This window comes from Pongo abelii, chromosome 3, assembly GCF_028885655.2.
Source record: "Pongo abelii isolate AG06213 chromosome 3, NHGRI_mPonAbe1-v2.0_pri, whole genome shotgun sequence".
Classification (NCBI taxonomy): domain Eukaryota; kingdom Metazoa; phylum Chordata; class Mammalia; order Primates; family Hominidae; genus Pongo; species Pongo abelii.
This window is the reverse complement of record NC_071988.2, coordinates 108,806,326-108,870,037: the sequence shown is the minus strand read 5'-3', so window position 1 is coordinate 108,870,037 and position 63,712 is coordinate 108,806,326. Positions and strand designations below refer to the sequence as shown.

Below are 63,712 nucleotides of genomic sequence, written 5' to 3'. Positions count from 1 at the left end.
CCTAAGATCTGTCACAGTTGGGACAGTGTTGAGCTTAAATATTACTGCATACACTCTGAGACAGACAGCTCAACAAGTAAAGAGATTCACCTTTTAGACGGAGTTGGTCAATTTCTTGAGCAAGCTGCCAGAATCTTAAAACAGGACCATGTGGATGCTACAAAGCAATTTTCCAGTAAAACTGCTTGTATAAGCAAGTTCTCAAAAAAAAGTATTCATAGTTGTCCTAAAATTTTTGTTCAAGTATCATTCACACAGGGAATCTGAATCATTTATGAAAGATGGGACTTGTATGGAAGTGTACACAGAGGGTTTCTTAACCATTCAAATCAATTTTCTAACTTTCAAATATGGTAAATATCATTACAAAGCTGTAGAAAGAAAATATTTCTGTGAATTAAAGGTATTTAAATCTAGATATTGTGTCATTTAAAAATATTGTATGATATAAATAATATACTAAGCAATAAAATGGAATTTTTCAATAAAATAGATTTTTGTATACAAAGTATACTGACTTGCATATGTAATAAGATAAATGTAGGTTTAAAAATTAACCTATTGACAGCACTGATCACCAATTTTTCTTCCTTCACAGTTACTCATTGCTATTTTGAACCAACTAGGGGTAAGGCTCTATTTTTATGCTATAATAAACTACACATTTACTTAATAGACTAAAGATAACATCTTACTAAATTTTTTTTCTTTTTTTTTTTTTTTTTACTTTTGGAACTTCTTTGGGGTAAGATTTTATTTCCATGACTAAATTGATAAAAGTAAGTTATATTCGATGCCACGAAAGGTAAGAAAAACTCTTTGTAACTATAAAAATATATGAGAGTCAACCTCAACTGATCTACCAAACTAGAACTCATGAGTTATAAACTCATTTCCTCCAAAATCATTACATCAACATTTTTGCCAGTATAAAAAGGTATTTTTTAATAATGTCCTTGATATTTCATAAAATTTAAATTTACAGGCATATATGCAATACGAAATTTCAAACAACAAAGTTTGCTTCAGGCTTTTTTTTTTTTTTAGGAGTCTTGCTCTGTCACCCAGGCTGGAGTGCAGTGATGTGATCTCGGCTCACTGCAACTTCTGCCTCCCAGGCTCAAGCGATTCTCCTGCCTCAGCCTTCCTAGTAGGTGGGATTACAAGCATGTGCCACCACACCCGGCTAATTTTTACATTTTTAGTAGAAACGGGGTTTCACCATGTTAGCCAGGCTGGTCTCAAACTCCTGACCTCAAGAGATCCGCCCGCTTCAGCCTCCCAAAGTGCTGGGATTACAGGCGTGAGCCACCATGCCCGGGCTTTCAGGCTTATTTTTGTCTTATAGGCAATTCATAGTAAGTAATGAGAAAAGCCTACTGTAAAAGTGCCACACCTAGAAATGGACTGATCTCAAGGCAAAGTAACACATCTTAACAAAAAGCATTAACTTGCTGGATACAAAGGCTACAAACTTTGACTTCTACTTTGACTTTCACTGAAGTTTGCTTTCATGTAAAATACATACCAAAAAAAAGAAAGAAAGAAAGAAAAATGTGGAGACCAAAAAGGTATATATCCCTTTTGTTGTTCTAATATTTTTAAGAAACAGGATCTTGCTATGTTGTCCTGGCTGGACTGCAGAGGCTATTCATGGGCCCAATCATAGTGTACTACAGCCCTGGAGAAAGAAACTGGATTTCCACCCAACTGCTTCTCTCCTAACAAGTTTCACTGCCCTGAAGTGCTTCTTTAGTAGCTTTTACCATTTCAAATACTTATATCAGACTATCTGAGGCCAAGTGGGAGAGATTAAGCTCTATGCTGTAAACAGTTAAGGATTCAATTTATCAGCATTTAACGGTTCCACATTTTCCACCTCCAGCATACATGATTATACCAATATTAACACATCAGCAATAAAATAACCTTAAAATGGGAGGCATGGGTGAAGAAGGAATTGTGGTGAAAATATCTTCATATAATAAATTATAACTATCATCTGTATTATCTATTTTGACAGAAATAATTCTCCCACTACGCCAGAAGTTACGTATGGTTAGTAAAATCTCCAAATTCTTTCAAGCATTTATATCCTTTTAAATATTTTTATCATGAGTTTAATTGCCTCTGATTGTGTCCACAATGGTAAATTAACAATATGATGAAAATAGGTGTAAAAAAGACCAATTAATTACAAATGCTTTCTTCAAAGGATGTATTTTAAAGTCAGTTTATTTATTAAAACTCCAGAAATATTTTAGAAAATAACCACCACCCAGAAGTCCTAAGCATAAGAAAACATACTGTTAAATAAGAATAGCCTAAGTGCTCAGAATTTTCAAGTTCCCCCTTTAGCCACCAAATATTTAGTTTTTAAAGTAGTTATGATCTTAAGGAAACTTTGCATATCCTTCTATTTGGGTTTGAAATGCTTTCAAAAGCTCAAGAACACCTGCTGACAAAACAAACACTGACTGTGGCCCTTTATCCTTAGATTATCATCAAATAAACCATCTTTGGGCCAAAATTACACAAACAACTTCAACAATGCTAGCCAAATCAGGTGTGGCCCTTAAATTTCAACTCACAAATCATAACTGCAATACTATGAACAACATGAGTACTATTTATGTAACACATAATCTTCCAAGCTGCATACTTAAATAATGTATCATAAAAGACTCTTAACCTTAGTAGGGAATACAATAGACAGAATAGGTTTGCAACCCAGTCACACCGTGATTCAAATCCCAACTCTACTAGCAAATAAAACCGTGGGCAACCTTTCTAAATATCAATGTATTCATTTGTGAAATGGGAATACTACTACCTAACAGGATGTGGATAGAATTAAGTAATACAATACAGATACTCAGTAAATGGCAAATATTATTACTTATTTTACTAAATGTCTCTAAAATAAAAAACATTCATTTTACATAAGACATAAGGAAAATAAGTATGAAGGGAATATTACCTAGTGATATAGCAGATAGATCTTCCTCTAGGAATATCTGAAACTAACATTTTGTTTTTTCCCTATTATAGATGGTGCTGGATATTTACAGTTATCAGAAGAGTATCTACTTCTATCTTATCTATAGTTGATGGTAGTTTTATAATTTTGCATACTTTGTGCATGTTCCAGTGAAAACTCCAAAAAACCACAAAGAATTTATCTAGACCATGGGCTTTAGTCATACTTTAAATAAACCTTTAATATAACCAAATGGCAGTTTGGTTATATATAATGGCAGTTCAATTGTATCAAAACTATTAAACAGGCTGGGCATGGTGGCTCACACCTGTAATCCCAACACTTTGGGAGGCTGAGGTGAGAGGATCTCTTGAGCCCAGGAGTCCAAGACCAGCCTGGGCAACATAGGGAAATTCCAGTCTCTACAAAAATAAAATAAAATAATTAGCTGGGTGTGGTGGTGCATACACGTGGTCCCAACTAATTAGGAGGCTGAGGTGGGAGGATTGCTTGAGCCCAGGAGGTTGAGGCTGCAGTGAGCCCTAAGAGCACCACTGCACTCCAGTGGAGCTATCACGGGCAACAGAATGAGACCCTGTCTCAAAATTCTATGAAACACAAGTAAATGCCAAAATTTTCAGAAAATTGCTCAAACTGTTAAAAGAGCTTTTGTAAACAGGTAGCTTCAATTTTGGAGAACTCCATTCAGTGATAGGAAGAAGCAATTTCTTCCTGCCAAATGGTGAAAGTAGAAGCCGACTCTTCCATGCAGGAAGGCCATCTAACCTCTTGAGCCGATCATCCTCAACAAGTATCAATCCCTTAATACTCACCGTAGGGACCAGGATTTTATGGATTTTTAGAAGTTAATACATACATAAGCCCTATTTATAACTATTCCAGAAGGGTTCGAGGTATCCTGAAATCAAACATTCTAATGCTTTTCAGGAAAACCTACAGTCATAACTAAGGGGAAAAAAGCCTCCTGTCAGTTCAATTCAGGTTTACCACCAAAAGTTCTGACATCAAATAAACGAAACAAAAAACAGAAAAACACTTTGTTTTACCTTAACCCTAATTCTGCTCGCTAGCTACAGAGTAAGCCTAGTATCTTTTTCAAACATCTGAAGGAAAGAAAACAATCATGTCTCTCTCCTCTAAAGCTTTTCTTGAGATGCTCCAGCTATAGCCCAACCCTACTTAGGTGGATAGGAGTTCCTATCACAGGGCTTTCCAACGGAGATCCTTAGCCAGAATGAGACAAACATGTCCACTAAGACAAGGCAGTACTGCTTTTCTTTCCTCTTCCTTGCTTCCAAAAACCCCCAAAGCACCAACCCCCTCCTTTCCTGTGGGATTTATAACATTAACCATGCTTTTCTCAAAAACCTATTTCAATCTTTATCATTTCTTTCCTAACAAAAAACACTAACTCACAGAGACCTCCACCTCTGTTCCTGTTTTTCTAGAACCAAAATAATTACTTATTATATATTGATCACATATTAAGATATTTTGGATATAATGGATTAAATAATTACAAACCATTTTACTTGCTTTTTATTATTTTTAATGTGACTACCAAGAAGTTTAAAATTCACACATGGCTAACATTTTCCTTTGTGTTTGTTTTGTTGTTAAGTACAGGGGTACACGTGCAGGTTTGTTACATAGGTAAACTTGTGTCATGAGGGTTTGTTGTACAGATTATTTCATCACCCAGGTATTAAGCCTAGGACCCATTAGTTATTTCTCCTGATCCTCTCCCTCCTCCCACCCTCCAACAGACCCCAGAATGTGTAGTTCCCCTGTGTCCATGTGTTCTCACCATTTAGCTCTCACTTATAAGAGAACACGCAGTGTTTGGTTTTCTGTTCTTGCATTAGTTTGCTAAGGATAATGGCCTCCAGCTCCACCCATGTCTTTTCAGAGGACATGATCTTATTCTTTTTTATGGCTGCATAGTATTCCATGATGTATATATACCACATCGTCTTTATCCAGTCTATCACTGATGAGCATTTAGGTTGATTTCATGTCTTTGCTATTGTGAATAGTGCGGCAATGAACATACACGTGAATATGTGTTTATAATAGAACAATTTATATTCCTTCAGGTATATACCCAGTAATGGGATTACTGGGTCAAATATGTTTAAATATTTGAGGACTCTCTACACTCTCTTCCACAATGGTTGGACCAATTTACACTCCCACTAACAGCGTATAAGCATTCCTTTTTCTCTACAACCTCACCAGCATCTGTAATTTTTTGTCCTGATTTCAATTCTTTTCCAAACATCCATTTTTAACAGATTTACAACATACAGTAGTTTCACTAGAGTGAAATGAACATATTGATTTAAATTACTAACTTCCTGGACTTTTTTTAATTCAGAATTTTTGAAAATGAGAGTATCAGCTCTTGTTCACTCTTGTTCTTGATCAATAGAGATTTTGATCTCTATTGACTAGTGGCTGAAATTTCCTCTTAAAACTAATGCTTCTAAAGTCAAGAAAACATAGTTTCCATTTTCAAAATTAGCTTCAACAAGATCATGTGAAGCAAAATGTGAAGCAAATAATTTAAAGAAAAATCAGATGAAACATTAAACTATACATCCAATGGTGGTACTCTGCCTAAAGGAGTTTGATGTGGCAGGAATATCCTTCAGGCCTCAGAAGATGGGGAGTGGGAGGGAAGGCATTGACAAATAAGAACTAGATGGAAAACAGAAGTTACAGCTGATCAAGAATTTATCTTTATTCTGATGATGATTCTTCAAAGAGCATTAGTTGTTTAAATTTAAGCCATGCTTAAATAGAATACATACAAAATATGATTACTTATATTCCTTTTGACCAAAGAGCTGAAAATTTTGTGTTCCAGTTCATCTTACTCATTTTATTCTGATGCGAAACACTCTAAATGCAAATCGTTTTGAAAGTAAATAGGCCAAGTGGCCTACCCTGCCCTTTTTATAGTATAAATTCTGTGATACTGCCTTCTTTTCAGTACATGCTCCTCTGTGGGCCTTTGGCTTACACGGAGACCATCAGCTACAACGCATGGCAGTCAGCTTCAGAGTCCTCGCTCCAGTGTGCATCTCGTTTCTCAGTCACAAGTTGGATGAATTGAGAGTGATTGGCATAAAGCTTCAGTTTATCATTGATATCCACCCATTTCACTTTTCCAGCATCATCTCCAGCTTCTAGCATAAGATTATCCATTATCTCACCTAGTTGCCAAAGAAAAACCATCACCAAGAAAAATTCATTTCTGTTTTAGCATATCTATATCATCAAGTATTCTTATTTAAAATAATCTTAAATCATCATTGTACTAGCTGGCCAAGTGAATTAAAAACTAGACTATTCCATCCCTGGTCAGCAGAATGAATAAAAGAAAAAAAACTAGAGTATTCCAAAATGCCCAAATTTTAACCAAGTCCCTAAATTTTAGACAAACACACAATACAAAGACTTTTCTCTAAAAAGATTATCCTTAAAAAAGAGATTATATTATATGAATATGAAACCTTACATCAAAATCAATCCAAGAGGGATGACAGATTTAAATGTAAAAAAATAAAACAAAGCTGAGGCGGGTGGATCACCTGAGGTCAGGAGTTTGAGACCAGCCTGGCCAACATGGTGAAACCCCATCTCTACTAAAAATACAAAAATTAGCCAGGAGTGGTGGCACATGCCTGTAGTCTCAGCTTACTTGGGAGGCTGAGGCAAGAGAATCATTTGAATCCATGAGGCGGAGGTTGTAGTGAGCCAAGATCACACCACTGCACTCCAGCCTGGCGACAGGGTGAGACTCCACCTCAAAAAAAAAAAAAAAAAAAATTTAAATTTAAATTATCAAAAAAATAAAAAATAAGTGCTCCCAATCACTGCTGGGAATATAAATGGCATATTTCTGTAGGAAATTTGGCAATGTTTATCAAGAGCTTTTAAAAAGTAAGTTTTCTTTGACAAGCACTCATTCTGTAAATATCAGAGTGCATCTTGTGTACCAGACTCTGTACTAGGCACTGAAGATACAATAAGCAATCCAGTAATTCCTCTTTGAAGAATTTATTCTAATGAAATAGAAACAAGCCTATTAAAGTATTCAAGGCAACATTACTTAAATATTTTATTTTATTTTATTTTATTTATTTTTAGATGGAGTCTCGCTCTTGTTGACCAGGCTGAAGTGCAGTGGCACAATCACGGCTCACTGCAACCTCCGCCTCCTGAGTACAAGCAATTCTCCTGCCTCAGCCAACCCCTCGCCGAGCACCTGGGATTACAGGCACCTGTCACCACGCCCCGCTAATTTTTTTGTATTCTTAGTAGAGGGCACACTGCCATACCAAAAACTGGTGAGACACGCAAATACAGAGAATCACAACTGACCAGGGAGAGAAGCCTACCACTGGAGTCAGCACCTGGTAGGAACACTTAAAGGGTAACTAACTGCTGAAAGCTGACCTTTGGACTAGCTTGAAAGATAAAATCTCCTAGGGGGTCAGCCATACCAGTATGAAGAGGGGGGCCCACATTTTAGTGAGCTTTACCTGCAAGAAAGCCACCAGGTGAAGACTGGAGAAAAATCCTCTCTCCCTTCCAACATGGAGAGGGGAAAGGTAACCATTTTCAAATACACCCAGATCACTCTGCCCTCAAGGAAAACTATTTTACCAAGCCCTAAGCAACCTGAGGGAAAGGAAATACCCAACTCCAGCTCCTGCTGGATTTCCTGTCTTTCCTAAGGATCGGGGAGGAAGGAGGGAAGCTGAGAAGAACTTATGAAGGGTCACAGCCCAGGGCCACAGGCTCACTAAAAGACTGACATCTAACCATATATTCTCCTATGATTCCCCTTCCTCTAGAATTTACCACCGTATCTTATCAATAGGACTCCTGTTTAATAAAAGAGGAAGACAGCTGAAAGAAGGGCATGCTTCAGACCTTATTTAAGAAGTCTCCAGGGAAACCCAAAACTAGATGAAATTTTAGCCTCTGACACATACAATGACAGCAAACAAAAAACACAGCCTAACTCCTAGCCAGATAAACATAAAACCTCACACTAAAGAACTATTTGTCTTAGTTCCCTTACAAGCCATATCATGGTCAATTTTCAAAAAAGCAATACAGCCAGGTGCAGTGGCTCATGCCTGTAATCCCAGCACTTTGGGAGGCCAAGGTGGGTGGATCACCTGAAGTAAGGAGATTGAGACCAGCCTGGCCAACATGGTGAAACCCCATCTCTACTAAAAATACAAAAATTAGCCGGGCATGGTGGTGCATGCCTGTAGTACCAGCTACTTGGGAGTCTGAGGCAGGAGAATCGCCTGAACCTGAGAGGCAAAGGTTGCAGTGAGCCGAGATCATGCCACTGCACTCCAGCGTGGGCGACAGAGCAAAACTCCATCTCGCGGTAAAAAAAAAAAAAAAAAAAGAAAAAAAGCACTAAAAGCATGTTAAAAGGCAAAAAACATAGCCTAAAGAAACAAAGCAAATATTAAAACCAAACTCAAATATGGCAGAGATTTTGGAATTATCAAAACAAAATTTTGTAAGTTTAAAGAGAGAAAAAGATACGGTAAAAACACTGAATAATCCATAAACTCTATAATCAACTTCCGGAGGATCAATCATTGTTTTTAACTCCAAAAATTTAAAGTAGCTAATAAATTTATCAGTACTAAAGTTGTACAGACCTGCTTCTAATTTACATCTGCATATTTCTTCTAAGTTTTCAAACTAGAAGGATAAACTCTTCTAATACACCTTAGTGGAAATACAGAAGGAAGGGAAAATGGTCCCAGGAGTTTCCTCCAAGTTCAACAATCAAAAGCACAGGATATGGAAATGACAGATCTTCTAGTTCTAGCCCATTTTGTAAGTGAAAAAACTGAGTCCAAGAGGACAAGTGATTTGTACAAGGTTACACAGCTCAGAAAGAACTATGCGTGGAACATTCATTTCATTTCTCTAGCATGGTGCCCCCACTTTTATGCTACAAATAAAAACAAATCAAATTTAGCAATAAAATATGTTTCAAGGGAGCCATTCAATGTGTACATTAAGATCAAATTAATTTTTAAGACAGCAGATTTTTCCTTTCTCCTTCTGTAATAATAGGTTTGACCCTCCTCATAAAATTTTAAATTCCATGGACCAGAAAGAGCATTCATTTAAAATTTTTTCAGTACTTGGAATTTTTTATTATTGCTTTGTGTATTAACAATCCAAGATTATTATAAAAATATTTGAAATAGTAAGATATAAATCCCATTTCCTTTATCATTGCCATACTTCCTACCCAAATCCGTTGCTTTTGTTTTGCAAAAAAAGGGAACCATACTCAATAAATAATCTGACATCTTTAAAGCATATCATTTTAGCCTATAATTTCAACCTTAATTTCAAATGTTACCAATGGATTAAAGAAAATTTAGTCACTGGTGGTAACAGTTTTGAAGATTTCTTCTATGTATTCCTTTAATACCAACAATTTTGCTTTCATATAACTACAATCCTACAATCAACAGTTAATGGGTTTAAGATGCTAAAATAGTCCAGATTTAATCATGCCTTAGTGGGCTACCGGCTTAAATTGATCCTTTAATCCCAGTCAGTTTAATAAATATAAAGTTACCTGTTTCGTCATGGTAGTTCACAGCTTCTGTCTCCAGCCATGCATTATCAGTGTTTCGAGGATCATCAACATATCCCTTATATATCTATTTTCAAAAGAAGACAAATTTTCTAAAAGTCCAAGGTGTAGTGAGTACAGCAGAGCATGTTACCTTCACTAGCATCAGAAATGTAAACATCCTGTTGCCCAACAACATGAACATACTTAATGCTACTGAGCTGTACATTCAACAGTTTAGATGGTAAATTTGACATTATGTGTTTCTATCAAAATTTTTTTTAAGAAATGTAAATATCAGCCGGGCACGGTGGCTCACGCCTGTAATCTCAGCACTTTGGGAGGCCGAGATGGGTGGATCACCTGAGGTCAGGAGTTCGAGACCAGCCTGACCAACAAGGTGAAACCCCGTCTCTACTAAAAATACAAAAAAAATTAGCCACGCATGGTGGTGGGTGCCTGTAGTTCCAGCTACTCGGGAGGCTGAGACAGGAGAAATACTTGAACCCGGGAGGTGGAGGTAGCAGTGAGCCAAGATCACGCCACTGCACTCCAGCCTGGGCAACAGAGCGAGACTCCATCTCAAAAAAAAAGAAAAGGAAAACAGAAAGAAATGTAAATATCATAAAACTTTTAATGTAGTACTTCATGTGCTTGTTTCAAATTTCCCAAAGAACAGTATTTTCTTTTGAGGCAGCTTTAAAAATCATGAAACCCTCAGGCCGGGCGTGGTGGCTCATGCCTGTAATCCCAGCACTTTGGGAGGTGGAGGTGGGCAGATCATGAGGTCAAGAGATCAAGACCATCCTGGCCAACATGGTGAAACCTCGTCTCTACTAAAAACACAAAAATTAGCTGGGCATGGTGGAGCACACCTGTAGTCCCAGCTACTCAGGAGGTTGAGGCAGGAGAATCGCATGAACCTGTGAGGCAAAGGTTGCAGTGAGCCGAGATCACGTCACTGCACTCCAGCCTGGTGACAGAGCCAGACACTGTCTCAAAATAAATAAATAAATCATGAAACCCTCAACACCTCAAACTCTAATTTCAGAATCTGAGAATAGTCAGATTTGGGCAATATGATTTTTTAAGAGTCCATGACTTAAGTATTTTTCTGTGATTATAGTTTCTGAAATACAAAGGTAGATTCTTCTAGTTAAACAAAGGAGATCTGTAAGTAAAACTAAAGATTACTATTTAAGCTATTAATATATGAAAATATTTGGATCAATTCATTTAGCACAAACGTAACTCAAAAAAATCTGGACAACATAAATAATTAAATCCCAATTCTGAAAAGAAAACAAGCAATCCAAATAAAAACTGACCAAAAAAAAGGCCAGGCGCGGTGGCTCACGCCTGTAATCCCAGGACTTTGGGAGGCTGAGGCAGGCGGATCACCTGAGGTCAAGAGTTCAAGACCTGCCTGGCCAACATGGTGAAACCCCGTCTCTACTAAAAATACAAAAATTAGCCAGGCATGGTGGCACACGCCTGTAATCCAAGCTACTCTGGAGGTTGAGGCAGGAGAATCGCTTGAATCCGGGAGGCAGAGGTTGCAGTGAGCCGAGATCGCGCCATTGCACTCCAGCCTGGGAACAAGAGCGAGAGTTCATCTCAAAACAAACAAAAAAAAAGAACTCTATTATTTTCTTATCATTAGTGTGCATATACCTTGAAAGGTATTTTTTTAAAAGCACGGAAGGCCAGGCTCACGTCTGTAATCCTAGCACTTTGGGAGGTCGAGGTGGGGGATCCTTGAGCCAAGGAGTTCAAGACCAGCCTGGACAACATGGTAAAACCCCATCTCTATAAAACAAAAAATTAGCCCAGTGCGGTGGTGTTTGCCTGTGGTCCCAGCTACCCAGAAGACCGAGATGAGAGGATTACAGGAGCCCAAGAGGTCGAAACTGCAGTGAGCCATGATAACACCACTGCACTCCAGCCTGATCAACAGAGCAAGACCCTATCACAGAGGGTATATGGACAAAACAGACATGAGACTTAAATGATTATCAACCAGAAAAATCTCTGTATGACATAATTTAAAATGCAAATGTTCTTTCAGAGAGAGCTGAATTCATGCACATACAAAAAGCTTTCTGTTGGATGGGTACTCAATGTGAAAGAAAATAGTTTACAGGCCAGGCGTGCTGGCTTACGCCTGTAATCCCAGCACTTTGGGAGGCTGAGGCGGGCAGGTAACTTGAAGTCAGGAGCTCAAGGCCAGCCTGGCCAACATGGTGAAACCCTGTCTCTACTAAAAATACAAAAATTAGCCAGGCGTGGTGGTGGATGCCTGTAATCCCAGCTACTCCAGAGGCTGAGGCAAGAGAATTGCTTGAACCTGGGAGGTGAAGGTTGCAGTAAGCCAAGATCGTGCCACTGCACTCCAGCCTGGGTGACAGAGCGAGACTCCATCTCAAAAAAAAAAAAAAGAAAGAAAAACTAAGAAGAAAAAAGTTATTATAATAAATGATATAAATGAACTAAATATAGATCATTTTAGCCTATATAGCCTAAAGTTGGGCTATAAAACTTTAAATAGAAACCTATTTACAGTGAAGATCTATAATTTGTTTTTGTGAATATATTTTAAATATACAAGTATTCCACTTTATTTAGAGAAGGACATACAGATTTCCAGGTCAACTTTTAAGTCATTTTCATCAATCCCCAGAACTAAATCCCTCCAAGAAACACTATTTCTCACCACTAGGTGGTCTTGGCTGAAGAGTTTGTGCAACTTTTCCTCTATTTCTCTCTTTTCAGCACTGGTTTTCTGTAAGGAGTTGAGAGCTTCCTCACCAAATTCTCTTTTCAGTGTGGCACTAATCTTCTCTCCTGGATCCACCATCCCCTAAGAGTCACATTAAAAATTTTGAAAAAAGGGATCAGCTTTGATTTGTTCAACAAATATTTATTGAGTGGTAGAGTGAACATTTATTATTCAATCTGCCTATAATAGTGATCCCCATTTCTCTGTGATACACTGTTCTCTAAACCATCTGTTGCTAGTAGAAGGAGCCAATAAGGATGCCTCATGTATTTGGCCACAGTGATTGGTCCAAGGTTAGCCTATGGCAAACTGAGCCAATCAAACCAATTTCCTGGTACTTGCCAAATTCAAACTAAGGAAAAAGGACTGGCGGTAAGAAATAATACAGCACACTGATTCTTCCCCTATTGTTCATTCCATTCCAGCCACACTGACCTCCTCAATGTTCCCAGGACCTGCCTAACATGCTGCCCACTGAGAGCCTTTGCACCTGCTATTATCTCTATCCAAGATGCTTTTCTCTAGATATCTGCATGGTTCACTAATTCATTTCCTTCAGATAGCTACCTAACATGCACCTCCTCAGGGAGGTCTTCTCTTAACTGCCCTGTTTAAAATCGCAAACTCTCAAACACTTCCTAGTCCTCTACCTTGCTTTTGTTTCTTTCTTAATACTTATTGCCTTCTAACATGCGATATATTTAACTTATGTATCTTATATTATCTGTCTCTCCAACTGGAATGTGAGCACCAAAAGATAGAGGTATTTGTTTATGTTGCTCTGTTGTATTCTCAGTGTCTAAAATATTAGCTGACAAAAGGAAGATACTAAAAATACACTGATTAGATGAATAACTGTCAAAATGATAACAATGACAGCAGTTTCCTGATAAGAATTTTAAATAACAATAAAAATGTAAGATTCTATGATGAAATCATTATTACGTTATTGCTTTCAACCTAAGTGAAGTTTGACTATTTGGCTCATAGAAATTAGCCTAAAGTTCGCCAAGCACGGTGGCTCACGCCTGTAATCCCAGCACTTTGGGAGGTCAGGGTGGGTGGATCACGAGGTCAGGAGTTCAAGACCAGCCTGGCCAAGATGGTGAAACCCTGTCTCTACTAAAAATACAAAAATTAGCTAGGTGTGGTGGTGGTCGCCTATAATCCCAGCTACTCGGGAGGCTGAGGCAGGGAATTGCTTGAACCCAGGAGGCGGAGGCTGCAGTAAGCTGAGATCATGCCATTACACTCCAGCCAGGCAACAGAGTGAGACTCCGTCTCAAAAAAAAAAAAAAGATAAGAAAAAGAAATTAGCCTAAACTTTTATCAGAGTCGGTTGAGATCCTTATTTCCATTCCATTTTTATTCTACAAAGAAAAAAACATTCTTGCAGATAACTGTATGTTTTTATAAAGAGTCATCCTCATATCAAACTATCTCCATTTCATAATACGGTATAAAATATAAAACTCTCTACCACACACATAAACATTTTAAATGGCCACTTCAGGCCAGGTGTGGTGGCTCACACCTGTAATCCCAGCACTTTGGGAGGCCCCAAGGCAGGCAGATTGCTTGAGGCCAGGAGTTCAAGACCAGCCTGGCCAACATAGTGAAACCCATCTCTACTAAAATTATAAAAATTAGCCAGGCATAGTGGCACACACTTGTAATCCCAGCTACGTTGGGAGGCTGAGGCACAAGAATTGCATGAACCCAGGAGGCAGAGGTTGCAATGAGCCAAGATTGCACCAATGCACTCCAGCCTGGGCAACAGAGTGAGACTCTGTCTCAAAATAAATAAATAAATAAATAATAAAAAATAAATGGCCACTTCAAATATACCACTGCCATAAATTCAAACTACAAGCCAACAAAAGTACACTCATCTTGATAACATTATAGAAATTATTTAAACTACAAGGAACAGTAAATAACAAAAGCTAATTTTTTAAATGTTGTCAAAAGTTATCAGAATTCAACCAAAAAGTGCTTAAAAATACTACCTTGGGCTTGGAGTGGAGGTTAAATTCTGAAATGGGACCCAACATAATGAATGCCTATTAAATGTGATCTCTAATAATCCTGTGATGTAGATCTCTTTATTTTAAAGATGAGGGCCTGAACTCCCTATCACCCAGCTGCAAGTAGAACAGCCAGAACACAGACCTACATCTAACTTCAAAGCCCAAGTTATTTCCCAAGGGTGTCAGAATTAGACGCAGATTCTAACAGTCTTGGATTATCCTAAACTTGTTGCTGACAATGACACTTCATGCAGGGATGAAAAACATAAGAATTACTAATTGAAGTGGGAAGGAATAGAGGAAAATGGAATAGAAAAGATTCACAAACAATAACCCTGTAGTAAGTAAAGCAACTAAAAGGAACTTAAACACTAATTTAATTTTAATGCTTACCCCTGGGATTGCCCATTCTCCACAGTCTTTCCTTTTTATTGCAACAAATTGTAAGATGTGTTTCCCAGAAACAGGGTGCATGATTCTATTTCCACTGCTATCCCTTTTCCATCTGTGAATAGTAATATAAAATCATAACTGATTTACAACAAAAACTAAGGTTCTATCTCAAACTTCAGACAAAGTTACAAGGACGTATTTCTTTAAAACAGAGTATATATACATTTATCTCAAATCAGCTAGTTTTATTTAAAACTATTGATTTTTACAGGAAATATTCTATATTCATCACTGTTACAAACCAGGACAAATGTCTACATTACATAAAAGATACTATATTATCTGTAATGAAAATTCAGGATACAAACAATTTTTACTACTTAAAGTACTAACAAAAAAAGAAGTAGCAGAATAGAATTTAAAGAAAAGGTTATCAAAGTTTTTTAAAAAATGAGTTTACGAATCCTCTTTTAAAAATTACTGGTAGTTGCCAGGCACAGTGTCTCACACTTGTAATCCCAACACTTTGGGAAAATTGCTTGAGCTCAGGAGTTTGAGACCAGGCTGGGCAACAACGGAAGACCTCATCTATACAAAAAATAAAAAAATTAACTGGGTGTGGTGGCATGCACCTATAGTCCTAGCTACTTGGGAGACTGAGGCAGAAGGGTCGCTGTACCCAGGAGTTTAAGGTTGCACTGAGCTAAGATGGTGCCACTACACTCCAGTTTGGGCGACAGAGAGAGGGCCTATCTAAAAAAAAAAGAAAAAAAAAATTACTGGTAGTGGAAAAGGCATGGTAAGATTTGCTTTTGGCCAGGTGTGGTGACTCACACCTGAAATCCCAGCACTTTGGGAGGCCAAGGCGGGCAGATCACCTGAGGTCAGCAGTTCAAGACCAGCCTGGCCAACATGGTGAAACCCTGTTTCTACAAAAATACAAAAATTAGCTAGGCATGATGATGGGTGCCTGTAGTCCTAGCTACTCAGGAGGCTGAGGCAGGAGAATCACTTGAACCCAGGAGGCGGAGGCTGCAGTGAGCAAAGATCGTGCCATTACACTCCAGCCTGGATGACAGAGTGAGACTCCATCTCAAAAAAAAAAAAAAAAAAAAAAAAATTTGCTTTTAACAGTTCACCCTGTGCTAAGAGAAAAGCAGATTATATGACCCAGTTTAGCTGGTGTCAAAAGCAGTACTTCTCAATCTTTTTTTTTTTTTTTTTTTTTTTAAGAGACAGGGTCTTGCTCTGTCACCAAGGCTAGAGTACAGTGGTACAACCATAGTTCACTGTAACCTTAAATTCCTGGGCTCAAGCAATCCTCCTGTCTCAGTCTCCTGTGTAGCTAGGACTACAGGCATGGGCCACCATGCCCAGCTAATTTTTTTTGTTTTACAGATGGGGTCTCCTGCTATGTTACCCAGCTGGTCTTGAACTCCTGGCCTCAAGCCATCCTCCCACCTCGGCCTCCCAAAGTGCTGCGATTACAGGTGTAAGCCACCATACCCAGCCCTGCTTCTCAATCTTTATGCCCTCTAATTTGATAAACAAAAAAAACTCTATCATTTTATATTTTAAATTGAATTGCTTATGGGTTTTGTAGAAAGTATCAAGGCAATGTTAGTTTCAGAATACACTTTTTCTAACCACACTCTCTTTGCCAGAGATGTTGATATTAATAAATCTCCCCTTCCCCTTCCTCACCTCCATATCAATCTCCAGCCCAATTTTAGGAATTATCCTAATGATCTCTTAGGCAAAAAAAAAAAAAAAAACTTCCAATGCTAAACCAAAAAAGGTCTATGATATAATTATTACTCTGGATGAAACCCAATAAAATATTAGTATGGATATGAGTTTCCAAATTTCCTTATATAGTAGGTGACTACCATATCTACCATATCTAATTCCTCCCATGAAAGAGCTCATAGTCTAGCACTGGCTCTAAATTAGCAGAAGGGTGATAGTTTGATGAGTATATTAAACAGAAATGAAATAATAATTAGTACAAGAGGGCACATCTGTTTTTAAAATGCCAGAAAGGGGAATACATGAGCAAGAAACAAAGTCATAAAATAAAATAATGTGTTCAAGAAACTGAATGTTCATATGGGGTCTAGCACCATGGGCATCAGTGAGGGAAAAGATAGGCCAGAAAAGTGGGCAACAGGCTTGTATGACAAGATTCATCTAATGCATCTACTTAGAGAGCCAGAGAATGTTTTTAAGCAGGGTAAAACCATAACCAGTTCGTATTTTAGAAAGCTCACTCTGACAAAAGCATGTATGTTGGTCTGGAGGAAAGCAAGACTGGACTCAAGAAGATCAGCTGGGAGGCTACTACTATGATCCAGGTAAAAGATGATGACAGGACAGAAGGCAGAGATAGTGAGAATGAAGAGAGTATGGATTTTATTTTTATTTTCTAAAAGCCATTTAGATAGCATTTATCATATATATGTAAAACACTGTTCTAAGTGCTTTAATGTATTTATCCATTTAAGCCTCAAAACAACCCTATAACATAGTTGTTTTATTATCTTTATTTTACAGATATGGAAAATGAGGCACAGAAAAGTTAGGTAACTTCCCCAAGACTACAGTGTTAACAAGGGTATAAACACAACTTTGAACCTGGACAATCTGGTTCCAGAATCTGTGTTCTTAATTACTATACTATCTACTTAAACTGAACAAGCAGAATGTTTACACTAATTAGATAAGAGGAAACATGGCCAGGCGCAGTGGTGTGCGCCTGTAATCCCAGCACTTTGAGAGGCGGAGGCAGGCAGATCACGAGGTCAAGAGATCAAGACCATCCTGGCCAACATGGCGAAACCCTGTCTCTACTAAATACAAAAATTAGCTGGGCGGGGTGGTGTGCACCTGTAGTCCCAGCCACTTGGGAGGCTGAAGCAGGAGAATCACTTGGAGGTTGCAGTGAGCCGAGATAGCACCACTACACTCCAGCCTGGGTGACAGAGCTAGAATCTGTCTCAAAAAAAAAAAAAAAAAAGGAAAGATAAGAAGTCAAATGGTGGCTCTGTTCACTCATAAACATTTACTGGCACCTACTACACATCACATGCAAGGAGCTGGGAAAATAAAGACTCAATACAGCCACTGCTCTTCAGCCAGCCAGTTGTGACTATGAAACAAGGATGAGAAACAGAATAGAGAGAGATGCTGGCCGGGTGTAGTGTGGTGGCTCCTGCCTGTAATCTTAGCACTTTGGGAGGCCAAGGTGGGAGGATTGCTTGAGCTCAGGAGTTCAAGACCAGCCAGGGTAACATAGCAAGACCACATCTCAAGAAAAAAAAAAAGAGAGAGATGCTGCTGGGGAGAAGGCAGGATCAGAGAGATGATTAGCAGCTTGCATATGTTCTCAGATTTTATTCTGGACAAATGTATGGATTTTAAGCAGAGTAGCTTCTTGCTATATTATTTATTAGTATTAAATACATTATCACCAATTTTAAAACAATTTCTTGATCTAACAGAACTAATACATCATTTTAATTGATGAACCTAATGAACATTTACTGAATATCAGTAATATTTCTACGCCCTATTGCTATTCCCTCCCCAGTTCTAACAGTATGTACCTTCCATACATACTTCCATACATACCTTCCACTTGTGTCTTTAACCAAAAGTGAACAGAAAATGAAATTGTCAGCAATTGTTTGACCTGAATTTATTCACAATAATATATGAACACTTCCCAACTCATTTTGACTCTAGAGGATCTGAAGAAACTTTTGATAACTGTACCTGGACAATCTCTAGGAGAGATGTCTGGGAATCTGAAAATTTAACACCTGCCTTGGAGCTTCTGAAAAAGTTTATGAAATCCTGAACAATGCTGTTTTGAATCATGAAGTGCATACTTGAAAGAAAGGGGGGTGAAATCTTGGCTCTGAAAATGCCTGGGTGATTCTCCAATAGAATGAATATACTCCAAAACAATGATAAAAAGTACAGTATAGTAAAGACTCACTAGTGGTGTAACAGAAAAAGCACAGTATTTAAAGCCACTTACCCCTGATTCAGATGTCAGATCTACAACATTTAGGCAAGTAACTTAACCCCAGTGAGTCTCTATTTTCAAATCCTCAAAACAGATATATCAATACCTACTTGGAGGGGCTTCTGTGAAAAACAAATAGAAAAACTAATGATAGCACTGACAGGATGCCTGGAATAGACTAGTCTAAAAGTAGAATACTTTTAACAATTCATCGAAGGCTTGACTCTTCCTTCAACATCTTTCATTCTTCTCTGTTCCATTTCTGCTGCCTCTCATCTATTTAGAGGAACTCATCAATTTATTAATTAATGCATTATTATTTATTAATTAATGCATTATTGAGATAACAAAGAACATCAACCTAAGAGTACAGTTGAAAGCCAGACTCTGCCAACTGTGGGCTCTCTTATAGCCTCAGACCATCTCTAAGCCTTCAGTTCTCTTATCTGTATGACAGTTAAGCTCAAAAAGTCTACCATTTCAAAACAACTTGATACACAATCACCATGTATACTCCCAGCCACTATTTGGTCCACCATAGATAAAGATAAGCTAACTAGATTCTAACTTTCAAGACTCTGGCTTCCCTTTTCTGCTCTTGTCCCCTTACTAGCATTACATGCCTGTTTCAAACATTTCATACCTTCCTGTTTTTAGCCAGCTTCACCAAAATCAGAAACTAACACTACCATTAATATTTTTTTTATTAACTCTTTCCATGTCATTTAAACCATAGAAGTTCTAACAGTACGTGGATGGAGAGGTAGGCTGATCAGTAGTTAATTAAGTAGGTAGGTGAATGGGTGGGTAGGTGGATGGATGGATGGAGGGAAGATAAAATTTGGGGTTGGGTAAAGATCCTTTTTGGCAGGAGAATCGAGAGGGCAAGTAAGAAAATAAGACCGGGTGAGTATGGGTGCCTCTTCCAGTAACTTGAAAATAAAAAAAATATATAAAGTTAAACTATCAAATTATTATTATATCTCAGATCAAAGAAAAACAGAGTCTCCTTGAAGAAAGGCCCCCAAAATATCAAAACTAAGAAAGTAACAATATGAGGATATTTGCATTATTTAAAGAAAGAACATGACAATTCCATGTGGGGAGACAGATGGTCAGCAAAGAAATTCTAAAAGTAAAAAAATAAAAATTAAAAGGATGACAAATATGACAATGTTTCAGATACATTAGAAAGATGATTCCTGTGGAGATAGCTAAGCCCATCTAAACATTAGATTCACTGACCTTCTTAATTCTGATTCATGCTCATCAAGAGACCTGAATATGATTTGGCTTACCACATAGGTCTGCCTCAGGAAGAGAATGCCTCTCCCCCGTTCTGAAACCTTCAATGGCTCCAGTCCATACTCCTAACTTTGGCATTTAAAATTCTCCACAATAAAACTGCACAAAAATTAACTTTAAGTTTCATTTTTCGCCCACTACTCTCCTACAAGAATATTCTGTTTCAACCAAGCCGGTCTCTACTCAGATATTACTACAAACCCTTTTCTTAGGCTTCCTGCTGTCTCCCTACCCAAGGTTCAAGTTCAGCTCAAATCTACCTGCTTTATAAAGCCTTTCTTGGGTGCTCTAGTTTACCACAGTCATGACCCACATCCAATCTTCTAATCTTCTAAAGCATCCTGAATCGCCCATATTATCTGATCACATTTAACATGTTTTCTTACTTCACATTTTCCATCTTGCAAATAAAGTCATAGCTCTTCAGTGACAGAGAACCAACTTAGGATTCTTAGATTTTTTTATATTTACAAAAGTGCCTACTCAACGCTGAGAACAAATAGATGTTCAATAAATAGATGCATAAATAGAATTAACCTTCTTTATATAATGCCTAACCTACTCATATAAGTACGGCTTTATACTTGCATCACATCACTATGATTTTATATAAAGTCCCTTTAAAATATCAATTATATATACATCTGCATGCATATTTATGTAATATACATCTGCGGGCATGTGTGTGTGTGTATAGTCGTGCCACATAATGATGTTTTGGTCAATAACAGACCACATATGCAATGGTGGTCCCATAAGATTACGATGGAGCTGAAACATTCCTATCACCTAATGATGTCATAAGCCATTGTCAGTATCGTCACCCAATGCATTACTCACATGCTTGTGGTGATGCTGACGTAAACAAACCTATGCGCTGCCAGTCATAAGAATACAATCACATACAATACATAATACTTGATAGTAAGTGACTATGTTACTGGCTTATGTATTTACGTACTTTTTATCATTATTTTAGAGTATATTCCTTCTACTTATAAAAAAAAGTTAACTGTAAAACAGCCTCAGGCAGGTCCTTCAGGAGATATTCAAGAGGAAGGCGTTATTATCATAGGAGATGACAGCTCCACGCATATTACTGCCCCTGACAACTTTCCAGTGGGACAAGATGTGGAGGTGGAAAACAGTGATATTGATGATCCTGACCTTGTATAGCCATAGACTAATGTGTGTGTTTGTGTCTTAGTTTTTAACAAAAAGTTTAAAAACACACAAAAGAAACAACTTTTTTTAAATTAAAAAAAGCTCACAGAATAAGGATGTAACAAAAAAATCTATTTTTGTACAGTTGCATGATGTGTTTTAAGCTATTACTATAAAAAAGCCAAAAAGGTTTTAAAAATGTTTAAGTTTATAAAGAAGTTACAGTAAGTTAAGGTCAATTTATTATTAACAAAATGAAAATATTTTTTATAAATTTGGTGTAGCCTAAGTATGCAGTGTTTATAAACTCTACAATAGTGGACAGTAATGTCTTAGGCTTTCATGTTCACTCACCACTCACTCTGACTCACCAAGATATCAACTTCCAGTCCTACGAGCTCCATTCAGGGTAAGTGCCCGAAACAGGTGTATGGTTTTTTATCTTTTATATCATGTTTTTACCTACTTTCCCTATGTTTAGATATACACACACTTACAATTGCGTTACAGTTGCCTATAGTATTCAGTACAGTAACATGCTGTACAGGCTTGTAGCCTAAGAACAATAAGCTATAGCATATGGCATAAGTGTATACTACTTATACAATTGTACCTACACAATCTAGGTTTATGTAAATATACTCTATGATGTTCATGCAACAACAAAATCACCTAATAATACATTTCTCAGAACGTGTCCTCATTGTTAAGCAATGCATGACTGTATACATACACATATATACAAACACATACATATGCATATACACACAGGTATACATATATACACAAACATAGCTACAGTCTGCATTTTTTCTATCACTTAGCTCTTTGCTACTGATATGCTTTTTATTGGTTCTTACCTGGTTATAATGGGATCTGCAGCATGATTTGGGCCCCATCGCCCCAAAAGCCCCCGGCCAACCAGTCCAGTCCGTCCTGCAGGATTTCTGGAAAAACAAAAAAAGCATAAAATCAATTGAATGTGTTCATCTTTTTAACCTGATCTGATATAACCCAAAAGAAGGGACTATAAGCAGTAAGACAGAACTAATAAGTCCTTACAAATCCAATGGAACTATCACATATCTGGTGCTGAAGTCATGTATTTCATGACACTGCTATTTAATTTTTCTTTTGTGCATGTGATATGCTTTAAACTTGATCCAGAAAGAGGCTCTCATACCCAAAGTGGTTCTACAATGTGATGATTTGTTTCAGTTTTCACCTATACTCCTAAATTCAAACTAGAACCTTCCTGGATTCTTCTGGAACACCTGCATCTCTCTTCACTTTCTCATTATTCTCATTTCCTACTCTACTCTCCTACGACCATTCCTATTAAAGTTGTTCCTGTTACATTAAATCCTTTTTTCTTCAATGGTTTCTGGATTTTTATTATCAATAGTATATATTTGTAGCATATAATAAGGTATTAGTATTACTATTTCATAGCTTTCAAGTAGACTAAAATGCAATTTTATAAAAATGTCAACTATTTAACCTGATGCCACAATCCAGTGTTAAAAATTTGTCAGAGAAACCTATCAATACTCATGCTTGTGTCATTTTATTTCAGTAAACATTCTTTAAATGTTCAACTTTCATTATGTACTACTAAAATGTTCTAACATGTAATTCTACTTAATGGTGCTGTATCTCTTGCCCTCCCACTATATGAAAGTAAACAAACAACTTGCCAAAATTTCCCTTTTTGCCATCTCTTTTTATTCTTTTTTCCCAGTGACTGTTATTAAATTGAATGAATTTTTATATTGTTTTTGTACTAGACTCAGAAATATTTCAGCAAGACTTGCAAATAGCAACAGAAAGAAGAGACAAGACACCTGCCCAGCTGACAATAATTCTTTCCAAATTCACAGGAGGAGGGGCGGAGTGGCCAGCAACCATATATATATATATATACACACATACATATATACATATACACATACATACATATATATATATATATATTTTTTTTTTTTTTTTTTTTTTAAACAGAGTCTCACTCTGTCACCCAGGCTGGAGTGCAGTGGCATGATCTCGGCTCACTGCAACCTCCGTCTCCTGGGTTCAAGCAATTCTCCTGCCTCAGCCTCCTGAGTAGCTGGGATTACAGGTGTGCGCCACCACACCCGGCTAATTTTCGCATTTTTAGTAGAGACAGGGTTTCACCATGTTGGTCAGGCTGGTCTCAAACTCCTGACCTCACGATCCACCCGCCTCAGCCTCCCAAAGTGCTGGGATTACAGGCATGAGCCACCGTGCCCAGCCTGCAACCATATTTTATTCCATGTAACCACACACTCCTGAACACAAGTGATCAAGGCCACCATTAAGAGACAGGTTAGTTTGTATAGATGACCAAGACCATAACTTGTAAACAGAAAACTGGAATGGACACACAGACTATATTAAAACCTGAAAAGCACAGATGGTTATTTGCAAAGAGAGAGTAATAAGCCAAAAATGTAGACAAAAGCATAAATGAGGCAGAGAGAAAGTTCTGATGGATTTCGAATTCCATCTTTTCCTCAAGTTAGCTGCATTTTTGCTTTGAGCTCCTTGAGACATTCCTATAGCCTTAAAATAAATTTTACTTTTGATCAGGCAAGCTAAAGTTAGTTTCTGTTAGTCAAAGAGACTTGATTAAAAGAACAATCTATCTTGCATTTCCATCTATATATCTTACCTATCTTTTCATAATATTTTTATAATTGTATCTATAAAAGAACCTAAGGAATCAGTCAAATGCAAGGAGAATTTGACTTAAAAAGACTCAATAACGTAGAAAGGTGAATAAGTTATGAGCAAAGAAAGAACTTAGCAAAACTGAAGGACCAGGTTGAAATGAGAAGAGTACTACCATTTGCTTGTCTTACAGGAACCAAGAATACAAAGTGTAACATTTTTATAAGGTGATGACCATGATTTCAAATCTGTGATCCTTCTTTGGTTTTATTTGGAACATGCTAATTTTTACATTTCTTTCTAACTTTTTAATATGATTTGGCTGTGACTCCACCCAAATCTCACCTCGAATTTTAATTCTCGTAAGTTGAGGGCCGAACCTGGTGGGAGGTGACTGGATCATGGGGAGCAGTTTCTCCATGCTGTTCTCATGATAGTGAGTGAGTTCTCATGAGATCTGATGGTATTTTTTGTTTGTTTTTTTGAGATGGAGTCTCACTCTGTTGCCCAGGCTGGAGTGCAGCGGCACAATCTTAGCTCACTCCAACCTCCACCTCCTGGGTTCAAGCGATTCTCCTGCCTCAGCCTCCCGAGTAGCTGGAATTACAGGTGCCCGCCACCATGCCCAGCTAATTTTTGTATTTTTAGTAGAGACAGGGTTCTGCCACATTGGCCAGGCTGGTCTTCAACTCCTGATCTCAGGTGATCCACCCGCCTCAGCCTCCCATAGTGCTGGGATTACAGGTGTGAGCCACTGCGCCTGGCCAATCTGATGGTTTTATAAGGGGCTCTTCCCCCTTTACTTGTTCACTCTCTGCCACCTGTTGCCATGTAAGATGTACCTTTGCTTCTCTCTTGCCTTCCGCCATGACAGTAGGTTTCCTGAGGCCTCCCCAGCCGTGCAGAACTGTAAGTCAATTAAACTTCTTTCCCTTATACATTACCCAGTCTTGGGTATGTTTTTTGTTTTTTGTTTTTTTTTTTGAGATGGAGTCTTGCTCTGTCACCCAGGCTGGAGTGCAGTGGCGCAATCTCAGCCCACCGCAACCTCTGCCTCCCGGTTCAAGCAATTCTCCTCCCTCAGCCTCCCAAGTAGCTGGGATTACAGGTGCCTGCCACCACACCTGGCTAAATTTTTTATCTTTAGTAGAGATGGGGTTTCTCCATGTTGGTCAGGCTGGTCTTGAACTCCTGACCTTAGGGGATCCACCCGCCTCAGCCTCCCAAAGTGCTGGGATTACAGGCGTGAGCCACTGCGCCCAGCCAGGTATGTCTGTATAGCACTGTGAGAACAGGCTAATACACTTTTATAATATCTTCTTAAGGAAAATGGATAATTTTTGAGTTGTACAGAAAAATCATTTTTTAAAAAGTATAGAAAGACCCTTGATGTCAAATTATTGGGTTATCTTTATTTTTACTCTTACATGTTTGGATAAATTCTTACTTTAAGATACTATACCATTTAATAAATATCTGCTGAACAATTTTCCTTTCTGTTAATGTATTCAATTATTTCTGTTTCCAAGATAGAATTACAAAAAGATGCATTCAAACGCTGCCTCTACCACTTACTAGCTGTATACAAATTGCTTACACTCTCTTTCCTTATCTGTAAAATTCAATTAAAAATATCCACTAACAGGGTTATTGTGCAGATTTAATTAAATCACATATGTAAATAAATTTGTACAACATCTGGCACATACAAGGATTTGATAAATATGAACTATCTTTTCTACTTTTTGGTGACTCATTATTGTAAGATGCTCTGCTCCCAGTACCTACCTCGGTCTTCCATTTTCAATCTCATATAGGCCATTCTTGCTCTTTCTCTCAACATGCCCATCCTTTTCGTTAAACTTGGGAGAAAAATTACTTTCACTGTAATGAGAATACCAATGTAAAATAAGAAATAATGATTCAAAACTACCAGCAGCTTAATAATGCAAGTCAATCTGTTATCCATAAGAAGTATTCCTGAAACAATAAATTTTTAAGGGTTAGTTTGTTTTTTTTTTTTTCACAAATCCATCTTATTCCTTCAAAACAATTTTTAAGGGAAAAAAAAGTTTTAACCAAAACACCACACATTACAAAGACATATATTATTATTAAACTTACTAACCCCTCCAGGAAGGACTACCAACAGAAGAGCTAGAGCTCCTACCACATGCTACAAGAAGGTCTATTAGCAAGAAGGAATTGTTTGTGGGCACAATATGAAAACTATTTGCTCCCATGTAATTCCAAAAATAAGATTCCTTCTGATGATGTTTCTACTATTTCAAAATAATTTAAATTTCCTCAAATGCACACTAATTAATATTTTTATTAGAGTAAACCCACAAAGCAGTGAATTTGCCCCACAAGCTGCATAACAAATATGAAGTAAATTGAAAACAGACATACTATGCTGGAAATGTTCTAGATCTTGATCTGGGCAGTGGTTACAGAGCTATGTAAATGTAAAATTTTGCTGAGCTGCACACCTTCACATGTAAGAAATGTGCACTTTACAGCCAGGCATGGTGGCTCACGCCTGTAATCCCAGCACTTTGGGAGGCCGAGGTGGGCGGATCACGAGGTCAGGAGATCAAGACCATCCTGGCTAACATGGTGGAACCCCATCTCTACTAAAAAAATACAAAAAATTAGCTGGGCATGGTGGTGGGCACCTGTAGTCTCAGCTACTCGGGAAGCTGAGGCAGGAGAATGGCGTGAACCCAGGAGGTGGAGTTTGCAGTGAGCCGAGATGGCGCCACTGCACTCCAGCCTGGGCGACAGAGCAAGACTCCATCTCAAAAAATAAATAAATAAAATAAAAATAAAGAAATGTGCACTTTACTACATTTATATCACGCCACAAAAAAAAAAAAAATTTTTATTTTTTCTTTCTTTCTTTCTTTCTTTTTTTTTTTTTTTTTTTGAGATGGAGTCTCGTTCTGTCACCCAGGCTGGAGTGCTGTAGCATTATCTTGGTTCACTGCAACCACCAACACCGATTCAAGCGACTCTCCTGCCTCAGCCTGCTGAGTAGCTGGGACTACAGGAACATGCCACCATACCCAGCTAATTTTTTTTATTTTTGGTAGACACAGGGTTTCATCATGTTTGCCAAGCTGGTCTCAAACTCCTGACCTCAAGTGATCCGCCCACCTCGGCCTCCCAAAGTGCTGGGATTTTGAGCCACTGTGTCTGGCCCAACAAAAAAATTTTTGAACAGACATAACTAAACTACTCTCCTCACCACTATAAAATCCCTGCCATAATTGTACTGACAGTGAATAAAGAGTTACGTAGCACTGGATAGTTCATGGGCAGTTCTGACACAGGTTTCACTTTTTTCTTGCTTTAATTCCAGTGAGTGAGCAAAGAAATATCTGTGGTCTATTTGGGGAATAATTTCCAATTTCAATGATCCATACATTTTCTTAAGACTTCTAACCAATCTGCCATCTAACATGCAAATAAAAAGAATTAAATGATAAAAACCATGAAATTATAAAACCAGAGCTGCAATGCCCTTGGGACTCTAGAGATTCACCCTTTTAAAAAAATCACCAGGCATGCCGGCTCATGCCTGTAATCCTAGCACTTTGGGAGGCCAAGGCAGAAGGATCACCTGAGCTCAGGAGTTCGAGACCAGACTGGACGATACAGTGAGAACTCTTCTCTGCTAAAAATTTAAAAGTTAGCCAGGCATGGTGGCACACACCTGTAGTCCCAGCTGCTCAGGAGGCTGAGGTGGGAGGATCACTTGAGCCCAGGAGATCAAGGCTGCAGTGAGCTATGATCACACCACTGCACTCTACCCTGGGTTAGAAAGGAACATAAAGGGATGGGAAAAATGGGGAGATGTTGGTCAAAGGGTACAAAGTTTCAGTTATGCAAAATGAGTAAGTTCTAAAGATCTAATGTACAGTGTGGTGACTACAGTTAATAATACTGTTTTTATCCAGCCTGGACAATACAGTAAGACCCCATCTCTACTTAAAAAATAAAATAAAATTAGCCAAGTATGGTGGAACATGCCCATAGTCCTAGCTACTCAGGTGGCTGAGGCAGGAGAATCACCTGAGCCCAGGAGTTCAAGGTTGGAGCAAGCTGTGATCACATCACTGTACTCCAGCCTGGGTGACAGAGAGAGAGAGCACCAGTCTCAAAAATAGTAATAATACAGTATTGTATACTTGAAACTCGCTGAGAGTGGATCTCAACTCTTCTCACTACACACACAAAAAAGGTAACCATGTAAGATTATATTAAATGGCTTGATTGTGGTAATCACTTCACAATGTATATGTATGTCAAAATATCACATTGTACACCTTAAATATATATAGTTACTTGTCAATCATACATCAATAAAGCTGGAAAATATAAAAGAAACATAAACATAAAATGTTAATCAATGCGGCACTTCTATGAATTTAGTGAGAGCCCCTTCTCTCATTCTCCCCCTCTCACACCCCTTTATCCATCCCTTTTCTATTTTATCACACTGGTTTATCATCATCCTGTTCTTAGTAACCTGGAGAATTTTCCGAAAAATATTTTCACAAGTCTAGCTATGTTGGAAAATAACCACAAAGGATGTTCTATTGATAACCCAAACAGAACACATGAAAAACAAATACCATCAGCTGTTATTTCAAAACAAATATAATAGTACCAGCTGTTATTTCATAACACATAGCTGATGCTATTTGATATTTCAAATTAAAACAGATTTAACTATTTGGAAGTATCCTCATAAAACCCCCAAAAGAATAAACAAATATGAACTGTTTATCTTTGGCAAGAATTCAAGCAAATGTGGAAACTGAGTTATAACACAGCTAAGCATAGATTGAAATTATTTTCAGGTGTCAAAAAGATACTTTACAAATAAAACCATTACCTTCTCTAAAAGTCTTATGCCCAGCTAACGCTGTCTTATTTGCTCACCTGATCTGAGGATCTGCCCACCTGGGTCCAGCCAAGACAGAGACTGCAGTGTATTCCACAGGGTTATAGTCTTGCCACTCAACAAGCCAGCCCACTTTCTCATTAGGAACCTGGCTTCGTTCAACTTTTGAACCTGGGTAAGGAGACGTCCGAGCCTTATTGTGAGAATTTTCTTTGGAACCATTAGAACCAGACATGACGTTGGTATTAAGATGAAACCAAGAAGATGAAAACGAGTTTCTGGGGGAGAAAAAGAAAAAACATTTTATATAAATACCAAAAATATATTAATTAAAGAACCTAGGCTGGGTGCAGTGGCTTATGCCCGTAATCCCAGCACTTTGTGAGGCCGAGGTGGGTGGATCACCTGAGGTTAGGGGTTCAAGACCAGCCTGACCAACATGGTGAAATGCCGTCTCTACTAAAAATACAAAATTAGTGGCGTATGCCTGTAATCCCAGCTACTTGGGAGGCTGAGGCAAGAGAATTGCTTGAACCCAGAAGGCAGAGGTTGCAGTGAGACAACACCGCGCCATTGCACTCCAACCTGGGCAACAGGAGTGAAAACTCCATCTCAAAAAAAAAAACAAAAGAACCTAATTCAAAGACCCAAAAACATACTTTCCAATTTCAAAAACCTTTAAGAATCAGAAAATTCAAATATGATGCATATTAGTCTAAAGGTCCAACATCTATGAGAGATTATTTTCAAATATACATTTTGTTAATATATAGCTAAATCTTATTAGCTGGAACCCACTCACTGAATTTATTTTAGGCAAAAAAAAAAAAAAGGACACAAGCTTACTTGTGTGTTATCTGTTGTGGAAGGGGAAATTTGTTATGAAAACTCAAACCATAAAAACAAGTGTAGGCCAGGTGTGGTGGCTCATATCTGTAATCCCAGCACTTTGGGAGGCTAAGGCGGGCAGATCACTTGAGGTCAGGAGTTTGAGACCAGCCTGCTCAACATGGTGAAACTCCGTCTCTACTAAAAAATACAAAAATTAGCCAGGTGTGGTGAATCCCAGCTACTCGGGAGGCTGGGGCAGGAGAATTGCTTGAACCCGGGAGGCAGAGGTTGCAGTGAGCCGAGATTGTGGCACTGCACTCCAGCCTGGGCGACACAGCGAGACTCCATCTCAAAAAAAAAAAAAAAAAAAGTATAAAAGAAAACTGTTTAAAGTCTATGTGAAGGAATACATTTTTTAAAAATCACCTATAGTCTAACATACATGTAAAACATATGGCAAAAATGGTTCAAAGGAAAAACAGGAAAATTGAAATTATTGAAAACTTTTTTACATTGAAAATGAACTAATGTAATATAATTTGAAGGTAGACTGTGGTAAATATACAAATTGTAACCTTTAGAGCAAAATTTAAATAAAATATACAGGCATGAAATAATTGGATAGCATATGCAAAAGAAAAACCAACTAATCTTCACCCTAACCACACAGCATATACAAAAATTTTTCATATCTCATCTTGCCTAAAAAGTTAAATGACTTCTCATTATTCCTAAAATAAAATACGAATTCTTGATGACCTTAAATTAGGACATCTAAAGTGGGAAAGGAGATTCTGAGGACATGGTAAAATTATGATAGCTCCTTTCCCCTGCTCTCACAATACCAGTCAATTTGCCCTTCTTAAGACAAATGATTGACGGGGCAAATATACACTTGACCAAGGTTGTGGAATAAGTCAACAGCATGTGCCTCCTGATCTCATACAGTGAGAAGTACACAACAGTCATTTGAGGTATTTCTCCCAAAAATATATGACATGAATCTGGACATTAGGAAACACAAGACAGACCCTGGTTCAGAGACATCTTACAGAATAAAGGTGTGCTCTCTCTAAATTGGTAAGGTCATGAAAGATAGAGGAAGGTGCAGGAACTCTTCCAGATAGATTAAGACCAAAAAGACATGACAATTAGAAGCAATCAATGATCCTGGATGGGCTGCTAACCATAAAGGAAAAAATAAACATTGCAGGATAGGTAGTAAAGTTTGGATGGGGTTGTACAAATAATTTTAAAAGGTGAATTTTTTTTAAAGTATCTATTTACTCCCAACAAAGAAAAACCCAGGACCAGATGGCTTTACTGATAAATTCTACCAAACATTTAAAGAAGAATCAACACCAATATTCCCTCAACTCTTCCAAAAACCTGAAGAGGAAGTAAACACTTCCAAACTCACTCTGAGGCCAGCATTATCCTGATACTAAAGTTTGACAAAGACACTGTAAAAAAAACTACAAACCAGTATCTTTGATTAATACTTATGTGAAAATCCTCAACAAAATAATAACAAACAGAATTCAACAGCACATGAAAAGGATTATGTACCATGACCAAGGGAGACATTCTTGGAATGCAATGATGGTTCTACATAACGAAAATCAATCAACATAATGTACCACATTAACAAAATTTTAAAAAAAACACACACAATCTTCTTGATTGATGCAGAAAAATTATCTAACAAAATTCAGCACCCTTTTGTGATTTAAAAATACTCAACAAACTAGAAATAGAAGGAAATTACCTCAACATAATAAAGGCCATATATGAAAAGCCCACAGCTAATGGTGTGAAGGTGAAAGACTGAAAGTTTTTCCTCTAAGATCAGGAACAAGACAAGGATGTTCACTTTATTCAACATAATACTGGAAGTTCAGCCAGAGCAATTAGGAAAGAAAAAGAAGTTCTAGCCAGAATAATTAGGAAAGAAAAAAAAGGAAAAGGTATCCACATTGGAAAGGAAGAAGTAAAACTGGTTGTGCATCCCTAATCCAAAAATCCAAAATCAGAAATTTTTTGAGTGCTGATATGATGCCACAAATAGAAAATTCCACACCTGGCTTCATGTGATGGGTCACAACCAAAACTGTTTCAGGCACAAGTTTAAAATACTGTATAAAAGTATCTCCAGGCTACCTGTTCAAAGTATATATGAAACATAAATGAATTTTGTGTTTAGACTTGAGTCCCATCTCCAAGACATCTCATCATGTGTATGCGAATATTCCAAAACCTGAAATCCAAAACGCTCTAGTCCCAGGCATTTTAGATAACGGATACTCAACCTGTATTTACACATCGCATGATATTTTATGTAGAAAACCCAAGATAATTCATAAAAAAACTGTTAGAACTAATAAATGAATTCAGCAAAGTTGCAAGGTATGAAATCAACACACAAAAATGGTTACATTAAAAAACACTAACAGGCTGGGTGCACTGGCTCATGCCTGTAATCTCAGCACTTTGGAAGGCAGAGGCTAGTGGATCACCTGAGGTCAGCAGTTCAAGACCAGCCCGGCCAACATGGCAAAACCCTGTCTCTACTAAAAATACAAAATTTAGCCAGGCATGGTGGTGCGTGCCTGTAATCCCAGCTACTCAAGAAGCTGAGGCAGGAGAATCACTTAAACCCCACAGGCGGAGGTTGCAGTAAGCCGAGATCGAGACTCCATCTTAAAAACAAACAAACAAACAAACAAAGCACTAATAATGAACAATCCAAAAGGAACATTAAGAAAATTCTACTTACAATAGCATCGAAAAGAATAAAATACTTAGGAATAAACTTAAGGAAGCAAAACTCGTATACACTGAACACTACAAAATACTGCTAAAAGAAATTAAATACACCAATAAATAAAAAGACATCCTATGTTCATTGACTGGAAAAAAATATTAAGATGTCAATACTACTCAAAGTTATCTACAGATTCAATGCAATCTCTGCCAAAATCCCAATGATGTTTTTCCAGAAAGAGAAAACTCTACCTTAAAATTCATATGGAATCTCAAGGAACCCCAAATAGCCAAGACAATCTTGAAAGAGAGAAACAAGTTCAAGGTCTCACACTTACTACACAGCTATAGTAATCACAACACTGAGATACTGGCATACAGAAAGACATATAGACTAGTGGAATAGAAGTATAACCCAGAAATAAATCCTCACAATAATTTTTGACAAAGGTACCAAGGCCATTTCAACAGGGAAAGGGCAGTCTTTTCAACAAATGGTGCTGGGAAAATTGGATATTCACATGCAAAAGTAGTATGAAGTTTGACCTTTACCTTACAACCATATAAAAACATTAACTAAAAGTGGGTCAAAGACCTAAACATAAGACCTAAAATGATCAAAATCTTAGAGGAACACATGCTGACAAAATTTCACAACACTGGATTTGGCGATGATTTTCTGGATATGACACCAAAAGCACAAGCAACAAGAGAAAAAATTGGTAAGCTGGACTACATATTACATCAAGATGAAAAACTTCTGGGTATCAAAAGACACAATCAAGAGTGAAAAAGCAACCCATGGAACAGGAGAAGATACTTGGTAATCACATGTCTGATAAGGGGTTGGTTATATCTAGAATATAGAAAGAACTCCTACACACAACAACAATAAAACAACCCAATTTAAAAATGGGCAAAAGACTCCAATAGACACTTCTCCAAAGAAGATATACAAATGGCCAATAAGCACATGGAAAGATGCTCAATATCACTAATTATTAGACAAAAGCAAGTCAAAACCACAATGAGGTACTGCCTCAGACCCATTAGAATGACCACTATCAAAAAAACAATACAGAAAATAAGTATTGGCAAGGATGCGGAGAAATTTACTTGCTAATAAAAAGAATGACATCAAACAATTTGTATTTCTGTAAGGTACTGCTGAAAAAAGATTCAGTAAAGTCCTATAATATGGTACTATTTTTATAAAGCAATGACATAAAAAATAAATAAGTACATTTCAGTGCATGTATATAATGTATTAGTTTTCTACTGAAGCCACAACAAATCACCACAAATTCAATGACTGAAGACAATACAAATTCATTGTCTTACAGTTTTGTAGGTTAGAAGTACAACACAGGTCTCACTCAGCTAAAGACAATTTATCAGCAGGGCTGCATTCCTTTCTGGAGGCTCAAGAGAAAAATCCATTCACCATACTTTCCCAGCTTCTAGAGGGAATCCTCATTCCATCTGCATTCTGTGGCTCCTGGCCCGCTTCCATCACCTTCAAAGCCAGCAACATAGAATCTCTCTCTGACCATTTATTAGTAGTCATATCTTTGATCACGGCCAGGTCATTCTTTAAGGACTCTCAATTAAATCAGGCGCACCTTCCAGGATGGTCTCCCCATCTCAAAGTCCTTAACCTTAATCACCTCTGCACTCTCTTTTGCTATGTAAGGCAACATATACACAGGTTCCAGGTATTAGGATGTGGACATACTTGGGGGGCCATTATTCTGCTTACCACAAATGTCTATACTATTTATTATATAAGCATATATAGAAGGACCCATATAATCAGGTTCTTAATATGGGCTAGGAAATAAGGTGCTGGTGTGAAGAGAAGTAGAAGCAAACAGGAAGAGGGAAAAGGAAGGAAGAAGAATGAAAAGGAAAGGGAGGGGGAAAGGGGAGTAGAGGAGAGAAGAAAAAGGAGATGAGGGGGAAAGAAGAGAGAGTGGCAAAGATGGGGAGGAAAAGAGGAGACAGAAAAGGAGAAAAGGAAAGGAGTTGCAAGAAAGGATAAAAAAAAGAACAAGAAAGAGAAGCAAATTTTAAAAAAGGATAAGAAATAAAACTGAAGAAAAAGGAGAAAAGGAAACAAGGAAAAAAAGAGAAGGAAAAAAGACTACCCAAACATACCAAATAAAGTGAGGTATGCCTGATCAAATTTATGCAATTAGGGCAAATTACATAATTATATATATATAAAAAGAAACTTCTCAGTGGGGCATGGTGGCTCACGTCCGTAATCCCAACACTTTGGGAGGCCAAGGCAGGGGGACTGCTTGAAGCTAGGAGTTCAAGACCACCCTAGGTGAGACAGTGAGACCCTTATCTCTAGAAAAAATTTTAAAAGTTAGCCAGGCATGGTGGTATGTGCCTGTAGCTGTCGCTACTCAGGAAGCTGAGGTGGGAGGATCTCCTGAGTCTAGGAGGTCAAGGCTGCAGTGAACCAGATCACACCACTGCACTCCAGCCTGGGCAACATAGTGAGATCCTGACTCATTAAAAAAATAGAAACTGTTTTAATTAAAATTCTTAACCTGACTTACAAGAACTGCTTACTAGACTTCTTCCTGGTCCCTCTTCGGTGTACACAGTGTATACATGTACCTACCATTAGGTATCATACACAAGTTTCACTGCTCTAAAAGCAGTGAATTTTATGTGTACAATTCCATAAGAGTTGATGCGTGTCATTACACATTTGTCCAAACCATAAAGTACAAGACCAAGAGTAAACCCTGATATAAACTACAGGATTTTGGGTGATAAAGCGTCAATGTAGGTTCAATTGTAACAAACGTATGACTCCGTGGCTCTGCGGGGATGTTGACAATGCGGGAGGCTATGCATGGGTGGAGGTAGGAGGTATACAGGATATCTCTTATCTTTAGCTCAATTTTGGTGTGAACCTAAAAACTGCTCTAAAAAAATGACTATTTTTTAAAGTCCTCTGTGCTACCCCAATTCATCCAACTCCTAATCTTTTTACTGTCTCCACAGTTCTGCCTTCAAGAATGCCATATAGCTGGAATCATAAAGCCTTTCCTTCAGTTAATAATATGCATTTAAGATTCCTCCATGTCTTTTCATGGCTTGATAGCTCATTTCTTCTTAGCACTAAATAATATCCCATTGTCTGGATGTACCGCAGTTTATTTATCCATTTACCTACTGAAGAACATCTTGGTTGCTTCCAAGTTTTGGCAGTTATGAATAAAACTGCTATAAACATCTGTGTGCAGGTTTTTGTATGGACATAAATTTTCAGTTCATTTGGGTAAATACCAAAGAGTGTGATTGCTGAATTATAAGTGTTGAGTTCTATAAGAAACTGACAAACTGTCAGTTGGATTTTTAACTGATTTCATTCTTTCCTATTCTTGTGTGTCTACAGTTTTATGTACTATTCAAGCTGTTCTCTTTCATCACATTTAAAGACTCTGAAACAATTAGTATTTCATTTTACACTCACTTTACATCTGTAAAGTGCTGTAAAACACCCAAAAATCAGGGAAAACCTAACCAATAAAGAAGTTAATATACCCAGACGGGCTGAAAACTAGTGTAAGGTGAGCAAATATTTGATCTGCGACTAACTTCACTAAAAGCGGTAGGTTCATTCACTTTCATGTTATGACAACTTTCTTGCCTCAGCTGCCACAGTTTAGGAAACCTACACAACGAATATTCTGAAAATAAAGTCTCCCTCACTCACCTTAAACCCATACTCAATAAAAAATGAATACATATATGAAACACATTTATCAAAATTAGCAAACAGACTTCAGGTGTTTTAAAAAGCAAAATTTTAACATATGGAACCCTAATCTCTAACTGAACCCTATTACAAAATGAGTTACGTTTCATGGTTTGGGAGTAGGGCAAGAAAAAAGTTAAGGCCATTAATTAAATACCCAACAGGAAACACTAATCCTGTTCCACTCCAACCCACCCACGTACCAAACATGTTTAAATAACTTAAGGCTCTTTGTTCCCTGATTTAGCAATAAAATGTTTATGGAATTCCACAAATCTACCTACTTGACCAGACAGATTTACACACTGTATTATTTACTTTTCTAAAACAAATTTAATTGTGCAAAAATTCAGACTATACATTTTATCACATCAAGAAGTGCTAACACTGCTATCTATATATGCTATTTAAATGTGATACACTGTAAGGTACCAGAAAAAAGAATACTTGTAATATACACATATATAGCCTAGACCTTTGTATTGTATTACTGAACAAGTGCAAGAAATATATTTGGCCTAGCAAATGGGAACTAAGTAGCTGATAAAGTTCATTTACATGTCAAAAACCAATTCTTAAGACTGGCAAACTTTTAAAAATGCAATACTGACATGGTGCTTTGAAATAAAGAAAATCTGCAATAATCATTGTCATAATCACACAGAAAGTGATTGCTATGTGCAAGAACTCACTTGATCCTCACAACTGAGTTCAGGTACTTTTTTTTTTCTTAACCTTTTTTTTTTTTTTTTTTTTGAGACAGGGCCTCACTCTGTTACCCAGGCTGGCGTGCATTGGTACAATCATGGCTCACTGCAGTCTTGACCTCCCAGGCTCAAGCAATCCTCCTACCTCAGCCTCCTGAGTAGCTGGGACTACAGGCATGTGCTACCCCTGGCTTTTTTGTTGTTGTTGTTGTTGTTTAGTTTTTTGTTTTTTTGGCGAGGGAGTGGTCTGGTAAATCGGGTAGGCCCACCAACTCCCAGATTTGTTTATTTTTTGTAGAGATGGAGTCTCACTCTATGTTGCCCAGGCTGGTCTTGAACTCCTAGGCTCAAGCAATCTTCCTGCCTTGGACTTCCAAAGTGCTGAGATTACAGGTGTGAGCCTCCACACCATATTACCCTTTTTCAATTTTTTTTTTAATAAATAAAAACATTAAGGCCGGGCGCGGTGGCTCACACCTATAATCCCAACACTTTGGGAGGCCGAGGCAGGCAGATCACAAGGTCAGGAGTTAGAGAACAGCCCGGCCAACATAGTGAAACCCAGTCTCTACTAAAAATACAAAAAAATTAGCAGGGCATGGTGGCAGGCGCCTGTAATCCTAGCTACTCAGGAGGCTGAAGCAGGAGAATCGCTTGATCCCGGGAGGCGCAAGTTGCAGAGAGCCAAGATTGCACCACTGCACACCAGCTGGGGCAACAGTGTGAGACTCTGTCTCAAAAAAAAACAAAGGAAATAAGAACATTAAGACCCAGAGAGGTAAATAAGTTTACCAAGGTCACACAATTGAGAGTGGAAATCAGGATGCAAACCTAGGCAAGCTGTCTTAGAGTTCCAGGCTCTTAACACTATGCTTTACTATCTCTATTTCATTTTTAGTTCATTCATATGTTTTATGTATTCACAGGAATAAAACAATATTCTACACACGTCACCACTAGATCCTTCTGGAAGATTTGTATGTTGTGCTATGCAAAAGCATTCACTACATCTTTGTAATATACTACCTTTTTTCTAGAAAATGTACATTTGATGACTGGGAGCAGTGTCTCACACCCACAATCCCAGCACTTTAGGAGGCCAAGGCAGGAGGATCACTTGAGCCCAATAGTTTGAGACCAGCCTGGGCAACATAGGGAGACCCATCTCTACAAAAAAATAAATAAATTTTTAATTAGCCAGGCCTGGTAGTGCACACCGGTAGTACCAGATACTCAGGATGCTGAGTTGGGACAATCACTGAGCCCAGGAGGTTGAGACTGCAGTGAGTCATGATCACACCACTGCACTCCAGCCTAGGTGACAGAGCAAGAAAAAAAGAAAATGAACACTGGAAACCTTCAAGTAATCACAAAAACTAAGTGCAAAACTGTCACTTTCTGGGTTTTTCCAAATTATCAAAGACTGGTAAAATTCTTTTTTTTTTTTTTTTTTTTTTAAGAGACAGGGTCTTGGCCAGGCATGGGGGCTCACCCCTGGAATCCCCAGCACTTTGGGAGGCCGAGGCAGACAGATTACCTGAGGTCAGGAGTTCGAAACCAGCCTGGCCAACACGGTGAAACCCCGTCTCTACTAAACATATAAAACTTAGCCAGGCATGGTGATGGGCGCCTGTAATCCCAGCTACTTGGGAGGCTGGGGCAGGAGAATCACTAGAACCTGGGAGGCAGAGGTTGCAGTGAGCCGAGATCGCGCCACTGCACTCCACCCTCGGCGACAAGAGCAAGACTCCATCTCAAAAACAAAAAACAAAAAACAAAAAGGAAAACAACACTAGGGACAGGGTCTTGCTGTGTCACTCAGGCTGGAATGCAGCGATGCGATCATAGCTTACCATACCCTCAAACTCAACTCCTGAGCTCAAGCAATCCTACTGATCACTTAGTAGTCTCTGAGCCTACTCTGATCCTACTGATAGTGAGGACTACACATGCATGCCACCAGGCCCGGCTAATTTTTTTTTTTTTTTTTTTAGAGACAAGGGTCTTGCTAAGTTGCCTAGACTGGTCTCAAACTCCTGGCCTCACACGATCCTCCTGCCTCAGCCTCCCAAAGCACTGGGATTACAAGTGTTAGCCACTGTGCCTGGCTGTAAAATTCTTCTTTTTTTTGTTTTTCTTGAGACATTGTATCACTCTGTCACCCAGAAGGGAATGCAGTGGCATTATCTCAGCTTACTGCAACCTCCACCTCCCCGGTTCAAGCTATTCTGCCATATTAGTTACCAGGTACTTGGCACATTTGTTAACTGTTGGCTTTTTTTTCAAGTCAGTACAGTCTCTGGTTCTGGATATTCCTGCCTCATCTAGGGTTCCGAGTTATGAAAACGAAGAATAACTGCCAAGCAACTTTACATTGTTCTGCTGGCATCTAACAAAAAAAGCATTAGAGATTTCCAGGGAGCACATACGTGTATTCCTTCCTTCCTCAAATCCCACTAAAAGAAGATAAAGACAGATAAATGGAAACAAAATCCATACCAAGAGAAGGAATAAATGCCACCAGTGAATGACAGATGTTAACCAACTTCAGGAAGATGAAAAGTAGTTGGAATATCGACCTACAAACCAGAATAGGAAAAAGTAAATTTAAGAATATGCACCAAGGCCAGGCGCGGTGGCTCACGCCTGTAATCCCAGCACTTTGGGAGGCCAAGACGGGCGGATCACCAGGTCAGGAGTTCAAGACCAGATCAGCCTAACCAAGATGGTGAAACCCCGTCTCTACTAAAAATACAAAAAAATTAGCCGGGCGTGGCGGCGCGCGCTGGTAATCCCAGCTACTCAAGAGGCTGAGGCAGAAGAATCGCTTGAACTCAGGAGGTGGAGGTTGCAGTGAGCCGAGATCGCGCCACTGCGCTCCAGCCTGGGCGACAGAGCGAAACTCCCTCTCAAAAAAAAAAAAAAAAAAAAAAAAAAATGCACCAAAGGGTTGGGGAGAGATGCTATTCCTACAAGCTGAGCAGAGCTAGAGGTTTCAAGCTTGAAGTCAGTGGGCCCAAGGATCATAAACTGGCAACGGGACAATAACCATGGAAATCACTCAGTCCTCCTCCCTCCCCAATCTCCAAGCAAAAAGTCCAAAATAGTTATGTTTGTCACCAAGATAAAGTCAAAAGTTTTTTAGAAATGAAGCGGTAGGACCCCTACTGTGAATACTGGTGTTAAGAGTACACAGCAGAAACTTAGGCTTAATAATTTTAGTTCACACTGAAGAAATAAAGTTAAACACCTATACTCAGCGGAGAAGTTGCTCCACCACTACTGTAAAGCCTGAAGCAAAACGCAGGTTCCCAGTCTACCCATCTGGTACCTGCTCACATGCCCTCAACTGAAACCTTCCTATCTAGGCGACCTGGTACGAAGAGCCAAAAGTCAATTAGCGACCCATGTACTGAAAACAAGGCCTATTACTCATATTAATCAACATATAGACAGATAACCAGTGCCCATCAGATGTTCGAGAAAAAGCAACCGAAGGAAACACGACCAAAAAGACACAGAACAATTGACCAACAGTAAATAAATTTAGGAAATAGATCATTTTTTTCTAATTATCATCTTTGTAGATTCAAGACTTTTAATATCTATAAAATAAGTAAGAAAAGGCTGCTGCACCTAGGACCCTGTGTTTACTAACTCAAAGAATAAAAACTGGAGAAGGGAAGAACAGAAGGAGGCAGTGTAAGACACCATAAACCCCTAAATTTATCCACAAAAGACAAATTGTTTAAAAAAAAAAAAAAAGGAGGTAGTAAATATATTACCCACCCTGGAAAGGGGACAGGCGGAATAGTGATTTTACTTTTCATTATACATTTTCAAGTTGTTTTAACTACGTACATGTATTAATACTAATAATGATGTTTTAAGTATTAGCCACAAAAAAATGGCACGGGACAACACCACCCCAAACAAGTGCTATTTAAACTCTCTCGTGATACTAACAATAATTTACGGAGGATGCCAAATTTCAAAATCTGAGGTCAAGAAGGGTCCCTGCCACTCGTTTTCCTCAAAAGGCAGATAAAACATCTTAGAGCCTTTTTGAAAACTTGTATATGACTATAAAAACCCGGGAGGCAAAGCAAAGCTTAAAGAATACGCCAGAAAAAAAAGCTGGTTCCCACCCCCAACTCAAGGTCTAGGGCAAAGGAGCCGGCAGTAGGAGGGTGGAATACCTGAACGCCGGGATGCCGCGGCAGCCCGAGGACCTGATAGTCACAGAGGCCAAGGCCACAGAGAGAGACACCGCAGCTAAAGCCTTTCCCAGGAGGCGTCCGGCCATCAGCGCCCCGAGGGCGGCTACGCGATGCTAGGTTGCTCTTAGTTGGTACCTCCGCCTCCCGACACCCCACAGCTCCGAGTCCCGGCCGCGGGTATCTAATGGGCACTAGGACCTGACTGCCGTTGGGTTCCCGAACGGGAGTAGCTGTGCCTAGCTATAAATCACAGATCAAGAGCCCTCCCACGATAAAAGTCCAGCGCTTTCCCCAGTGCATCGAGAAAAATCCAGACCAGCACGTGACGCCGAAGACCCCAGCGCCAGCTGCCTGGAGGAAACGCGACCACGGACCTCGTAACTTTCTCGCTGCGTAAAGGCGCTTTACGGCCGCGCCGCAAAGCAAAGGTCGTGCGTTGCCGGCTTCGTAGCGCCTTCCTTCTCCGACTTCCCAGACTTCCCAGTCTGCGCAGGCTTCCTTGGGGACGAAGGGAAATACCGAGAAAGTACCAGAGGAAAGGAAACGTGAAACAGACAAGGAACTGGAAGGGGAATAAGTGGGAAAGAAGCCAAGGGGTCTGAGAGAGACTTGTGGCCCTGGGTTTTTGTTTTTTTTTTTTTGAGACAAGAGTCTGGCTCTGTCGCCCAGGCTGGAGTGCAGGGGCGCGATCTCAGCTCATTGCCGCCTCAACCTCCTGGGCTTAAGCGAGTCTCCCGTCTCAGCTCCCGACGTAGCTGGGACTACAGGCACACACCGCCATGCCTGGCTAATTTTTGTATGTTTTGTAGCGACAGATTTTTGCCATGTTGCCCAGGCTGGTTTCCAACTCTCAAGCTCAAATAATCCAAACTGCCTGGGCCTCCCAAAGTGCTGAGGTTATAGGCCTCAGCCAACGCGCCTGGCCCTGCCCTGGTTTTTTTAGGCAGTAAGTTGTTGCTGACCTACGCAGGTCTTAGCCATATTTTGAATAATACTTGATTATGGGAATGAAACCGCCCTTGGAAAATTATGACTGATTTAGGAGGCCGAGGCGGGATCACTTGCGGTCAGGAGTTCAAGACCAGCCTGGCCAACGTGGTGAAACCCCGTCTCTACTAAAAATACAAAAATTAGTTGGGCATGGTGGTGTGCGCCTGTAGTCCCAGCTACTCAGGAGGATGAAGCAGGAGAATCGCTTGAACCCGGGAGTTGGAGGTTGCAGTGAGCCCGTTGCACCACTGCACTCCACCCTGGGGGACAAGAGTGAAACTACGTCTCAAAAAAAAAAAAAAAAAAAAAAAAACAAAAAACTTCTGCTCCCTGAATGCTCAGGGAGACTGATTTGGGTAATAATAAAACTCCGGTCTCCTACACAGTTGGCTCTGCATGAATTAGTCTTTCTCTATTGCAATTCCCCTGTCTTGATGAATCAGCTCTGTCTAGGAAGCGGGAAAGGTGAACCCCTTGGGGGGTTACAGCAAGAGGAGATAGTCCAGAGACTCAGCCCTCCTATCTTGAAGCGTTTCTTGGTTTTTTGTTTTTGTTTTCCTAACCAACTTGTCTGCTCCAATTGCTGGATTTCATTCACAAGGCTTTGCTAGGACCAGGTGTGGCCCCTGGAAACTTGTGGAGGAGAAAAGCTGTGAAAATAGGCACACATCCTGGAGGAGGAACAGAGGGCAACACCCTTAATACTGGATAATAAACTTGAGGCAAAAATTAGCCAAACCGACAAACTGAAAGTTGGAAACCCAGATTGTCCAAAGCAGCTTGTAATCAGGCTTACTTCATTTATATTAGCTTATTGATGTGGCAAATATCTGACTTTTACTTACATGATCCGCTGTTTCTGTGGTGTGGTTCCAATACACCGACGTTACAAAACTTTGACCATCTTAAAAGCCAGATTAATCAAATTTTAACAACCATTGTTCTGAAAACTGTAGAACTCTTGACAGGTATTGACTGTTCAAACTACACTGTCAACCTAGTTGTGCCTCAGATGCTGAGGCACGAAATAGAATTTAAAGCATTTACTTTAGCCAAAGGGAGGACAGCTGCCCAGAAGACCCAGACCCGAGTAACCTTGAATGTGAACTCCTGTCCACGTTTGTTACAGTCAGGTTTTTAAAGGCAACAAGGGGACAGGGAGTTGACTGATAACAAAGTTGTAAAGAATTACTAGTTTGTAGAAATAGCATTGATTAGTGGTTGGCTATACGTTAAGCTATAGGCTGTGAGTTACAGTGTCCAGTGTGCCATTATTAGGTTAATTTTTAGCTACTTGTGGCTATAGCAAGCAGTTTAAAGAGGTGAATGCATAACAAAGTGGGGAGTAGGATGTAATTGCTGTCTCTTTTCAATGTCTCTCTGGGCCTGATAATTTAAAAGGATTCACCTTCCTCATATAAAAGTTCTTTTCTCGGCACTGAGAGACTTGATTATACTCTAGCATAGCTTCCAGTAGCTTAAGGCCTTGTCCCTAGGCTGACCCCAGATCCCGTTAAAATGCTTCCCTGAAATCAAAACTCAATGCCTGGAGAATTTACTGTTTGTTCCAGCCAAAACTTGATGATGAGCAGATAGGTCCCTGAACCCCTTCTTAGAGCAGTCACTTTAGAAAGCTTGTTTCTCTACCCTTGGTGATGTGAGTCTACCACCCAACACAGTTTCCTCAAAGACTTGGGAGCCATCTCTTTGAAATGCAAATATTCAGGGAGATAACTTACCCTAGCTCCTAGTCCCTGTAGAAGGCAGGTACCTTGCTTTAGCTAGCACCACTGCCTCCTATCATAAAGATAGAAGTTTGTTTCTCCTCTGGATAAGAGCCAGTTAACAAACCCAAATGGCCTAGTCACATCAATCAACAAACCACGGTGCCCCGCTGCCACCCCCCAAAACTTAAGATCCTTTTGTGCCTTTCCCTTTTGCATACATCAGCCTTTTGTTTCAGGGAAGTGTGGGGTTAGTTCATATTACACTGTCTTCCCTATTGACTAGCATCACTGAATAAAGTCTGTCCTTACTGTTTTAGCTAGTGTCCAGCTTTGTTTATTTTGACTGCTTTCTTAGGTTGAGAAGTACTATTATTGAAATGTGCATTTTAAAGATAAATATCAGTACTTGGCTTCCTCTGGTCAGATAAACTTTGTTCTCAGTGTTGTTAATCACTGCTTAAACTGGAAATATATTAGACCAGCTCTGTTCATCAAGTTCAGCGTGTCCAAAGTCTGTTGACAAATTAGTCACCAGAGAAGACAGGAGAAAAGCAGTGAGTTACAAAGTCAACAATCAAAGAAAGGGAGCAGCAGAAAGTAGTTCTCACAGAAAGCTCCTCAGACCCTAGTCTTCTAACTCCACATTCCCTAAGGGGAGGCTAGCATGAACTCAGTTTGATGAATCTGTGCAAACAACTGTACAAACAAAACCAATTCCATGGCACTGAAACAAAACCGCAATTAGCTGGGACAGCTAGATCTCCTGGGTTCCTCCCTTCAGGGATGCATACTCCACGTCTGCTCGGGTGTAGTGAGTGCATGTTCTGCAACCTGCTCTTGGGTAGAAACAAAATATCGTCTCATCAAATTACCCACATCCTAAATTAGTTAAACAGATGTCATCAGAATTTAAGTAAGGAGAAGTAAGGACTTTTTTAAAATTTATGAAGCATATACCAGCTTCAAGGGCATCTTGCAATAGTTGGTGAGACAGACCAAAGACACTGAGAAATGAGAATTTTTAAATAGGAAAGTGACATATGTGATTATTAGAATTGATAAGTATGTTAAAAGTAAGAGTATTTCAGAATCCCAACTATTTCCCTGATATAGTTTGGATATTTCTCCCCTCCAATCTCATGTTGAAATGTATTCCCCAGTGTTGGAGGTGGGGTCTGGTGGGAGGTGTTTGGGTCATGAGGGTGGATCCCTCGTGGCTTGGTGCTATCCTTGTGATAGTGAGTTCACGCAAGATCTGGTTGTTTAAAGATGTATGACACCTCCTCCACCTCTTTCTTGCTCCCACTCTCGCCAAAATGTCAGCTCCCCTTTGCCTTCCACCATGATTGTAGGCTTTCTCAGGCCTCACCAGGAGCCAAGCAGATGCCCAGCACCATGCTTCCTGTACAGCCTGCAGAACTGTGAGCCAATTAAACCTCTTTTCTATTGGGGGAACCCACCCCCAATATTTCAATGTAGATTCTTTCTATTTTCCATAAGTGTCAGACAGCTGAGAAATAAAGAGAAAGAGTACAAAGAGAGAAATTTTACAGCTGGGCCGCCGGGGGTGACATCACATATCGGTAGGACCGTGATGCTCACCTGAGCCGCAAAACCAGCAAGTTTTTATTAAGGATTTAAAAAGGGGAGGGGGTGTATGAACAGGGAGTAGGTCACAAAAATCACATGCTTCAAAGGGCAAAAGGCAGAACAAAGATCACATGCTTCTGAGGAAACAGGACAACGACAAAATCAGAACTCCTGTTAATGGTCTATGTTCAGCGGTGCACATATTGCCTTGATAAACATCTTAACAGAAAACAGGGTTCAAGAGCAGAGAACCAGTCTGACCAAAAATTTACCAGGATGGAGTTTCCTAATCCTAGTAAGCCTGAGGGTACTGCAGGAGACCAGGGCATATCTCAGCCCTTATCTCAACTGCATAGGACAGACATTCCCAGAGCGGCATTTATAGACCTCCCCCCAGGAATGCATTCCTTTCCCAGGGTCCTAATATTAATATTCCTTGCTAGGAATATTAGTGATAAAGAATTTAGTGATATCTCTCCTGCTTGCACGTCCATATATAGGCTCTCTGCAAGAAGAAAAATATGGCTCTTTTTGCCCAACCATGCAGGCAGTCAGACCTTATGGTTGTCTTCCCTTGTTCCCTAAAAATCGCTGTTATTCTGTTCTTTTTCAAGGTACACTGATTTCATATTGTTCAAACACACATGTTTTACAATCAATTTGTACAGTTAACACAATTATCACAGTTGTCCTGAGGTGATGTACATCCTCAGCTTATAAAGATAACAGGATTAGGAGATTAAAGTAAGATAGGCATAAGAAATTATGAAAGTATTATTTGGGAACTGATAAATGTCCATGAAATCTTCACAATTTATGTTCCTCTGCCACGGCTCCAGCCGGTTCCTCCATTCAGGGTCCCTGACTTCCCACAATACTTTTGTTTATAAATTACTCAGTCCCAAGTATTTCTTTCTTTTATTCTTTTTTTTTTGAGATGGAGTCTCACTCTGTCACCAGGCTGAAGTGCAGTGGCACAATCTCAGCTCACTGCAACTTCCGCCTCCTGGGTTCAAGCAAATCTCCTGCCTCAGCCTCCTGAGTAGGTAGGACTACTCGGCCCATGCCACCATGCCCAGCTAATTTTTTGTATTTTTAGTAGAGATGGAGTTTCACCATGTTGGCCAGGATGATCTTGATCTCTTGACCTCATGATCTGCCCTTCTTGGACTCCCAAAGTGCTGGGATTACATGTGTGAGCTACCGTGCCCGGCCTCAAGTATTTCTTTATAGCAATGCAAGAATGGCCTAACACATTCTCCTTTTTTTTTTCCTCCATTTATTTAGTCATTGTAAACAAACATTCTCTGAAAAGGAATTTGGAGGAAAGAGACTTTATTCCAGTGAACAGTTTGCAAACCAGGGAAACACAGCCTTTGGTGTAAAACAAAAGTGTGCTCCAGAGAACAGAGAGACGTTTTGGATTTTATAACCAAAATTGCCACCCAGATTACTAATTAGGTCTGTTTACACAAATGAGGGATTCAAGCTAGCTTAATTCTGATTGGTTGGCACAGCTGAGCTCTTATTGGTTGGTTCAGGTGAGCACTGTAAACCCCAAAGTTCAATAGAGGTGTGAGTTTTCAGTGAACTCAGAGTATGTGGGTGACCTTTAGTAAGCAAATGGCCACTTGGCTCTGTTTAAAATTTGTTAGCCACATGGGATCCATCTTAAAGGATTGCCTCTTTCAGGTTCACATTTATTCACATTATACCATAATGACGAATAATACTATTTACCAAGCATACTACCCCAGGTGCCAGGAATACAGTTGTGAACAAAATGGACAAGGTCTTACTTTCATGAAACTTACTTTATATGAGAGGGAAATAAACGTTAATAAGTAAACCAATAAACTAGGAATTCCAGATTAGGAAAAGTGTTGTGAAGGAAATAGATAACTGCTGAGGGACAGGATAGTTGAGGCAGAAGTGACTACTTTAGATTGCAGGGGAAGGATGTCTTTTCTGATGAGGTCACATTTGTACAGAGACCTAAGGACATGAAGCTGCCAGTCATTGAAAAAGCTGGGAAAAGAGCGTTCAAAACAGATAAAACTGTACATTGAAAAAAAGATCTGAGGTAGGAAAGAAATAAAAATAATAATCAAGGAGGCTGGGCACAGTGGCTCACTCCTGTAATCCCAGCACTTTGAGAGGCCAAGGCAAGTGGATCATCTGAGGTCAGGAGTTCAAGACCAGCCTGACCAACGTGAAACCCCATCTCTACTAAAAATACAAAATTAGCTGGGCGTGGTGGTGGCTGCCTATAATCCCAACTACTCAGGAGGCTGAGGCAGGAGAATCACTTGAACCTGGGAGGTGGAGGCAGCAGTGAGCCAAGATCACACCATTGCACTCCAGCCTGGGTGCCAGAGCGAGACTCTATCTCAAAAAAAAATGAAATAAAATAAAATAATCAATGAATAGAAAGGCCAATAAACTAAAGCATAGTAAACTAGGGGCATAATAATCTGTACTAAGGCCAGTATGGTGGACACTGCTGGCTGCTTCCCAATACCCATTCATTCTTTCTTCCACATTATGTGTAGAAATATGCCTAGTTTTAACTTTTACCTCCCTAGTTCTCTCTGCAGCTAAAGGGGCCATGTGGCTCTTTCTGGTCAATGAAATGAAAGTGGAAGGCTACTGTGTGGGTCTTCTGGAAAGGGTATTGTTTTCCTGGTAAAAAGGAATTAGCTCATTTCATAAGCACCATTTACCCTTTGCCATTTCGCCTCCTTCCTTTATTCCAGCTTGAAAGGAGGACATAATTCCTAGAGAAGGAGGAGCTATCCTGACACCAATACTGACAAAAGCCACACAGTATGGGTGGCAGAGTTGGGTGCAAGAAGAAGCCTGTCTTTTATGACTTCCTCAAGTAGATGTACTGGCCCTGGACAGCTGGCTTCTGGACTAATCAAGAAAATAAACCGTATCATTATGATTGTGTTAATTTTATGTAAAAATCCTGACTGAAGACTTAAACATCTAAGGCCTTACGGGCCATTCTGAGAAATTAGGATCTTATCCCAAGTGCAATGAGAAGCCATTAAAACTCCACCAAACTTTATTGTTCACAACATAGAGAAGTAGATGTTATAAACATTGAAACTGGATAAACAGCAGCATTCAAGTGGGCATTGTGTGGGATCAGGGTACTGGATTCTTAATATCTGCTTTTTTTTTTTTTTTGATACAGAGTCTCACTCTGTTGCCAAGGCTGAAGTGCAGTGGTGCGATCTCGGCTCACTGCAATCTCCGCCTCCCAGGGCCAGGCGATTCTCCTGCCTTAGCCTCCTGAGTAGCTGGTATTACAGGCGCACACCACCACGTCTGGCTAATTTTTGTATTTTTAGTAGAGATGGAGTTTCACCATGTTGGCCAGGCTGGTCTTGAACTCCTGACCTCAAGTTATCCACCCGCCTCAGCCTCCCAAAGTGCTGGGATTACAGGCATGAGCCACCACACCCGACTAATACTTGGTTCTACTACTGTCATCTCCCTCTTATTTCCCACAATTCAGTGGGTCAGAAGTAGCTTCCTTCCCTCTCTCTCTTTCCTTATGGAAAAAATTTTTTGTCATATCTTCTGTTTTTTCAGTTAAAGAAACCCTTCACACTCACCAGTCCTGCTTCTTGATAAGTTAATGCATGCAGAAGGATTTTTTTAAACCCCTTCTCACTTGACAAAGCCTGGCTTTCAAGATTAATCCTATGCTGGAGACTCAAAAATCCCACTTGACAGTTGCTTCTTTGTTCCTATTCATATCTGTTCTTCCCCCTAAAGCACAGAAACCATTATTTCAATGGATGGAGTGCCTCAGGGCAATAAGATACTCAAATATAAAAACATCTAAAAGAATTTCAAAAATCTTATGCTTGTGGTGGTTTTTTTTTTTTTTTTTTTTTTTGACTATGTAGTTTGGGCACGTTCACTTCTCTATGCCTGTTTCCTTACCTATAACAATGAGGAGATATGGTAATCAACACCATACAGCTATGAGAATTAAAGAAAATAAGTTTTATAAAATGTCTAACAAAAAATTGTAATTCTTTTTTTCAAGCATTTACGATGTGATACCTACAATTGGCTATATACTTTACACATATTACCATGTTTAGAGCTGTCAATTACCCACAGGAAGGTTGGTGTGATTGTCTCTACTTTAGAGATAAGGATTCAGACTCGGAAAAGTTAAATAACTTGCCCAACTTCACAAAGCCTATCTAATAATTTCTAGAGTCAGATGTATTAGTTTTCTCTGGGTACCATAACAAATTACCACAAATTAGTAGTTGAAAATAACAGAAATTTATTTTCTCACAGTTCTGGAGACTGGAAGTTGAAAATCAATTTCGTTGTGCCAAAATGAAAGTGTCTACTGCACCATGCTCACGCCGGAGGCTCCAGTGGAGAATCCATTCTTTGCTTCTTAGAGCTTCTGGTGGCTGCTAAAATTCCACGGCTTGTGGCCACATCAGTCCAATCTCTGCTTCTGTGGTCACATTGCCTTCCCCTTTCCTATTTGAATCACATTTCCCTCTCCCTCTCTTATTATTATTATTATTATTATTATTACTATTATTATTTGAGACAGAGTCTTTCTCTGTTGTCCAAGCTGGAGTGCAGTGGTGCGATCTCAGCTCACTGCAACCTCCACCTCCCAGGTTCAAGCGATTCCCCTGCCTCAGCCTCCCAAGTAACTGGGATTACAGGCTTGCACCACCAAGCCCAGCTAATTTTTGTATTTTTAGTACAGACAGGGTTTCACCATGTTGGCCAGACTGGTCTTGAACTCCTGACCTCAGGTGATCCACCTGCCTTGGCCTCCAAAAGTGCTAGTATTACAGGTATGAGCACTGCACCCAGCCTCTCCTGCGCTTTTATAAGGACACTTGTGATTTCATTTAGTACCCACCAGGATAATCTCACCATCTCAAGATTCTTAACTACATCTGCAAAGACCCTTTTTTCATGTTAGGTAACATTTATGGGTTCCAAGGATTAAGACCTGATATCTTTTGAGGTCATTATTCAGTTTGCTACGTAAGGATTCAAATGTAGGTCTATATGACTATAAGCTTAAATTTCAACCATGCATTTGTCCACTTCATATTTATTAAATTCCTGATACATACAAGCACTGTGGCAGATACTGTGGCTACAATGGGAAGCAAAACCAATCACCATTGGTTGATTTGGGCTGCCCTTATGAGCTGACAAGTTCGCTGGGGAGATATAGTGGTAAAAATAATCATGCAAATAAATGTCAAATTGCAACTATGATACATGTTATGATAGGAGGTACATGGTCCTCTAGGAATTTATGATAGGCAAATTTGGTCAAGTTTGGGAAAGCTCCACATACTAAGAAACACTTGAGATGAGATCTGAAGGAAGAATAGGGGTCACTAGACATAAAACGAAGAACAAGCAAAAATTCTTATGTAGCCCTACTGGCACAAGGTCTGACACATATTAAGTGCTCAGAAAATCAGGTTCCCTCTTCCCACTCTCCTCTATTCCTTAAAGAATCTACTGGTGCAACTATAGTCTTATTTTAACAGACATAGAACTACTCCCATGGGGCTGTAGAGAACTATACAGGTTTCCCTAAGTGTCTTCCTAATTCATGCTCTGTGCTGTAGTCCATGTAACATCTGTCTTCAGAGGTCATAGTTCATCAGTGTAAATTTTGATAAATCTTTAATATACCTTGCTCCATCAAGACAGGAACCAAAAATTAAATACTTAGTTTGTAAAAAAAAAAAAAAAAGCAAGCCTTTTGTCAACATACCGCCTTCCAAAATGGGATCGAGATATTGTCAAGACATTTGAAAAACCCCAACAAACCATCCATTAACAGAACTTTTTTTTTTTTTTTGAGACGGAGTCTCGCTCTGTCGCCCAGGCTAGAGTGCAGTGGCGCGATCTCGGCTCACTGCAACCTCCACCTCCCTGGTTCAAGCAATTTCCCTGCCTCAGCCTCCCGAGTAGCTAGGATTACAGGCTCACACCACCACACCTAGCTAATTTTTTTGTATTTTTGGTAGGGACGAGTTTTCCCCATGTTGGCCAGACTGGTCTCGAACCCTTGACCTCAGACAATCCACCCGCCTCATCCTCCCAAAGTGCTGGGATTACAGGTGTGAGCCACTGCACCCAGCCAACATTTATTTTTTTAAAAAAGATCTTGTTAATTCTATCTCAAATTGTTTATTAGGCAAGAGAAAGTTGTTCAAAGACAGTCGTTGCAAATGTTACCATGTGTTACATGAAAGAAACTTCAGAAAATGTGCTTTTGCAGTTGAAAGTAAGTAGTTTTCAAAGCTTTCATGGACTGTTTTTTGGTGTTTTTTTTTTAAGCCAGTCAAATTTAGCTGGCGGTGGGGCGGGGGCGACGGGGCTGTACACCAACTTTAGTGACACTAATGTTAATAAGTTCTGATAACCCACTACTATTGGACCAGCCTAACTGACATTTGCTATATAAAGAAAATAAAATTATCTGATTTAACAGCTAGTTGAAAAACAAAATATGGAATAGTTTCCTTTTTTGTTTTAGATCTTTTTTTTTCTTTTTATTATTATTATTATTATTATACTTTAGGCTCTATGGTACATGTGCGCAACGTGCAGGTAAGTTACATATGTATACATGTGCCATGCTGGTGCGCTGCACCCACCAACTCATCATCTAGCATTAGGTATATCTCCCAATGCTATCCCTCCCCACTCCCCCAACCCCACAACAGTCCCCGAAGTGTGATGTTCCCCTTCCTGTGTCTATGTGTTCTCATTGTTCAATTCCCACCTATGAGTGAGAATATGCGGTGTTTGGTTTTTTGTTCTTGCGATAGTTTACTGAGAATGATGATTTCCAATTTCATCCGTGTCCCTACAAAGGACATGAACTCATCATTTTTTATGGCTGCATAGTATTCCATGATGTATATGTGCCACATTTTCTTAATCCAGTCTATCATTGTTGGACATTTGGGTTGGTTCCAAGTCTTTGCTATTGTGAATAATGCTGCAATAAACATACGTGTGCATGTATCTTTATAGCAGCATGATTTATAGTCCTTTGGGTATATACCCAGTAATGGGATGGCTGGGTCAAATGGAATTTCTAGTTCTAGATCCCTGAGGAATTGCCACACTGACTTCCACAAGGGTTGAACTAGTTTACAGTCCCACCAACAGTGTAAAAGTGTTCCTATTTCTCCACATCCTCTCCAGCACCTGTTGTTTCCTGACTTTTTAATGATTGCCATTCTAACTGGTGTGAGATGGTATCTCATTGTGGTTTTGATTTGCATTTCTCTGATGGCCAGTGATGGTGAGCATTTTTTCATGTGTTCTTTGGCTGCATAAATGTCTTCTTTTGAGAAGTGTCTGTTCATGTCCTTCGCCCACTTTTTGATGGGGTTGTTTGTTTTTTTCTTGTGAATTTGTTGGAGCTCATTGTAGATTCTGGATATTAGCCCTTTGTCAGATGAGTAGGTTGTGAAAATTTTCTCCCATTTTGTAGGTTGCCTGTTCACTCTGATGGTAGTTTCCTTTGCTGTGCAGAAGCTCTTTAGTTTAATTAGATCCCATTTGTCAATTTTGGCTTTTGTTGCCATTGCTTTTGGTGTTTTAGACATGAAGTCCTTGCCCATGCCTATGTCCTGAATGGTAATGCCTAGGTTTTCCTCTAGGGTTTTTATGGTTTTAGGTCTAACATTTAAGTCTTTAATCCATCTTGAATTGATTTTTGTATAAGGTGTAAGGAAAGGATCCAGTTTCAGCTTTCTACATATGGCTAGCCAGTTTTCCCAGCACCATTTATTAAATAGGGAATCCTTTCCCCATTTCTTGTTTTTCTCAGGTTTGTCAAAGATCAGATAGTTGTAGATATGTGGCATTATTTCTCACGGCTCTGTTCTGTTCCATTGATCTATATCTCTGTTTTGGTACCAGTACCATGCTGTTTTGGTTACTGTAGCCTTGTAGTATAGTTTGAAGTCAGGTAGTGTGATGCCTCCAGCTTTGTTCTTTTGGCTTAGGATTGACTTGGCAATGCGGGCTCTTTTTTGGTTCCATATGAACTTTAAAGTAGTTTTTACCAATTCTGTGAAGAAAGTCATTGGTAACTTGATGGGGATGGCATTGAATCTGTAAATTACCTTGGGAAGGATGGCCATTTTGATGATATTGATTCTTCCTACCCATGAGCATGGAATGTTCTTCCATTTGTTTGTATCCTCTTTTATTTCCTTGAGCACTGGTTTGTAGTTCTCCTTGAAGAGGTCCTTCACATCCCTTGTAAGTTGGATTCCTAGGTATTTTATTCTCTTTGAAGCAATTGTGAATGGGAGTTCACTCATGATTTGGCTCTCTGTTTGTCTGTTATTGATGTATAAGAATGCTTGTGATTTTTGTACATTGATTTTGTATCCTGAGACTTTGCTGAAGTTGCTTATCAGCTTAAGGAGATTTTGGGCTGAGACAATGGGGTTTTCTAGATATACTATCATGTCATCTGCAAACAGGGACAATTTGACTTCCTCTTTTCCTAATTGAATACCCTTTATTTCCTTCTCTTGCCTAATTGCCCTGGCCAGAACTTCCAACACTATGTTGAATAGAAGTGGTGAGAGAGGGCATCCCTGTCTTGTGCCCGTTTTCAAAGGGAATGCTTCCAGTTTTTGCCCATTCAGTATGATATTGGCTGTGGGTTTGTCATAAATAGCTCTTATTATTTTGAGATACGTCCCATCAATTCCTAATTTATTGAGAGTTTTTAGCATGAAGGGTTGTTGAATTTTGTCAAAGGCCTTTTCTGCATCTATTGAGATAATCATGTGGTTTTTGTCTTTGGTTCTGTTTATATGCTGGATTACATTTATTGATTTGCGTATATTGAACCAGCCTTGCATCCCAGGGATGAAGCCCACTTGATCATGGTGGATAAGCTTTTTGATGTGCTGCTGGATTCTGTTTGCCAGTATTTTATTAAGGATTTTTGCATCAATGTTCATCAAGGATATTGGTCTAAAATTCTCTTTTTTTGTTGTGTCTCTGCCAGGCTTTGGTATCAGGATGATGCTGGCCTCATAAAATGAGTTAGGGAGGATTCCCTCTTTTTCTATTGATTGGAATAGTTTCAGAAGGAATGGTACCAGCTCCTCCTTGTACCTCTGGTAGAATTCGACTGTGAACCCATCTGGTCCTGGACTTTTTTTGGTTGGTAAGCTATTGATTATTGCCACAATTTCAGCTCCTGTTATTGGTCTATTCAGAGATTCAACTTCTTCCTGGTTTAGTCTTGGGAAGGTGTATGTGTTGAGGAATTTATCCATTTCTTCTAGATTTTCTAGTTTATTTGCGTAGAGGTGTTTGTAATATTCTCTGATGGTAGTTTGTATTTCTGTGGGATCAGTGGTGATATCCCCTTTATCATTTTTTATTGCATCTATTTGATTCTTCTCTCTTTTTTTCTTTATTAATCTTGCTAGCAGTCTATCAATTTTGTTGATCCTTTCAAAAAACCAGCTCCTGGATTCATTGATTTTTTGAAGGGTTTTTTATGTCTCTATTTCCTTCAGTTCTGCTCTGATTTTAGTTATTTCTTGCCTTCTGCTAGCTTTTGAATGTGTTTGCTCTTGCTTTTCTAGTTCTTTTAATTGTGATGTTAGGGTGTCAATTTTGGATCTTTCCTGCTTTCTCTTGTGGGCATTTAGTGCTATAAATTTCCCTCTACACACTGCTTTGAATGCATCCCAGAGATTCTGGTATGTTGTGTCTTGGCTCTCGTTGGTTTCAAAGAACATCTTTATTTCTGCCTTCATTTCGTTATGTACCCAGTAGTCATTCAGGAGCAGGTTGTTCAGTTTCCACGCAGTTGAGCGGTTTTGAGTGAGATTCTTAATCCTGAGTTCTAGCTTGATTGCACTGTGATCTGAGAGATAGTTTGTTATAATTTCTGTTCTTTTACATTTATTGAGGAGAGCTTTACCTCCAAGTATATGGTCAATTTTGGAATAGGTGTGGTGTGGTGCTGAAAAAAATGTATATTCCGTTGATTTGGGGTGGAGAGTTCTGTAGATGTCTATTAGGTCCGCTTGGTGCAGAGCTGAGTTCAATTCCTGGGTATCCTTGTTGACTTTCTGTCTCGTTGATCTGTCTAATGTTGACAGTGGGGTGTTAAAGTCTCCCATTATTCATGTGTGGGAGTCTAAGTCTCTTTGTAGGTCATTCAGGACTTGCTTTATGAATCTGGGTGCTCCTGTATTGGGTGCATATATATTTAGGATAGTTAGCTCTTCTTGTTGAATTAATCCCTTTACCATTATGTAATGGCCTTCCTTGTCTCTTTTGATCTTTGTTGGTTTAAAGTCTGTTTTATCAGAGACTAGGATTGCAACCCCTGCCTTTTTTTGTTTTCCATTTGCTTGGTAGATCTTCCTCCATCCTTTTATTCTGAGCCTATGTGTGTCTCTGCACGTGAGATGGGTTTCCTGAATACAGCACACTGATGGGTCTTGAGTCTTTATCCAATTTGCCAGTCTGTGTCTTTTAATTGGAGCATTTAGTCCATTTACATTTAAAGTTAATATTGTTATGTGTGAATCTGATCCTGTCATTATGATGTTAGCTGGTTATTTTGCTCGTTAGTTGATGCAGTCTCTTCCTAATCTCGATGGTCTTTACATTTCGGTATGATTTTGCAGTGGCTGGTACCGGTTGTGCCTTTCCATGTTTAGCGCTTCCTTCAGGAGCTCTTTTAGGGCAGGCCTGGTGGTGACAAAATCTCTCAGCATTTGCTTGTCTGTAAAGTATTTTATTTCTCCTTCACTTATGAAGCTTAGTTTGGCAGGATATGAAATTCTGGGTTGAAAATTCTTTTCTTCAAGAATGTTGAATATTGGCCCCCACTCTCTTCTGGCTTGTAGGGTTTCTGCCGAGAGATCTGCTGTTAGTCTGATGGGCTTCCCTTTGATGGTAACCCGACCTTTCTCTCTGGCTGCCCTTAACATTTTTTCCTTCATTTCAACTTTGGTGAATCTGACAATTATGTGTCTTGGAGTTGCTCTTCTCAAGGAGTATCTTTGTGGTGTTCTCTGTATTTCCTGAATCTGAATGTTGGCCTGCCTTGCTAGGTTGGGGAAGTTCTCCTGGATAATATCCTGCAGAGTGTTTTCCAGCTTGTTTCCATTCTCCCCGTCACTTTCAAGTACACCAATCAGACGTAGATTTGGTCTTTTCACATAGTCCCACATTTCTTGGAGGCTTTGCTCATTTCTTTTTATTCTTTTTTCTCTAAACTTCCCTTCTCGCTTCATTTCGTTCATTTCATCTTCCAGGGCTGATACCCTTTCTTCCATTTGATCGCATCAGCTCCTGAGGCTTCTGCATTCTTCATGTAGTTCTCGAGCCTTGGTTTTCAGCTCCATCAGCTCCTTTAAGCACTTCTCTGTATTGGTTATTCTAGTTATACATTCTTCTAAATTTTTTTCAAAGTTTTCAACTTCTTTGCCTTTGGTTTGAATATCCTCCTGTAGCTCGGAGTAATTTGATCGTCTGAAGCCTTCTTCTCTCAGCTCGTCAAAGTCATTCTCCGTCCAGCTTTGTTCCGTTGCTGGTGAGGAACTGTGTTCCTTTGGAGGAGGAGAGGTACTCTGCTTTTTAGAGTTTCCAGTTTTTCTGCTCTGTTTTTTCCCCATCTTTGTGGTTTTATCTACTTTTGGTCTTTGATGATGGTGATGTACAGATGGGTTTTTGGTGTGGATGTCCTTTCTGTTAGTTTTCCTTCTAACAGACAGGACCCTCAGCTGCAGGTCTGTTGGAGTACCTGGCCGTGTGAAGTGTCAGTCTGCCCCTGCTGAGGGGTGCCTCCCAGTTAGGCTGCTCGGGGGTCAGGGGTCAGGGACCCACTTGAGGAGGCAGTCAGCCCGTTCTCAGACCTCCAGCTGCGTGCTGGGAGAACCACTGCTCTCCTCAAAGCTGTCAGACAGGAACATTTAAGTCTGCAGAGGTTACTGCTGTCTTTTTGTTTGTCTGTGCCCTGCCCCCAGAGGTGGAGCCTACAGAGGCAGGCAGGCCTCCTTGAGCTGTGGTGGGCTCCACCCAGTTCAAGCTTCCTGGCTGCTTTGTTTACCTAAGCGAGCCTGGGCAATGGCGGGCGCCCCTCCCCCAGCCTTACTGCTGACTTGCTGTTTGATCTCAGACTGCTGTGCTAGCAATCAGGGAGACTCCGTGGGCGTAGGACCCTCTGAGCCAGGTGCGGGCTATACTCTCCTGGGGCACCGTTTCCTAAGCCCGTCGGAAAAGCACAGTATTCGGGTGGGAGTGGCCCGATTTTCCAGGTGCCGTCTGTCACCCCTGGAAAGGGAACTCCCTGACCCCTTGCGCTTCCCGAGTGAGGCAATGCCTCACCCCTGCTTCGGCTGGCGCACGGTGCACTCACCCACTGACCTGCACCCACTGTCTGGCACTCCCTAGTGAGATGAACACAGTACCTCAGATGGAAATGCAGAAATCACCCGTCTTCTGCGTCGCTCGCGCTGGGAGCTGTAGACTGGAGCTGTTCCTATTGGGCCATCTTGGCTCCTCGCCCCTTGTTTTAGATCTTATTCGATGTTATTTCTTAACCTTCTCAGATATTTCTTTTTTTTTTTTTTTTTTTTTTGGGACTGAGTCTCACTGTGTCACCCAGGCTGGAGTGCAGTGTACAATTATGGCTCACTGCAACCTCCAGCTCTCGGGTTCAAGTGATTCTCCTGCCTCAGCCTCCCGAGTAGCTGGGATTACAGGCATGCGCGACCACATCCGGCTAATTTTTGTATTTTTAGTAGAGACAGGGTTTCCCCATGTTGGCCAGGTTGGTCTCGAACTCCTGACCTCAAGTGATCTGCCAGCCTTGGCCTCCCAAAGTACTGGGATTACAAGCGTAAGCCACCACGCCCGGCCTAAATGTTCTATTTCTTAACCTGATGATGGTTACGTAAATGTCCATTTTATTATTCTGTAAATCATACATTGTTGTGCTTATGATTTATTTCACAATTTAAAAAGGATCACTCTACCTATTCCCCTTGCTCCGATTCCATGCTCATTAAAGAGCATTCTGGTGATGCTCTGACTCCTATTGTAACTGTGCCTCCAGTAAGGGAATGGATATTGGACCATTTAGAATGTATAATTCTTTTTTTTAGAGTAATAAACTGGTGTGCAAGTTTTATTTTAGAAAAAAGTACTAACGAAACAATGAATGCTTAGTTCATTTAATGACTGTGTTCTTATAAATGAAATTAAATTGGTTTCTCAATAGATCCTCTTAGAGCCAATATATCTTCTGCAAGTAACCAAATTCATTCTCAGAATCAGGACTTTCTAGATGCTTCAATTTCATCCCATATTGCATCTTCAATTTTTGAAGCATCATATTCCCTCATAATATCAAATTCAAGCCACAGATGTCTCTACTTCTAAGCTGCTTTCATTTGTTCTTCAGTGAAACAAGGATCAAATATTATTCCTTAAATATTAAAATTTGGACAGTCCCAGCATTTGGACCAGGGCTGAGGCTTCATTTTCACTTTCAGCTTATTAACAGGAACTTCTTGGCTAGGCTGTCGTGCTACTGGCTTCATATTCACATCAACAGTGCTATATTCAGGAAGGGCATCTCGTAACCACAGCAAGCTATCACCCAGCCATTTCTCTAATTTGACCACTTGAATCTCCTGGATTCGAGGATTATAAAGTTCAAAGCAAATCTTAACACCTTGTCCTTCAATAACATTCCTAAGGATAAAAGTAGCCCCAAGTCCTTTTCCTGATCTCTAGATGCAAATCCCCAGAAACTGGCTGATTTTTTCACCGGCATATGAGTCAGCTGTAGTAACACAAAGAATACTTCCAACATAGAAGTCTGGAATGTGGAGTACTTTTCTCCTTTCTAACATAACTTTTCTTCCTATTTGAAATTTCGGAGGATTTATTCTTCCTCTTGGAGGAATGAATTAGGGACTCAAGAACTGCAAGCAACAGAGGCCAGCCCCGAACTTGGAGACTCCGGCCTAGGCTCTTTGCAACCCCATATCCCGCCACAATGCAGGCCACCACGCTAGCTTGCTCATGTTGAGACTACCCGTTTCCATGTTTTAAATTAGTAATTTTTCTTCCTTTTGGTGTGTTCTATAAGGTTCCATAAGTAACCTCTCATCAATATTTATAGCTGGAGAAAGAACTGGAAACTGTGGGTTTGCATCAAATAAAAACTACTGTGTATAGTAGCAGTGCTGCAAGAAGTAGGACAAGAGCTATCTGGACATACATCCACAGACAGTTTGATTGATTTGGTGGCTGGGAGATGAGGGCATTCCTTGTGATTGCTTCTGTTTATGCCAATGGAGACAAAGTGGTCAGCTGACAGTGAGGGAAGAAAAGGGAGTATAGACAGTTTGAGGAGACAAGACAATGTGTGATATAGTCTCTTTTAGACAGTGGGAAAGCAAACATCATAGGAAATTTCCTCCCAGGGAGTATTTAACGATCCTTTGATATTTGTGTATGTGAATTCAATCAGCATGGTTGAGGCTGTTTTTTGTTTTGTTTCAGGAATGCTCAGCTTCATGGCGCAAACACAAAGTAGAAGAGAGTGGGATTTAACTAGGGGTTAGAGCATTGCTAGGAAAGTCCAATAGCAGGATCAAGCATCAGGAGAATGATTCTAATGAAGGGCCATGGGTTCTAAGCTGAATAAGGGGAGAAGGGAGGAACTGAGTCTGGTAATCCGTAGTGGAAAGTAGAAGTTAGTTGATTGGAGGACATCAGTCAAGTAGTTGCTCTAGTGGGTGCATTCAAGTGAGTGGGCTGGAAGGCTAGTGGGGGAGAGGTGGGGTGTGGGGGGGGTTCCAAGCTGAGATTGGGATGCTGTGCAGAACTGAGGACATCAAGGTCATGAATATAGCCACAGGAATGAGTGATAAAGACAACTGAGTAAAAGCCAAGTCAAACAAGCAATTTTTGGCCTTGTCTAGTCTCTTCTCTGCACATTGGTCTCTGATATGTAACTATTTTACCATTGCACGATAACAATAAACTTGGCAGTTCTCAGAGGACTTATCTTCCTGTTTATGAAAGAGCAGTGAACTCAGAGGTTATCACTGGTAGGTAGATGGTTAACGCACAGTAAATAGACCTATAATTCACATGGGAGTGATCATAGGACAAAGTGTTCTGGGAGCATTATAAAACTCCAGGGAAATCAAGAGGCTAAATGTGACTTGGAATAAAGGTGGCAAAAAAGGAGGAGTGTTGAGTGGTTTCAACTCATGATGAAGGAAACTCAATAGTAGGAAAAAGAAACTGGATTAAGCAAATTCACCCTAATTCTTCGGGGTTATAAGTCAAGGACAAATAAACCTGCATACTCTTTTATTTACTCCTTTATCTCCACAAAAGGGAATATTTTTACATGAAGTAAATCAAGCTAGAATGAATATCCACAGTAGCCTTGAAGAGGAAAGCAAGGATAACAAAACAAAAGTGGATAGTAAATGAAGGGTTCAGAACCTCTTTCTCCCAGTAGGTTTAACCTGAGGCACCAAATAACAGAAAACTGCAAATAAATTAGAGGGAGGCAGCACTGAGTTCAGATGCAGAGTTTAATTTCAATCTCTTTCAAATCCCAGATTAAAAATTGTATAGTTTGGGCGTTCTACATAGCAAAATTCTTAGATAAGATATTCAGGTTTAAATTCTAGTCTCACTTATGAGGCAGAAAAAAATGTAACTGTATATACCTACTCCAATGCTAGTTTGACAATTTTATGATTTCATTCATAAATTTACTTTTCTTAGAGTATAAACTTAGATAATTTTCTAATAAGGTGTTTCCTTATTGGTCATTGAATTTATAGATCATAGTTTTCTGAAACTTTCCACTACTTGTTGGGAAAAAGCTGAGTGTTGGGAAAAAAACTGAGGCAGGGCTTGCATGTCTGACATAATGCCCTCTGGAATGTGTCTAGCCTTGCTGGCTCCTTGCTTCTAGCCCTCCTAGGCTCCTAGATCAATTGTATTCCCATTATCCCAAGTAGCAGAAGATGTTCCACATAAATCCTAAACCATCACAGCTGTAGATCACGCGCCTGCCCTTTCGACCCCCACATTCTCACGACCTCTTTCTTTGTTGGATTACCAATAACTAGCTTGGGCTCCCAGAGCTCAGGGCCTTCACAGCCTCCACAATCATGATGGCCCCCTGGTCCCACTTTCCTTCTCAAACTTTTTCTCAATCCTTTGACTCTGCCGGACTTTGTCGCCCCCACAATCTGGTGTTGGGACTGATCACCCCAACATTCCTGGTGGCCCAACGTGGGGCAACAAAGACCCCGGTGAAGGAACACTACAGCGTGTGAAAGCGGAGGATGCATCATCAAAGGACGCCCAAGGATGTCTAAAAGAAGCTCGGCAGGAAAGCTGAGCACTGGGAAGAACCAGGGTAACAATGGGACAAAGTAAAAGCAGACATTCTGCTTATTTAAATTTCTTAAGGCATTTATTACAAACAGGAGGAATGAAAGTTAGTACTCAGAATTTGTTATCACCTTTTAAAGCAGTAAAGCAGTTTTGCCCATAGTTCCCAGAACAAGGGACTATGGAGTTGGATGAACGGGAGAGAATTGGCAGAGGTTTTTAAAAAGTGTATAAAGGTGGAGCAAAAATTCCAGTCTTGGTTTGGTCAATGTGGGTGCTAATAAAAGCAGCTCTTGAGCCATTTCAAACAGATGATGAGGCAGATTCAGATGAGGAAGAGGAGGATGAGTGTAAAAAACTATCTTCAGATTCTGAATGTGAGGAACAGGAAATGGAGGAAATTAAAGAAAAGAAAGGGAAACTGAAAAAAGTATGTTTTACTAGCCCGTTGGCTGTACCTGCTGAATTAAATGAAAGGCCACCTCCTCTCTCTCCCCTTAATGGGCGAGAAGATGAATTAGCTACAAAACTTACTGCTCCTATAGTTGCAACATTAAAATCTGGAGCAATTGGTGGTGCTATACAAAATTCTACTCAAAAGGCTAGAGTGGAGGCAGACCTTGAAGCATGGCAATTTCCCATAACTATAATCCAGCAGGAAGGACAGAATATAGCTAATTGGACCACCTTTCCTTTTAGGCTGTTAAAGGAATTCAAGCAAGCCATTAGTCAATATAGACGAAACTCTTCTTTTGTGCAAACTTTATTAAAAAATGTTTCTCTCGATAATGGATTAATACCGTATGATTGGGAAACTTTAACAAAATCTGTTCTCACTTCATCTCAGTACTTGCAGTTTAAAACCTGGTGGGCTGATGAAGCTCAAACTCAGGCAAGGGAAAATACACAAGCATGACCACCTGTGCCTGTTTCCTTTGAACAGTTAATGGGAGTTGGATCTGATTGGGGTTGATTAGAAAATCAAGCAGTAATGGAGGATGTTGCCATTATTCAGCTGTGCTCTGTGTGCTTACAGGCATGGGGAAGGATAAATGTTACGGGGAAAAATATCCTTCTTTCAGTTCTGTTCAACAAGGACCTAAAGAATCATATATTGATTTTATTGCTTGGCTTCAAGAGGCTGTGTATAAAGCCATAACTGATAAAACAGCTCAAGATGTTGTAATACAGCTTCTTGCATACGATAATACTAATGTAGAGTGTTACTGCTATTAGACCCCTGAGAGGGAAGCCTCATTTAGCTGAATATATTAAGGCTTGCGATGACATTGGAGGTAACTTATATAGGACTACTCTTTTAGATCAGGCTATGGCTGGATTAAGAGTCAGAAAGAATATGCCCCATTTCTCAGGCTCTTGCTCTAATTGTGGGCAATTTGGACACATAAAAAAGGAATGTAGAAAGGGAAATCAAAAGGCAAGAGCTACCAACAGAAAAGTCCTTGTGTATGCCCCCGTTGTGAAAAAAGCCATCACTAGGCAAGTCAGTGTCATTCTAAAATTAGCAAAGATTGACAACCTCTCTCAAGAAACAGGAAGAGGGACCTGCCTCGAGCCCCCCAACAAACTGAGGCATATCCGGCACAGCCACTGCCCTTACAAATGTACAATAATTGTCCCCCACCACAGCAGTCAGTGCTGTTGTAGACCTCTGCAGCACAATT

The 63,712-nt window shown here is 39.6% G+C and overlaps 1 protein-coding gene and 1 pseudogene across 3 annotated transcripts; both read right to left on the bottom strand.

Moving 5' to 3' along the window:
- Positions 1-5,719: 5,719 nt before the first annotated feature.
- NUDT9 (nudix hydrolase 9) lies at positions 5,720-41,725 on the bottom strand. 3 transcript variants are annotated; one of them, XM_054554139.2, is made up of 8 exons: positions 41,619-41,725; positions 28,981-29,220; positions 25,819-25,914; positions 22,200-22,286; positions 14,841-14,952; positions 12,352-12,498; positions 9,642-9,726; positions 5,720-6,219 (listed from the first exon to the last, which is right to left on the bottom strand). In XM_054554139.2, exons 2-8 carry the CDS (start codon positions 29,175-29,177, stop codon positions 6,041-6,043), a joined length of 903 nt encoding a protein of 300 aa, XP_054410114.1. In that variant the 5' UTR covers positions 29,178-29,220; positions 41,619-41,725; the 3' UTR covers positions 5,720-6,040. The 3 variants fall into 3 exon arrangements, with proteins under 3 accessions (XP_054410114.1, XP_024102088.2, XP_024102090.2); XM_024246320.3 differs by having other exon boundaries at positions 41,224-41,677; XM_024246322.3 differs by having other exon boundaries at positions 41,561-41,636.
- Positions 41,726-58,924: 17,199 nt separating this feature from the next.
- On the bottom strand, positions 58,925-59,578 carry LOC100461337 (large ribosomal subunit protein bL19m-like; annotated as a pseudogene).
- Positions 59,579-63,712: the final 4,134 nt, after the last annotated feature.

Bases quoted from the DNA above. Each gene is read 5' to 3' on its own strand.
- NUDT9 (XM_024246320.3), bottom strand. From the start codon at position 41,330: ATGGCCGGACGCCTCCTGGGAAAGGCTTTAGCTGCGGTGTCTCTCTCT. The intron at 22,287-25,818 runs GTAGGTACTGGG...TTGTTTTTCCAG, and splicing joins ATTGAAAATGGAAGACCGAG to AAATCCTGCAGGACGGACTG. The intron at 14,953-22,199 runs GTAAGAACCAAT...TACTATTCACAG, and splicing joins GCAGATCCCATTATAACCAG to ATGGAAAAGGGATAGCAGTG.